Genomic DNA, 72,089 nt, shown 5'->3' on the forward strand with positions numbered 1-72,089 from the left:
CGATCTCTAATATCCTACAAAAGTATTATTTTAGAGCAACATTACTCAAATTATAAAGGTCTAATGCTTTTCCAGCCCCCTTAACTTGTCCAAATTGGTTATTTTACCCCTCCAACTCATGAAATGTCCTATTTACCCCCCTTAACTCCATAAAATGGTATTTCCCACTCCCTTAACTTGTCCAAATTAGTCATTTTACCCCTAATCAACTCATCGAATATCCTATTTACCCCATTCACCTCATAAAGTGGATTCCAAACCCCTTATGATCATATTTACCCACTAACTCAATAAAAGTGGTATTTCTTACCCCTTTATAATGCAAAATTAACAGGACTTAAGGGGGCTGGCAGAGCATTAGACCAACTATAAAACTCTTTAGCTCAATTAACAACATACATTCACGCCAACATCAAATCTCGGCCAAATAAAAACTGAATTTCTTAACTACAACTAAATGAATACGATTTTGGGTAATTAACATAAACATTAAGGATCAGATTGCAGTCAGCCGAAATACATAAAGTCAAAAAATATTCAACCTCATTTATGCATTCAATTCAATAAGCACCTAAAATATATTTTGATGGCACTAGTTTTTTTTCTCCATTTCCGACCAAGCAATATACAAACTTACGAAACAAGGTATAACGTTACTTACCTATTGGGATTCATCCTCAACGGAATGAGATTAAAGTTTTATGTAATTGATCGGTGAATGGCGGAATAAAAAAATGCTGGTACAAAGAACAATGACATATACAAACTTACGAAACAAAGTATACCGTTACTTGCCTATTGGGATTCATCTTCAGCGGATTGAGACGAAAGTTTTATATAATTTATCGGTGAATGAAGGAATAATGAAAACATCGGTATAAAGAACACATGATTGTTTCACGCGCCCAATTTTAGAGATTGTTGCAAAATTACCATATTAGGAATTAGTGAAAGTCAAAGGATTAAATTTAGGATTACCATAAGTGATTTGTAAAAAAGATGAGAATTAGTGTTTGTAATTTTATTTTTCTAATCCTTTAGATAAAACAACATCGTTTTACTTAATGAGAAAAACGACGTCGTTCCGTTAATTGGAAATCCCTAATTTTTCCCTCCACGTATTATTCCCTCCAAATAAAATCCCTAATTTTTTCAATCGACTCTTATATCGATTGTGATCAATGAACAGATTAGCACTGAGATCAATGTATATGAGGGATGTAATAAGATAGCCAAGATAATGGAAGATGGCATGTGAATTGGGTTTTTCTTACCATGATATAATTATTAATCTAAAAGTTCAGACATGGTACTGGAGTCACTAGTTGTTGTGCTTCGTTCCAACTGTGCTCGTGTTGAGAGCTGAAATACATAAAGTCAAAAATATTCGACCTCATTTATGCTTTCAATTCAATCATGAGATAAGCACCTAAAATATATTTTGATGGCACTAGTTTTTTGCCTCTGTTTCCGACCAAGCAATATACAAACTTACGAAACAAGGTATACCGTTACTTACCTATTGGGATTCATCCTCAACAGAGTGAGATGAAAGTTTTATGTAATTGATCGGTGAACGGCGGAATAAAAAAAATGCTAGTACAAAGAACAATGGCATATACAAACTTACGAAACAAGGCATAACGTTACTTGCCTATTGGGATTCATCCTCAATGGACTTAGATGAAAGTTTTATATAATTGATCGGTGAACGACGAAATAACAAAAACGTCGGTACAAAGAACAATAGATTGTTTCACGCGCCCAATTTTAGAGACTGTTTCAAAATTACCATATTAGGAATTAGTGAAAGTCAACGGATTAAATTTAGGATTACCATAAGTGATTTGTAAAAAAGATGAGAATTAGTGTTTGTAATTTTTTTTTCTAATCCTTTAGATAAAAACGACGTCATTTTACTTAATGAGCAAAACGACATCGTTCCGTTAATTGGAAATCCCTAATTTTTTCCCCCATGTATTATTCCCTCCAAACAAAATCCCTAATTTTTTCAATCGATTTTTATATCGATTGGGATCAATGAACCTTCAAACAGATTGACATAGAGATCAATGTATATGAGGGATGTAAGAGAAGATAGCCAAGATAATGGAAGATGGCATGTGAATTGGGTTTTTCTTACCGTGATATAATTATTAATCTAAAAGTTCAGACATGATACCGGAGTCACTAGCTGTTGTGCTTCGTTCCAACTATGCTCATGTTCAGAGCTGAAATACATAAAGTCAAAAACATTCAACCTCATTTATGCATTTAATTCAATCATGAGATAAGCACCTAAAATATATTTTGATGGCACTAGTTTTTTTCCTCCGTTTCCGACCAAGCAATATACAAAGTTACGAAACAAGGTATAACGTTACTTACTTATTGGGATTCATCCTCAATGGACTTAGATGAAAGTTTTATATAATTGATCGGTGAACGACGGAATAATAAAAATATCGGTACAAAGAACAATGGATTGTTTCACGCGCTCAATTTTAGAGAGAGTTGCAAAATTACCATATTAGGAATTAATGAAAGTCAAAGGATTAAATTTAGGATTACCATAAGTGATTTGTAAAAAAGATGGGAATTAGTGTTTGTAATTTTATTTTTGGATAAATTCAAAAAAAAAACCCCCTGTGGTTTGGCCGATTTCCAAAAAAAACCCTGTGGTTTGTTTTTATCAAAAAAAAGGAGCGTGGTTTACGCCGTTACCAGAAAAACGGAAAATGCCTTAACACCGTTAAAAAGCTGACGTGGCACAGGGGTAAAATTGGAAAAATGAATTTTTTTTATTTTGTATCTTTTTTTTTTCTCTCTCCTCCTCCTTCTTCTTCTTCTTCTTCCTCCTCCTCCTCCTCCTCCTTCCTTCTTCTTCTTCTTCTTCTTCTTCTTCTTCTTCCTCCTCCTCCTCCTCCTTCTTCTTCTTCTTCTTCTTCTTCTTTTTTTTCTTCTATTTTTTTTTTAAATTTCCGATACCCCTGAAAATTTCCGAAATCTGGAAATTTTCCAGAAATCTGGAAAATTTCCAGATTTCTGGAAAATTTCCAGAAATCTAGAAATTTTCAGATTTCTTCGGAAATTCCCTGATATGAAGCATGGTATATTTAAGTTTTTATTAGTTATATTAGGACCTACAAAATGGAAGTTAATTAGTTTGGTTAGCTAGAATCACTTGTACACAAATCAATTAATTAACTCAGTTAACTTGCTGCTAAAATCTCCAGTAGCAATTATGACTTCATAACAAAGCTTGGTGATTGATTTTGGTTAGTACAGAGATTTTAATTAACTTAGTTTGGTTAGCTAGAATCACTTGCACACCTATTTCCCTCTCTTCACTTCTCGTTCTTACGAAATCAGAGAACTTAAACGGCGAAACACTAGCCACCGGCCACCACCCCGACACACCTCTACCCTCAGTCCACACCATGCCATACCTCTATTTCGATTTTGGAAGCCCAAGCAGGGAAGCTCCACCATCACTGATGCACCACGAATCTGGAAATTCCCAGATTTTCGATTTTGGAAATCTGGAATTTCCAGATTTTTGGAATTCCAGAAATCTGGAAATTTCAGATTTCCAAAATCGGAAATCTGGGAATTTCCGATTAAAAAGAAGAAGAAAAAGAGGAAGGAGAAGAGAGAGAGAGGAAGAAGAAGGAGAAAAGAAGAAGAAGAAGAAGAAGAAGAAGAAGAAGGAAAGAAAAAAAGAAAAAAGAGAAAATTAAAAAAATTCAGAATTTCCAATTTTACCCCTCATTTTTAACACTGTTAAACCATTTTCCGTTTTTCTGGTAACGGCGTAAACCACGCTCCTTTTTTTTGGTAAAAACAAACCACAGAGGTTTTTTTAGAAATCGGCCAAACCACGGGGGTTTTTTTTGGAATTTACCCTTTATTTTTCTAATCCTTTAGATAAAAACGATGTCATTTTACTTAATGAGCAAAACGACGTCGTTGCGTTAATTGGAAATCCCTAATTTTTTTCCTTGACGTATTATTCCCTCCAAACAAAATCCCTAATTTTTTCAATCGATATATATATAAGGGATGTAAGAGAAGATAGCTTAGATAATGGAATATGACATGTGAATTGGGTTTTTCTTACCATGATATAATTATTAATCTAAAAGTTCAGACATGATACCGGAGTCACTAGATGTTCTGCTTCGTTCCAACTGTGCTCATGTTGAGAGCTGAAATACATAAAGTCAAAAACATTCAACCTCATTTATGCATTCAATTCAATTATGAGATACGCACCTAAAATCTATTTTGATGGCACTAGTTTTTTGCCTTCATTTCCGACCAAGCAATATACAAACTTATGAAACAAGGTATAACATTACTTACCTATTGGGATTCATCCTCAACGGAGTGAGATGAAAGCTTTATGTAATTGATCGGTGAACGACGGAATAAAAAATGATGGTCAAAGAACAATGGCATATACAAATGTATGAAACAAGGTATAATGTTACTTGCCTATTGGGATTCATCCTCAACGGACTTAGATGAAAGTTTTATATAATTGATCGGTGAACGACGGAATAAAAAAAACGTCAATACAAAGAACAATGGATTGTTTCACGCGCCCAATTTTAGAGAATGTTGCAAAATTACCATATTAGGAATTAGTGAAAGTCAAACGATTAAATTTAGGATTACCATATGTGATTTGTAAAAACGATGAGAATTAGTGTTTGTAATTTTATTTTTCTATTCCTTTAGATAAAAATGACGTCATTTTACTTAATGAGCAAAACAACACCAGTCCATTAATTGGAAATCCCTAATTTTTTCCCTCCACGTATTATTCTCTCCAAACAAAATCCCTAATTTTTTCAATCGATTCTTATATCGATTGCGAGAGAGAGAAATTGCAAGAGAGAGATGATAACATCCAATTATTATTCATGTGGCAGAAGTGTAATAATACAAGAAAATAAGGAACTGTTGGCATAATAACCAGCCATGTGTAACATCCAGTTATTATTCATGGGGCAGAAATGTAATAATAGAAGGATATGAGTAGCCGCCAACATCATAACCAGCCACGTGTAGTGGGGCAAGGATACACCATAGAAGGAGATACACCAAGAAAGACAAAAGCCAAAGGATCCGCCGTCTCAACTCATATGAGTTAGGATCCGCCATCGTATCCCCATACTCTTATGTGAACATCAAAGGATTACATTGAACAAACGTCCTTAATGATGAAAATGGTTACATAATAATCAATAGTCATTAAATGAGCATGAAAGGCATGACTATTCACCTATTCCTCCATTAATGCCAAATGGTTACAAGGACCTGTATAAATACTCCAACTCCATGGAATCTAAGGTACACAAACTGGTTCCTATATACTTTTGTAATTAGTCTTATTATTTACGAATCAACTTAGTAATTTTGGCATTTTTACAATAATCAACTAGTGCGGTGAGCGTGGAACTCTCAATTTTTAAAGTTTCACCACGAATAAAGATGACAACTGATGGAATACCAATACCTCTCACAACTGGGATTACTGGCACAATCACTACAGGAATCTCTACCCTTCTCACTTTGGGGATCTCAACCCTTCCCACTACTGGGAGTACCATTACTTCAACCACCCAAAATAGGACGCTTTCTCCATTTCGCACTACTGATCCCATAATGATAGAAGACATACATGACTCATCCTCATGAACATGTCAAATCTTACTTTGCTACAAGGAATAGAATAAGTTTTGCAACCATTTTATCTATCATTTACTATTTTCGCTATTTCATGTTCTGCATGTGAGTCAGGCTATTCAAAATTTATAGGTTATGGCAAAGCAAAGTTCCAATTTTCAACTTTATATGACCAGCATCATATTTGCAGACAAACTTGTGGAACTATTGCTAAGGAAATTTATGCTAAAGTTTAGGTTTAAGAAAGGTTCACTACAAAAGTATAAAGTATTAATTAATTAAAAAACCTTTTTAAGTACTTTTCTTTTGTTTGATTAAGAGCTTTCTTTACCAAGAGGATTGCCATCATTGACAATGGTGGATAAAATGATGTAGACATCCTGTCTGGAGACATCAGCCAAACCCAACCTGGTGGATCCTCTCTGCTGATTAACAACACAAACAACCAATGCACCACAAGGCGTGTCCATCGGGGCGAATCCTAGAGGTATATATAAAAGGGTGAATCTCCTATGGTGTATCAACACTGAATACCAGGGCGAATCCATAAGCTTACTTCCTTGCGAAGGAAACAAACCAACAAACGTGACAGTCCGTGATTGTACCTTCTATACTATTTGTCTATGCGTATTACCTATTTTACCCTTTTAATTCCTTCCTTATTGTAACCCTGGTAGTGGTATACCTTGTCCTTTATATGTTTAGGGGAAGTATTTAAACCCCCATCTTTGTAAGGATATGTGATAGGGACGTTTTATCCCTATCTTTTGGGTTAATTTACGGTTTATTTTTAAGCTAAGTTGTTAAGTTTATTACTGGTTTATTGCATATTTCACTAAATTAGCAACAAGTAATAAATTATGTACCTTTAGTTGATTTTTGTCATTTTTAATAAAATAAATAAATAAATAAATCAAGTAATCTCGGTGTTCATAATTGTGCTTTACAGGACAAACGTATAAGACGGAAAAGGCGATGAATAAACGTCCACGCGGAGCCTAAATCAGTGAGAATTGTTCGATAAGCGTCGGTAAATCATTTACGCGGAGCGTGGACCTTTTAGAGGACAAAAATATGACTTCAGAAGCTCATCTATGCGGGGCGTAGGTATTCCACGCGGAGCGTAGGTGTCAGGTCACCTTGTTCACATTGAGGACAGATTTGACATATTTTCGTATTTTCATCGTATCTCCCTCATACGAACTCGGATTGAGGCGATTCAAAATGCATTGGAAAGCTAAGAGAAAGATGTGCAAGTGAATAATATAATGGCATCTCCAAATTCGCAGTGAAACAGGTTGAAATAATTAATCTAAGTTGCTAGAGGTGTTGAAGCTTAGGAAATCTTCCATGGGTGTGAAATATGCAAGGGAGAAAATAAGAAAATAATGAAGCATCACATGCTTCATTATTCTACATCAAATTCAAAGTCTTCCTACCACTTTTACACACATTCAAGATCTCCATTCACATTCAAGTCTCCATTCACATTGAAAGTCTTCATTCAAAGTCTTTTCTTCACACTATGTAATTACAATTATGACCCAAGCTTGATTTGTGTATAAATAGGAGTGCTTGGCACTCATTTAGGGAGTAGTATGTAGTATGTAGAAGTAGTTTTAGATTTTAAATTCAGATTTTGTGTAACCAAACTCTACCCCTTGAGAGCTTGTACATTCATACCGTCACTCCGTCAAAGTTGCGTTCAATCCATATTCACCAAGCTCGAAAGTTCCACCTCCAAGTCCTACGAGACGGCTTTTGAGTCTGGTTAGCTAGTCCTAAGGGCCGATTCTTCTTCCCTTTTTACTTGTTAACTCGCTTGCACTCTTCCTATGTACTAGGCTCGGTTGTATTTCACTTCTATACATTCCACATTTATAATATATGATTTACGATTTCATTTCCTCTATACGTGTTAATATTTATTGCTTGCTTTGATATTGATAATTGATTATTGTGTAGGTCGCTTACGAGCTCCGAAATCTATAGGATGCACATAGGTGTTGCCTTACCGGAGTTGACAATCCGAAAACCGTAGGAATTGATAAGCCACGGAACTTACGGGCCCTAGTTTCTGATCCTAAGAATTAAAGTCGCCTTAAGAGGAAATTACGACCTTAGAGCCTCACGGAGTTGTTCGGTCTATAAGTAGTCGTCTTTGCAAGAGTAAAGCATTAATCGTAATACTTTTTGAGTTATTTATCATACGCTATAACTTATCATCACCCGTAACACTTCATTAAGAGTTTGAGTTACACGAGTCTGTCTCACCGTAGTTTAGGAGTAGTTTATAGTTGTCACCCAACCCAAGCTAAAGTATTCACCGCTTAGATAACGTGTAGAACCGAGTAGTTTAATACTTGTAGATATAAATCCCGTGGATTCGATACCCGGTCTTAACCGGATTATTACGTAATACAACGGGGTACACTTGCCCCTAAGTAGTAGCGTCTAGTAGAGTTAGAGCACTTAGAAAGATCATAACCATAATCATAGCACTCATCATAACACACTTAATATATTTTACCGCTCTACTAGATTCCGCTCATCAATATACAACTTTTTAATCAATCAAAACTTTCCCTTTGAGAACTCAAGGTTTCATACCTTTTATCTTGGGATTCACTCCTTCTAGTTGACCTAGAGAAGAACATCTTTGTTGGTTTACAATTAAAACCTCCTCTATCTCCTTTCAATCTATATCAGTTGGTATCAGAGCCAATCGTTTCCTGACCCAAAACTTCTTTTGGCAATGGTTCAACCTCGACAATCACAAGATTCCATAGAAGCCGGTGACCAGAGATATGAAGAGCTGAAGGAATGCCTCGTAGAGCAGATCCAAGCTAGCATTGAGTGGCAGCAGCAGACAACCCAATGGTTCCAAGAGTTAACCACCTTTTTGGAAAACATCAAACAGGAGGTTCTAACCTTGATCAGACCAGCCTCTGGAGATCCAAATTAGAGAAGGAAAGGAGTCCCTAAATAATAGTCCCTAAGGCAACCCACACCACCACAATCACCCCTACCCAGACTACCCGTGGAAAGTCTACCACCTCCAGAGATGGGTCCTAGGGATCCTGAGGTAAAAAGACCTAACTATGTCCTTGTGCATAATGTTGATAGTGATAACGATGAGTTTGATGGTATTGGGGATGTTGGTACCTTTAGAAATATGGGGGATGTTGGTTACATCGGCAACCAACGGGTGGGTGTTGTTAAGGAAGACCCATGTCTAGGGAACTTTGATAAAGATGATGCATTTAAGCTAAAAATAGTTTTACCATCCTTTGGAGGTGAGTTAGATATAGAGGGGTTCCTAGACTGGTTATCTGAAGTTGAGTTTCTTTGAGTATTCTGGAATTCCTGATGAGAGGAAAGTGAGGCCGGTAGCGTATCATTTGAAGGGTGGTGCATCAGTTTGGTAGGATCAGTTGAGGGAAGAAAGAAGGAAAAGGGCGAGAGATCTGATTAGATCTTGGCTACGGATGAAGGCGATGCTTAGGGAGCAGTTCCTACCGTCGGATTATGAGCAATATATTTACAGTTCCTACAGAGGATATTCTCATGGGAACCAAAGTGTCCATGAGTATACCTCAGAGTTTTTGAGACTTTCGGTAAGGACTAACTTGTCAGAAACCGAAAGTCAAATGACCTCTTGGTATCTAGAAGGGTTGAGATACAACATCCAAGATCACATTGGCACCCAAATGGTGATTCGAGTACAAGATGCCTGAAATTTAGCTCTTAAGGTTGAATCCCAGTTGACTGTTAGAACCAGGAGATCCGCAACTAATCATACGCCTAGAGGAAGGGATGGTGTGAAGTACTGTGACAAAGGCAAACAGGTCGCGGGTGCCATTGGGGAAAATTTCAGCAGCATTAGAAAAGGATCTGGGGGAGATACCAGACCTTATAAAAAGGGACTTATACCTCCTAAGAGTAATAATCCATACAGCAAACTAGCACCTTTTAAGTGCTTTAGATGCAATGAACCAGGTCATAGGTTGAACGAGTGCCCTAGGCGGAAGAGCACCAATGTGGTGGAAAGGTATAAGGATGACCATGAAGAATGGGATGAAGTGTTTTGTGAGCCCCTATAGGATGAGGATGATGAGGTGGATGAAGATGATGAGGTGGATGAAGAAAGACACGTTGTTCACGTGGTAAGGTGTTTGTTGGTCTCCAACCGGCTAGAGGGAGATCAGAGACACCAACTATTCAGGACCCTCTATCTAGTGAAAGGGGGGGTGATGTAATGTCATTATAGACAATGGCAATCAGGAGAATATTGTGAGTAGTAGCGCCATTTGGAAATTCGGGTTGTTGGTGGAGGCACATCTTGAACCCTATAGGGTTGGATGGATTAAGAACGTGGGTGAACTCGGAGTGGATCGGAGGTGTAAAGTGCCCATTGAAATTAGCGGATACAAGGATGAAGTTTATTATGATGTGCTTGACATGGACGCATGCCATCTCTCATTGGGCCATCTATGGCAGTTTTACAGAGACGCCATCCATACGGGAAGACAGAACACATAAAGGTTCATAAAGGATAGGGTCAAGTTTGTACTAACGCCATTGAACAGAGAGCCGAATGCCACCAAGAAGTCCACTTTGGTAGTATGCCCTACACACAAGTCATTCATTGGTGAATGTGAAGAGAGTCAGCTGGTGTACGTTATGATGGTTAAGGCGAATCACAAAGCATCCTATGAGGGTGTCGGAGAGATGCCGAATGAAGTAACCCGCCTACTTGGCGAGTATCGAGACCTGTTCCCTGAAGAGTTGCCAAGTGGCTTACCACCTTTGAGGGACATCCAGCATCATATTGATCTTGTGCCTAGAGCTAGTTTACTAAGACTCCCACATTATCGATTGAGTCCTAAAGAGAATGACGTCATGAGGCAAAAGGTGGATGAGCTCATTGAGATGGGATACGTCAGGGAAAGCATGAGTCTATGTGTCGTTCTAACTTTACTTACGCCTAAGAAGGATGGATCTTGGTGGATGTGTATTGACAGCAGAGCTATTAACAATATCACCATCAATTACAAATTTCCTATCCTAAGGCTGGATGATATGTTGGATCAACTCGACGGATCCAAAGTCTTCTCTAAGATTGATCTAAGCAGTGGGTATCATCAGATACAGTTTCAAGCTGGGGACTAGTGGAAAACTGCTTTCAAGACCTGAGATGGACTATATGAGTGGCTAGTGATTCCATTTGGGATGACTAACGCCCCCAGTAAATTTATGAGGCTGATGAATCAGGTGCTTCTTCCAGCAATTAGAAAATGTGTAGTTGTGTATTTTGATGATATTCTGATTCATAGCCAGACCTTAGCAGCACATGTGGAGCACTTGCAGGTAATGTTTGACTTGTTGAGGAAGCACCAGCTATACGCCAATAATAAGTGTGATTTTGTTATGTAAATCCCGGTTTTCCTTAGGTTCGTGGTTCGTGGCGATGGAATCCAAGTTGATGGGGAGAAAGTGAGAGCAATCAGGGAGTGGCCTATGTTGGTCCCTTAGTTATGTGAGAATTAGTTCCAGAGGGGGGTTAATGGAACTATTGAGGATTTAAAACTGTTATACGTTCTTAAACATTTCTCACAGCATACGGCAGAGATTAGAATACAAATGTTGAGGTCTAGAGATAATTTTTAGTTAACTCATAACTAAGATGGCTTCTGTCTTTGATTCGAAAAGCAACACTTAGAGGGCTTCCGAACCATACACGTTGGAGATAACACTCTGATTAGTTTAGTAGTTTCAAAGTAATGAGCAAGCAAATATACGGAGTAAGAGTTAGAAAATGATACTCAGCAGATTTATCCTGGTTCGGCATCCTGCCTACATCCAGTCCCCGAAATTCATCTTCCGAGCTTTAATCCACTACTGAGCTCTCTGTGGTAGAGCACAAATGTTGAAACACCTTTCCAACATGATTTTGATTTGACAAAATTATTTAAGTTAATCCATGATTAAGACAATTAAATTTATGTGCTTTGATTTAATTGTACTAATGTGTTTGTTCAATGTTGAGTATAATTATAAATGAGTATAGAAATAAAAAGTAAGACAGGACGAAGTCAGCATGAGACACAGCACAAGCTGAGTAGAACACAACTCAGCATCATAAAAGAAAAGTCTTCTTCAGAACAAACGCTTGAAGACGAAGCTGACCGAAGAAGCTGAGTAGAACGTGACTTATCCTCGCCAGAGACAAAGATCTAAGGCAACGTCAATTAAGTCAAGCTGAGTGTTCATCAGGACAGCGCGAATGATCCATTTGCTAAAAGATAAGATTCGACAACTGTCTGCACCAATACAGAAGCTTTGGAATTACGCACGGAGACAGTTTCGAGACGCATGGGTCAACTGGCCATTGGCTAAAAGACGAAACTGGCGCTAGAAGACGAACCTGGCGGAAGAAGACAAGCCTGACGCCTGCTAAATTCAGACAACATGTTTGACCTACAATATCTGTATGCTGACCAGTGAATGACGCAAGGAGCCGTTTGAATTCAACGGATACATCTGAATTCAAATGATTGAGGCATCAGAAATTCACTATAAAAGGACAAGTTCAACTCTTGGATCCTTTGCCGAAGTACAAAAGAAAAGAGCATACATACAAAGCACATTCAAATAAGAAAATAAAATCTTACACCAAATTCCTATCTCTGTGTAAAAGTCTAGATTGAATTTGTATTCATCTAAAGTGTTCTTCATCTAGAAAGAACAAATTTTTATCAATTGTAAAAGTTGAGAGAGTGGTGCTGAGTACTCGGTTTTAAGTACTCAGCGGTAGAGAAAATCTAAGTGTTCGGTTATAGCACTTAGTGGAGTTGAGTAGACGAATAGAGGAAGGTACTCTTGCATATTCAACTGCCTTGTAAACGGTTTGTGCTCTACCTTTCAAGAGCTCAGTATTGGATTGAAAAAGCCCAGAAGGATTCTGGGGACTGGACGTAGGCGGTGAGGCCGAACCAGGATAAATCTGCTGAGTAATCTCTAACCCTTTCTCTCAATATATATATATGTATGTGTTGCTTGTTTAAATTACTCAGGATATAAATTATATAAGCTGACACTGAGTAATCAGAGTGCTGAGTTGGAAGCTGACCTAAGTGTTAATTCTCAACTCGCAAGTAAAACGGTTCTAGTCAGCCTCTGACTAAAGCTGTCTTACATCTCTCTCAGCCGTGCTGACCAAAACTGAGTTAAGTAATTTAAAGAATTGATTAAGTCAGCATTATTAAGCGAAAAAGTTACATTATTTCCTAACCCCCCCCCTTGGAACTAATTACACGGGACCAACAACAAACCCTTACAATAGTTGTTGAGCCAATTACAGAGTACCTTCCTCTATAATTCTACACTCCGAATAACTATCTACCTCTGTTTGCTAAATACCGAACAAACAGAGCTTCCGAACTATTCTAGAGAATTGATGATTTTTGTTCTAATCTAAGAACACATTGAATAATCCGAAAGAAAAGATTACACAAGAAATATGAAGATGTTAGTTCTTGCTTTTTTTTGTTCTTTGAAACTTCAAGAGATAATCACTTATAGCTTTTTGCTTGAAGATCGTTCTTTCTCTCGTATGTCTGTGTGTCTTCAAGGTTGCAAATGAGAGGCTATTTATAGTTGACATTCGAAGAAGAGGTTATTTATAATTTCAAAATAACCGTTGAGAGGGAAAGTGTGCAGCTGTCGTTTTCACTTTCCAGGCACCAGAGCCTACAGCCAATCATCTTCTATCTTGTGTCTGTTGGTGTATGTTGCGCTGTTGTTCAGAGTTGGTTGGAGTCAGTCTTCTTGGTCTAACCAAATCAGGCAAAGTTCTCAGGTTGACTAGGGGACAGGCCGTCTGTGGTTCTGAAATTTTCCTTATCAAGTATGGGCAATTGACAGTTGTGTGCAGGTCAACTCTGTCTTTGTTGATCATCTCTTGATCTCGTCAAGTGTGGCTTGATTCTTGTCTGCAGGAATTCTCTTGATTTGGAGCTGGCAAGAGAACTTCTGGATCCTTCTATGATCAGGGCTTAAGTTTTTGAATTGCAGGCCTTCTTGGTGATGGGCTTAGTTTTAAGCCTTAAGGCCCAAATTAAAACACTTCAACAAACACATTAGTATTGAAGGAAAATAGGCAAACGTTTGGCAGCGGAAATATAAAATTTTAACCTATTTCCTTAAACCAAGATCCGTTAATCGTTATTTCATATAAAGAGGGATAGAAGGAAATACCTTTTGATGAACTATCTACCGTTGCAAGCGAAGTGCCCTCAACTCTAGATCCGAGTTCACGAGCACAAAACAAAACACAAATCAAACGATATTAGAACTCAACCAAGTAATAGCAATCAAGATAGATTGCCTCTAATTAATCAACACAAGATCAAGGAATAAAAGAAAGAGATGAAAATTAATTGATTCGGAAGCAAGCGGTGACAATCGATCCACAACTGTTGGGGGTCAAAATTTGCACTCTCCAGGATAGTAAGGCATGGCCGAAATTCTCAGTAGAAGGGGGTTTATATAGCCTCTCGTATCTAAACCCTAGTTAGATAGAATTAGGTTATTGAATAAGAGTTATATTCGGAATAATACTCTTATTATTATTATTATTATTATCTATAACTATATCTAAATATAAAGATAATAATAACTTATTAATAGGATAATAATTAGAAGTAATTTAATCTCAATAAACCTCCTAACTTATTTATCCTATAATTAATTTAATCCATAATCATAATCTAATTATAATTGTCCGAAATTAAATTAATTCCTTATGTGTCCCTACACATAAAATCGCCCCCCTCCATAATTGGGCCTTAGTGGACTCAGTTGGGCTTCCGTCAATTAATTAACATCTGTTTCTCTTTTGGGTTCCAATTCTTATGTGTGACCCATTACGTTCTTATTGCTTCTAGCCGTATACAACCATTAAATTAATTTCTCAAAATTACATTCAATCTTTGTATAACGGAATGAGTACGCGAACTATGATTGCCAGATCCGAAACATTCCCACAGAGCTATAAGAAGACAGGTTGATTCCGTCGTTGACCTTTCCGTATTAGTTACAGTATAATTCGATCCTTTATCAACTACATCCTTGAACAGAATCTTATGACTATGGATTATGTCAAGTCACATATAGCGAGACGTTCGTTTTACTTGTACAGACCGAGTTAACTCCGAATAGATAGGTTAAGTGAAATCTCCATTTCAAGTCTTAAGCTATCACCTTGCAAGGATTTAGAGTAAAGTCTTCCACAAGCGATCCTTGGATGTATCTCCCATTTATCAGGAGTGAAAAATGCTCAATTGCAATTACTTCCTGTGATACCCAACGTCTGCTGAACACACCCAAAGTCATCCCTGTTATGGATCGTGTTAGAACTGGATCAAAGCATCACATTCCATAATCCAGAATCACTAATTAACATTCCTTTGAGTCTGAGGATTACTTATACCTATTAATACCAATGAGATGAATAGGTGACAAGGATAAATCTACCCATCCTGTTATCTCAAGTCGGGTCCCCAATCCTAATGAACCCTTTTCATTGGATCTATGTAACTGTCCAGATATCTGCATATCTGAAGCTTGTGAGATCAGCTCTCTGTCTCGACAGAAGACATTGTTACATGCAAGTCTCAACAGTGATATTTCAATCCCTATTCAAAACATATTACTTGACTTGGGGTGGTTTTAAGTTTATTAGTTTATTATAATGTTTTGTCTCACTTCATGCTTGTATGAACACTTTATAATCACTTTAAATAAACTTAGGGATTTCCTTTTATTTAGACTTATTTAGTTCTTTAAAAGTGGTTGCCTTTATACAGTTATGAAACCATATCTTATTAAAATAAATGACATAAAAAACAATTCATTTACAGTAGGTTTATATCCTGGAACAATTGTCTATAGGATACTAAACCCCAACAAGTATAAATAAATCATTTTTATATTTTAATGTGTTATTGATTATGGAGATATAATTTTAATTTAATATTTTTGTCATAATCAAAATCTATATGGAAATTGTGTTTCAACAGCCTACTCCTAGGAATGTGGGAGACATCAGGAATTTTCATGGGCTAGCAATTTTTTACCGACAATTCATCAAGAATTTTAGCAACCTAGCGGCCCCGCTGACAGAATGCCTGAAGAAAGGAAGGGAATTTGAATGGGCAAATGAGCAAGAGAAACGCTTCACTTTGATCAAAAAGAAGTTGAGCACAGCGCCAGTACTGGCCTTTCCCGATTTTGACAAACTATTTGAAGTTGAATGTGATCCTAATAGAGTTGGGATTGGTGGCGTTTTGATGCAGGAGAAGAGGCCTATCGTGTATTTGAGTGAGAAATTATGTGGAGCAATGCAGAAGTGGGCTACGTATAATCAAGAATTCTACGTTGTGGTTATGGCATTGAAAACTTGGGAGTATTACCTGGTGGGAAAGGAATTCATCCTCTACATTGATCACCAAACTCTTAAGTATCTGGGTAGTCAGAAACAACTCTGAAGCCCCATGTATGCCAGATGGTCCGCCTTCATAGATAAGTTCCTTTACAAACTTATCCATAAGGCTGGAAAGCAGAACAAAGTGGCGGATGCCCTAAGCCGAAGGGTGGCACTCTTAAAGAAAGTAAATCTAGAGGTTGATTATTTTGAACACGTCCGAGGAGAATACATAGTGGATCCTGATTTTGGCAGTATCTGGGAAAAATGTCAGCACCAGTATGGAGATGGGGTGTATCACTGGATGGATGAGTACCTTATGAAGGGCAATCAACTTTGTTTACCATGCACTTCCATCCGTGAGAAAGTTATGCGCGACTTACATTGCGGGTGTTTGGGAGGACATTTTGGGCGGGACAAAACTTATAAAGCAGTGAATTCGCGTCACTTCTAGCCTAAGATGGGGAGAGACGTTGCCTACCTGGTAGAACGATGTTATATCTGTCAGACCGCTAAGGGGCATGCGACAAACATTGGCCTTCATATACCATTGCCGGTACCAGAAACTATATGGGAGGATCTATCCATGGACTTTGTCCTCGTATTGCCCAGAACTCAGAGAGGCATGGATTCTATTTTTGTTGTGGTTGACAGGTTTACAAAGATGGCATATTTTATACCCTGACGAAAAACGAACAATGCCTCAGCGACCGCCAAGTTATTCTTTAAAAAGATTGTCAAACTACATGTTGTACCAAAGAGAGTGGTCTCGGACCGAGATACCAAGTTTCTAAGTCACTTTTGGTGGATATTATGGGCTCTCTTTGATATGACCTTGAAATTCAGTACCACCGCCCACCAATAAACAGACGATCAATAACTACTTGCCAACTAGACCTTGGGAAATTTGCTGAGGAGCAAGTGTAAAGATAAGCCCAAGATGTGGGACGTGGTTCTGGCCCAAGCTGAGTTTGCCTACAACGGATATATACATTCAGGAACTAGGAAGTCACCATTTGAGGTAGTATATATGAAGGTTCTGAATCATACTCTTGACATAGCCCACCTTCCTAAAAGGAACTTGACCGCCAACCAGCTAGCCAAAGATTATGTACAGATGCACCAGGAGATGAAGGAAACTCTTGACGAGAGTAACCAGAAATTGAAGGCTAAGATGGATGAACACCGCAGGGACTTATAGTTTGAAGTTGGGAACGAGGTTATGGTTCATTTGAGGAAAAAAAGACTCACTAGTGCCCCTAAGCAGGAAGCTTTGACCAAGACAGTATGGGCCCTACAAAGTAACCAAAAGGATCAACATTAATGCCTATCACGTGGCCCTACCAAATTGGCTCGGCAAGATGTCACCAGCCCTCAATATCCGTGATCTCAGCCCGTAGAAGCCAAATGGTCCTTTGGAAATTGATAACACCAGGTTGGAGTCCAAATCCTTCAAAGAAAGAGAGAATGGTGTAGACATCACGTCTGGAGACATCAACCAAACCCAACCTGTCGGATCCCCTTCGTTGATTAACAACACAAACAACCAATGCACCACAAGGCATGTCCATCAGGGCGAATCCTAGAGGTATATATAAAAGTGTGTATCTCCTATGGCGTATCAACACTGAATACCACAGCGAATCCGCAAGCTTATTTCCTTGCGAAGGAAACAAACCAACAAACTTGACAGTTTGTGACTGTACCTTCTATACTATTTTTTTATACGTATTACCTATTTTACCCTTTTAAATTCTTCCTTATTGTAACCCTAGTAGGGGTATTCCTTGTCCGTTTTTTGTTTAGGGGAAGTATTTAAACCCCTATCTTTGTAAGGATATGCCACTTTTTAATCAATCAAAACTTTCTCTTTGAGAACTCAAGGTTTCATACCTTTTATCCTGGGATTCACTCCTTCTAGTTGAGCTAGAGAAGAACAGCTTTGTTGGTTTACGATTAAAACCTCCTCTATCACCTTTCAATTTGTATCATAAAGGAGATTCAACTTCAGCATTTGCATAGCCCTACAAAGTGCATACTTTATTAGGAATGTTGCTACAACTTTCAGACACATACAGCTTTGGAAAGTTCAGATTTGAAAGGTATAAATTAGCAAATATATTGTTCGAACTATAAAGTATATACAAAAGTATATAATTAAACTGTCAATAAAATCTATTGTAAATTGGATTCTAACCAAAAGTTTGGACCATACGGACACCACTAACGGTTGAGGCTCATTCCAATTTTGCTGTTGTTGTTGTATTGACTGCACCGGCATCATGAATTCATGGGAGATAGGAAGAAGTTCAAAAATTCAGTACAATATCATCCTCATTATTGATATCAAACTCCGGTACAATATCATCCTGAAAATCAACAAAAAAAACATGGAATTAAACGTGAACAGTTGTAAATTGGAATTATAACTGGAAGTTCAGAAATTCCACCATATTTGACTATTATGGTATTGGTTGCAATGGGAAAGAATGAAGTTCAAACATCTCCTCATAGTTGATATCAAACTCCGGAAAAATATCATCCTGAAAATCAACACAAAAAAATAGAATTAAATGTCATTAAAATTGCTTGTAAATTAGAATTCCAAGTAAAAGTTCAGAAATTGGACATACTAGCATTACTATCTGTTGTGTCTCATGCCAATTTTGCTGTTGTGCCATTTGCACCCGCTCATGATACGATGCACTTCTTTTCCGTTCGTTCACACTCGACCCTTAAGAGTTTGGATCAATTCAGACCAATTAGTTTGTGTAACGTCTTATATAAGATTATCACTAATTGTTAAATTTATGCTTTAGTAACTGCTACATTATTATTGTATTATGTTTAGAATATCTTCTCCTGGATTTTTCATCTGTATGATTTAGTCAGTTGCCTGAAGTGGTTATTAAATCACTGATTTATAGGAAGTAGTTATTGAACAGTTATTCTGTAACTGTGTTTCTGCTGTATTTAAACTGAGTATCAAATCAATAATAAGTACATTTTTCCACAGCAAATTGAGTTGTTATCAAATCATCTCATTCATTTTCCAACAAATGGTATCAGAGCTCTCTTCTTGAGGGACTTGTGAATTTGTTATGATTTCTTTTTCTCTTCTTCTTTTATGGATTTGTCAGAAACTCCATTTACTGCATTAGCACCACCTGTTTTTAATGGTGAAGGCTATCATATTTGGGCAGCAAGGATGGAAGCACATCTAGAGGCTAATGCTCTCTGGGAAGCTGTTGAAGAGGACTACGAAGTTCCTCCATTGTCCGAGAATCCAACTATAGCACAGACAAAAAATCACAAGGAGAAGAAATCAAGAAAGTCGAAGGCCAGAGCTACGTTATTTGTTGTCGTCTCATCTGATATCTTTATCAGAATCATGACAATGAAATCAGCTTTTGAAGTCTGAAATTTCTTGAAGAAGGAATTTGAAGGAGATGAGAAGATCAAGGGAATGAAGGCTCTTAACTTGATCAGAGAATTTGAATTTCAAAAGATGAAGGATTCAGAAACTGTCAAAGCGTATTCAGACAAATTGCTTAGCATTGCTAGCAAAGTAAGATTACTCGGTACTAAATTTCCTGATTCTAGATTAGTTCAAAAGCTTCTTGTGACTGTTCCTGAAAGGTTTGAGGCAACCATTTCTTCTCTAGAAAACACTAAGGATTTGTCAAAAATTAGTTTGGCAGAGTTGTTGAACGATTTGCAGGCACAAAAGCAGAGGAGACTTTTGAGGTCTGAGAATTTTGTTGAAGGTGCATTATTTGCAAAAGGTCAATCCAGTCAGGGAGAAAAAAGGATGAAGTACAAGAAGAATAAATTTGACTTTCCTCCTTGTCATCATTGTGGGAAGAAAGGCCATCCGCCTTTTAAATGTTGGAGAAGACCAGATCAACAATGTGAGAAGTGCCAAAAGATGGGACATCATCAAAAGATTTGCAAAAGCAACAGTCAACAAAATTCAAAAACCCATGAGAAAAATGTTGCTCAAGTTGCTAATCAAGAAGAAGAGGAGTATCTTTTTGTGGCTTCATGTTTTGCTCCTGGAAATTCAAGTGATAATTGGCTTGTAGATAGATATATGACTTATGATCATGCTTTGTTCAAAGAGCTAGATACATCAGCAGTTTCCAAAGTCAAAATTGGAAATGGAGAATACATTCCAGTTAAGGGAAAAGGTGTAGTGGCTATTAATACCACTTCAGGTACAAAAATAATCAAAAAAGTATTATTTGTGCCTAACATAAGTCAGAATTTGTTAAGTATTGGCCAACTTCTTGAGAAGGGTTTCAAAGTTTTATTTGAAACAAATCACTGCATCATAAAGGATTCAGCAGACAAAGATGTCTTCAAAGTGAAGCTGAAAGGCAAGATCTTTGCATTGAATCCATTGAAGGAGGAGCAAAAAGCGTTTACTGAAACACAAATTAATTCAGAAGTCTGTGAAAAGATGATCTCATCAGGTTTGAGTTCAAAAAATTTGAAAGAGGCGTTGATTCAGCAGAAGGAAATTCAAGAGGAGGCTGAGGAGAAAAATCCTACTGGTACTACTGCATTTACTTTAGCTGAAGAAGAAAATGTCAGGGATCGAAAAGAAGATGAAGAAGGGGACCTTGATGATTTTAATGGTTTCTCTGAAACTCAAACTCAATTTGGTGATTATGATGAGATTAATGAGCATGAGGAGAAATTACTTGAGTCATTTTTGTCCAAAGACGCATGTCCACAACGCACACTTGCAGACCTCATTATTAAAAAAAAACAGGACACAAATATTTCTTTAGAGTTCCTTAGAGGAAAGCTTGGAGTTTGCAGTAACCAAAGCAAGGAGGAGTGTTAAATTTATGCTTTAGTAACTGCTACATTATTATTGTATTGTGGTTAGAATATCTTCTCCTGTATTTTTCATCTGTATGATTTAGTCAGTTGCCTGAAGTGGTTATTAAATCACTGATTTGTAGGAAGTAGTTATTGAATAGTTATTCTGTAACTGTGTTTCTGTTGTATTTAAACTGAGTATCAGATCAATAATAAGTACATTTTTCCATAGCAAATTGAGTTGTTATCAAATCATCTCATTCATTTTCCAACACTAATGCCTTGTGAAGAGGTTAAGGCCTTATCTGAGGAACTTCGTCTCTCCGAACCAAAGCAGTTTCGTGCCTAATCATCAAACCTCTAATAATGTGGTTCTCCTTCAAGAAAATATACACTCCAAGCGCTTCAAATCAGGCCGACAGAGTTTCATGGTTTTAAAGCTTGACTTGAAGAAAGCTTATGATAGAATAAGTTGGGCTTTCTTACGAGATATACTTGAAATAGCTGGTATTGTTATTGTTCACTTCCTAATGCTTCATGGCCCTCTTTATTTGTAACAATTTTATGGTGGGCTTGAAGGTAGAAATGATCTCGTTTTTAAAGGAATTAATTCGAGCTTCGACCGCCATAACTTCATTCTCTGTCAAGTTATTGAGTTTGGCAGTGGCTTCACGTTGCTTCAGCCATCTCTAGCTCATTCTCGCACTCTTTCTTGGATTCGTTGGCTGCCTCCAGACTCGGGTTGGATTAAACTTAATGCTGATGGAGCTTCTAAAGGGAATCATAGCCCTTCTTCCGTCACTAGGCTTATTCGTGAATGCAAAGGCGCCTCGTCGGGAAGTTTTGGAGTTCATATTAGTATTTGTTCAGTATTTTTAGTCGAGCTTTTGGACCTCTTCTTTGTGATGCAACTTGCTTGGGGCAAAGGGTTTCGACGTGTGATTATGGAATTGTATTCTAAAGTTGTGCTTAGTTTCATGTCAGGGCAGTTTCAGTTTCTCATCCATTCCTTTTGTTAATTTCTCAGTGTCATCAGTTGCGTGATAAGTTGTGGGAGATTCGGTTTGGTAACAAATTTCACTTTAGATCATCACGAATGTGTAGACGTCCGAAACATTTTACTTGTTGAATGATCCAAATAAAATGCATCAAGAGTAGTTTTTTAACCTCCGTAGGCTGAATTCAATATAATTAAAGAAGGTAAAAAATGGAAAAATCTCACCATAGATTGTGGTACAGTAAAAGATGATTTTAACTTTTACCAATTGAGCATTGTCCTTTTGTTAATCTAACAACGTTAATTACTCTAGCTTCCAATAATTATTTAATTTTGACTGCTGTTTTGGGACTTGGGACGCGCCACCGCACAACACGTACAACTTCTATGGGCATTTTGGTCATTTACGCAATAAATGAAAGGTAGTGTTATTGATGTAAAAAAGAGTATAAATAAACTAGAATAGTTCCATTTCTTGAAATAGAAAGCCGCAACGCAACCCTACTTACTTTTCCCCAATTCAAAAACTTAAAATTACAAAATTGCCCCTATACAGTAATTCTCATTTTTAGAGATTAAGCCCATGTCTTTTATTTTAATAATTTGATCCATGATTATTTTATTATTTAAATTAAAAAAGCATTGTGGTTTGGTTTAATCTTTGTTTGATATAATTAGGATCAATTTTATTAAGGATATTTCAAGCCTAATTAATTTAAATAGATTAAATGATACAGATTAATTCGGGACGAGTTAGTTTTAATCGTAAACTAACAAAGATGTTTCTTCTCAAGCTAAACTTGAAGGAGTTAATCACAGTTTTATGGACTAAATCCATAGGAAGAAGTTAATCACGGTTTTATGGACTAAATCAATAGGAAATAAGAATTCCTCATTGTTGAAGATAGAACCTTAACAAGCTTCTTGAAGAAGATAATAAATTTGATTGATAAAAAGTTGACTATTACAAAGAGAATGAGATGAATTTAAATGACAAATTACAATAAAGGACAATTACATAGTTAATTGAAAATGTAAAGATAAGGGTAAAACGAGTTGAAAGTAAAGGGGTGGCATAGATGGTAAATATGGAGTGGTATGGGTTGTAAGCGGAGCGTGCCTAATTCCAAGCGGAGCGTGGATTGACTGCTGGACTTTTCTCCGGATCATTCCTTCATTCACGCGGAGCGTGTTTTCACTCAAGCGAAGCGTGCCCAATCCAAGCGGAGCGTGGATTGGCTGCTGGACTTTTCTCCGGATCAAACCTTCCTTCACGTGCAGCGTGCCTTAGCTGCTAACCTGCTAGGTGACACTGTTTTGGCCTATTTACTCGCTTGTTCGTTTGTGCTTGGTTCTTTCTCCGACTTCCCTCGCCCGGACCCGATCTTCCAAGGAGATGCCCTGCATCATTAAATTAATTAAATTAATTGATCATAAATTAGTTAGTTAATTAAGTTGAAGAGCACATTTAGAAATTGGAAGGAGATGGTTGTTTAATACATGCAATAAATAAAGCAATTGAAAAAATGTGGATCATGGAAAATTCTCGGATAAAGTGGGGAATAGTTACTTAGAATCAACGGTATAAAAAGATAAAGATTATGTGTATGAAAGTTCAACCAAGTTAAAGATTCTGCATATATGAAAGCTCAACCAAGCTACTTGGAATCAACAATATAAAAAGATAAGGACTCTCCGTATGAAAATTCAACCAAGTTACTGGGAATAAACAGTGTAAAAAGACAAAGATTCTACGAATGAAAACTCAAAGAATCAACATTATAAAAGATAAAAATTAGATTCTACGTATGATAACTCAGTTAAGTTACTTGGAATCAACGTTATGAAAAGATAAGATTCTGCGTATGAAAGCTCTATTAAAAAAACTCTAAAAATCAAAGTCAAACCCTGCAAATTTCCTTTATTCTAAGTTCAATTTATATAACTCTTGTTGCAATTTTCATTTCAATTTCAAAACCTTAAATTGTAATTTCTAAATTTGTAAGTTTCTACATATCAAAAAAATAAATTTGTAAGTTTCTAATAGTCTTCAAGCATTTATTTTCAATTCAACATTCAATTCTCTTTTCAATTATTTAGGAACTAAATTTTGTCATTTTCTTAATCTTTCACAATTATCATATAGAAGTCAATTCCTTACGTTTTTTAAAAATTTCATAAAATTTCTTCAACACACTCGCATTTCGAAAAAGAAAGTAAACTTTACTTTGTTTTTTCCACCATGGATGTGTTTACTTTGTCAAAGTTCATCACCATCCAATGGTGGAAAAAACAAAGTAAGGTTTACTTTATCAAAAACAAAGTAAGCATAGCCCTAACCCCTGAACTATATTTATATATTAAAATGAGGTTTTAACTGGTTTATTTATAGTCAAATCACATATAAAAATTGTTTTAAAAGTATTAAATGTTTAAATTGGAAACACAAATTTATTGAGTTTTATTCGCCATTTGTTTTGATGCATTTGATGTTGCTGCTATGAGTTACTTTTAAAAAAATTAAAAAAAAAAAAAATTGTTTTTTCAAAAAGCAGAAATTCTTTATTTTTGTAGAGACTATCTTTCAGATATAAAAGACAAACAATATATAACAGAATCCAAAAACAATATACAACAGAATCCAAAAGTAAATTTTTTTTGTTATTAAAAAAAACTTAATGCGTTAAGAAAAAAGTATTGAAATGAAGATTCAAAACAGTTGATGAATAGTGCTTTTTTTTCTAAGAAATATTCCATTGTATTATTTTATCTTATATTTATCCGAGACTCGTCAATTTTAGATGAATCTTTCCTCAATTAAAACTTTATACGTACAATAGACCCAAACACGAAATCTAATTTAAGCAACTCAAGACCCTTAATCACCAAAACAAACCTTAATAATATCCCATTATTCTTATACTAAAATTTAGTTTTTCAATTTATCCAAATAAAGAAATAAGAAACTTGAAGAGGGAAGAGCACTATGAAAAAAAAGTATGATAATTTTCACACGCTTTCCATTTGCCTTCTTTCCATGAAATTATTTTTTTGACTTTCTTTTTCCCCTTTTCATGTAAATAAATGAAATATATATATTTCAAAAAAAAAATGAAATATATATTCCCTAAAATCTAGTATCACTAAAACTCCAAATCTCCCCGACTCTCATCCCACTAGCGCGTGACAAAACAAGCATAACTCTCGTTTTCCTTCCTTTCGGTCTGCTAAATTAGTAGACTACATCAACGGCAGAGATGAAGCGTTAAGCAATCAGATCAACGGTGGATAAAACATTCATAGATGAATGATGATCAACAAAGAAAATGCAAGAAAACATATATATATATACAGACATACATATGTCTTGTTACCTTAATGATGTCTTTAGGAATACGTAAAGTCAACAAAAACAAAAGTACAGCCGGAAAATGTCCTAACATCAAGGAATAAGAACAAGATAAGCAGTTTATGATATGATCAGTAGTTATAAACTTTCTAATTACTCCGTTAATAAAAATCACAGCCACAAAGGCGGAGGCTCATTCAAATCAATAGGCAACCCACGTCGCACAATCCCCAAAAACGACGCCGTTCCCCCATTTTCAACCAACGGAATCCCACCCCCACCACCGCCGCCGTTAGATAAAGGAGGCGACTCAGTTTTAACAGACCCGGAGGAGGACTCACCGTTAAAGCTGAAGTCTTTAAGAACACCAGTTTGCAAGAACTCACCGAGAGCGAAGCGGTGGCCGGCGGCGGATGAGGTCCAACGGTGGTGAGGATGATCGGAAGGTGCGTTGAGGTCGAGGGAAAGCGCGGTGGCTGGAGCGGGGAAATTAGTCTTGGCTTTAGCTCCACGGAGTGAGCGAGCAGCGCCGTCGTAAGCGAGTGCAGCTTCTTCCGGTGTGTCGAATGTACCTAACCAAACCCGAGTTTTCTTCCACGGGTCACGTATTTCGGCGGCGTAACGCCCCCATGGCCTCTTCCGAACTCCTCTGTAATGACCTTCTCTTGAAGAAGACATTGAAAATAAAAAATCGAAACTTTTTTTTTTTACAGAGAAAATGAAGCTAAAAAAGAAAAGAGTGTGTGAAAAAGTAAACGGTCCCACTCAGTCACCCGTAATCGTCGGCTGGACGGCACGACTTCACCAGCTTATGTTTATGTTTATGTTTATGTTTATATTTATATATATAGAGAGAGTCGGCCATGCGGATTCGAAACGATGACGTGTCGATTAAGCACAAAATAGACAACGCTCTTTTTCACCAACGTTAGATCTGCGCCGTCGGATTAGGATAAACGGTGGTGATTGAAAGGTGATAAACACATGAAAATCTGGAGAAAATTAAAAAGGTGGGTCCAAATAAATAAAAATAAAATAAAACAAAGTAGCAGATAGCCGCCGCCTGATTAGACATGAGAGGGAGGTTTTATTTTATTTTGTTAATTTTATAATAAAATAAAATAAAAAGTGGCGTGAGTGGGTCTCGGAGCCGGTGGTGATGATGTAAGCCCTAACCCCAGAAAGTACGGCGCTGGTGAGCGGCGCCTGTCTATTTTGTTTGGATGTGTAGTGTCCAAATTTAAAAAAGCGAAAAATAAAAGGGTGGGATTATGATTACAGAGTGGATCAGACAGTGGAAGAGTGGGGTTGCGTGTCAGTTTATGATTGGATGGTAGCTTTTGTTTTTATGGGAGAGAGAAATGGAAGTGTACAGAGCACCCCATGTGGAGGGTACACAGGGATGTGGTGTCTGAGTTGCAGGAGACAGGAACGAGTCGAGTTGAATATACATGGATTAGATGGCGTGTTTGACTCGGTTTTGGGGGTTTGGGTTTTTATTTATTTATTTTGGGGGCTTGTGGTCCTCTAACTAAAATGGTAATAAAAGTTTTTAAATGGCTAAACACAATTTTAGGGGTAATTTGATTCCCTTCAACTTGTTGTACACTTTATTCCTTTCTCATTAATCACTATTTTCATATCTATCCATTCCATTATTGTTAGTCAAAAATTCATCTTTTTCTTTTTTTTTAGTATCCTAAAAAATAGGTACAACCCATTTTTTTTTTATGAGCAACCCATTTTTTTTAATTATAAATAACTACTAATTTTTATATTTCTATGTATTGCAACTTGAAATTACTAAATTAGCAATAAATTAAATACTTTATCCATAAATCACTTAATTAATTAAAAACAATACTGAGTATTAATACCGAGCATCGTGGTGAGTAACCCTAGCACGTAGCTTCCCTGTAGCCTCCATCCATGGAAGAGCTCGATAGCTAGAGCATTTCTTCCTCGTTCTTATACTAATTTTATCATTAGTTTTTTTTTTATCAACCGTGAAAGCTAGAATTCTCATAGATCTCACTAGCAAAAAAATTAACTTTTATTTCATATATTGACGAACCTTTGCAACTAAGTTTCACTTTTGCACTCCAATTGATTAATGATTGGGCTAAGGCTTGGCAAACTACCTTGATCGTAAAGGTTTTGGGTAGAAATATTCGCCATAACGCTTTATACAAGCGAGCCCTTGGACTTTAAAAACTAGTCGGGAAATTTGACATAATGGATCTAGGGTTTGGCAAACTACCTTCATCGTAAAAGTTTTGGGTAGAAATATTGGCTATAACGCTTTACACAGGTGAGCCCTTGGACTTTAGAAACTAGTCGGGAAATTTGACATAATGGATCTAGGGTTTGGTTTCATATGGCCAAATTCGATATGAAGGATAAACAACGCGTGATCTGAGATGGTCATTGGTCTGTACATGATCATTATTTGACCATTAGAACTTGGTCTCTAATTTTGCTCCTTCGAATGTGACTGTGGATTCGACGATAGTTTGGCCTCGATCCCCCCGAATTACCAATTCGGTTTTTTTATGAAGATTGCTTGATGGTTATTGTTAATACTATTCACAAAGGAGCTTGTGTTAGAAAAGAATACAGCTGAAGCTTTGCATGGTAGACCCATTAGGGTTTGTGTAGAGGTATACTTGGTAAATGAGTGTGACACAGATAAAAATTGTTATGAAAAAATGCTTTAGAGTCCCACTGAACATGCCAAAAATTGTTAGCGATATTTTACAAATATTGCTAATATCGATATTGACTTTTGCGAGTGATTGTGCGAGCGTGCCATGGAAGCTAATTCTCAATTGATTTTATTAATTACAGGTTGTAAAATGCGTGTTAAACTTGGCGTTTAGAAGACGAAACGATTGGACGAATGATACAATGATTGATAAAAAAAAATCATTCTTGGGTTCCTATCTCCACTGGAGAAAGCTTAACTAGCTAAAGCAATGATGACTAAAATGAAATCAACACAAAAGATTTGAGAATTTTCATTTTTTTTATTGATTTTATGAATATTTTTTATTACAAATGATGAAAATTGGAAATGAATGGGATAATTACAACTGAAAAATACTTTAATGTTGTAGAGAAATTACGTTTAACAAAAGCACTTAATTATGAGAATGAAAATATTGATAAAACCTGAAATTAAAAATAAAAAACTTAAAATTAGAAGTGAATTGATGATTTATTGGCGTCTCGAGCTTAAAATTTGTCTCGTATTGCTAGTGGCAAACGTCTGTGATTGATCAAATGGAGAATTAAATGAAGATATGAATCGAAAGCTTAAATTTGTATTGCAATTGTAGGATGTTTCTGAGCTTTTAGAGAAAATAACAATGGTGACTTAATAGGAAATTGGTTTCAAGAAATTTGAAATCATCGGAAATGAAGTTAAATGCTTAAGGATGAAGATTAAAGCTATAGAATGAAGCTTGGTCGCTTGAGAAACAGATTTTGGAAGAATGACTTTAAAGGAAAAAACTTAGTTTCTAGTGTAAAGATTGATTGGATTTTTGTTTAGATTGTGATGGAAACTTGATTTCAAACGAATTAGAAGCTTAAGAAATGAAAGTAAAAGCTTAAATTCGAAGAGATTTAGGACCCGTTTGTTTTACCCACTGTTTGTTGTTTGCTGTTACAGTTTGTTGTTTGTTGTTCCTTATTGCTGTTGCTAGTTGCTGTTTGCTGTTCTTTCTTGTTGTTGCTAGTTGTTGTTTGCTGTTACGGTTTGCTGTTTGCTGTAGGAAAAAGCTGTTTTTCCAAAAAGCAGAGATTCTCTGCTTTTGTAAAATGCTACTATTCAGGTGTAAAAAACAAATAGGAGGTCACTAACCAAACACATAATGCTGCTTTTCAAGTGTAAAAGGGAAACAGGAATGTCACTAACCAAACACCTAAAACGCTCCATTTCGAACTGAAAAGGCAAATAAAAACACGAAAAGGAGCACCCAAACGCCCCTTAGTAGGTGGATATTATTTTCATAAAGATAATAAAGAAGGAAGCACATTAGTTTAGAAAAATGTTTCACTTAAAAGACATAATATCCATTTGGCTCCTTAAACTAAGACTTCAAAGTCAATTAGGATCTCAAACTATCAAAATCATCAATTATGTCTCTGAACTAAGGAAAAATCACTAATTGAGTCTTATTCTAAACAAAAATCATCGATTGAGGTCTCATCGAAAATCATTCAGTTGAACAGTTTCAGACCCATTTCCTCAAACTCATTTTCAACAACACGGAAATGATTACAGTCTTTATCAGATAGTCACAGTTCCTGATTTTAGGATAGGATATAGATTCAATTGATAATTTTTACTTAGTTCAGGAACCTAATAGATGATTTTGATAGTTTAGTGTCCTAATTGCATTTGAAGCTTTAGTTTAGATACACGAATGGATGTAATGCCTACTTAAAAATACATTTTCATCAAATTTTTTAATATATTTTTCTACTTGATAAAAGTGAGAAAGAGTAAATTTAGTGTAGAGTGTTTAAAGAGTTGAATGGAGTAAAGGTAAGTAAAGATGAATAGGTGTCTAGTTACTGCCTTGAAATATTAACTGAATGGTAGTAATATTTAGGAAGAGGTGACTGAAGATTGAACAGGTTAACTGACACATGTTCACGTGATGCTGATTTTTTAACCGTTGGTTTCATTATTACATCACGGACACGTGTGCCTACTAATCCAATTATTCTTTCTTTTTCATTAATTAAACCCTTCACCCTAGTACAATTCAATATTCCAATAAAAATACTCAGAATTTCATTTAATTATTTTATTTTTTCTTTTCAATATTATCGCTAATTTACATTAAATATATTTAGAATAGATAAGTTATTTTTTTTTTTGAAACTACATTATTACTACATTATTTTATGAGTTTATACATATTACAGACAGTGAGTCATTTTGTTTTTTAAAAAAGACTACAAACTCCTCATAAAACTAACTATTTAATCATCACATTCATAAATAAAATATAAAAATGAAAAATAATATTATTAATTTTTCCCAAAAAAAAAAAAAAAAGTAAAATAAGATTATATTATTATTTAGTCTGTTTTTAATTAAAATAACATAACCAAACTTATAATAACTTAGTATTTTAATTTGAAATTTATAAGTATCTTTTTATATTATTGGAACTAATTGAAAGGGATCAACGTAGAGAAAGTACCAGATAGAGGAAGAGCCAGAGAATACTTCTCAATCAGTACCACCCGCAAGAAACAAAACAGTCTGACCAAAAACGATAGGAGAAACAGAGTTTTAATGAACAACAGCTTGCTCCACGAACCAAAACTAGAAGAACATGGAGTAAGAACACGAAGTGAGAACGTGGGCAATCCGCAATGAAGTAGAGCTCTTCGCGCAAAAGGAGCTAACTAGAGAAACGTGGGTTAGTGGAACAGGAGCGTGGACACGACAGTTATTAGGAACACAAGGCCATCGTATTTAAAGAAGAGAAAAAACAAGGAAAAGGGATCCAACTCAAACCAATTCAACAAAATGAAATCAAATCAAATCAAACCAAATCCTAATGGAATTCAAACAATTCTCACATTACGGACTTTAGCTATTCCGCAGCCTTAATTTATTCATTCGAACTTAACTTTCAACTTGTAAGCTCTAGCTCTAGTCTTTCAGTTTTTTTTATCAACAAAGTCTTTCCAATACAATCCAAACAATGTTTCTCTCTTTGAATTCTCTCTTTTGCAACATTTTAGTGTAGTCATAATCAGTCTTCTAGATTTCACTACGAACTTTAAGCATTTTATGTCATTTAAGCTTTTTTACACTTTCGTTTGATTAGAAGTTAGATGTTAGCTATTAGCTCTTTTTGTAGTTTTTTGACAAAACTACTGGTATGCTCGCAATCCGATCCGATCCAATCCACACAAAAAGGCACGAAACAATTATATTTATTTTATATTGTGTTTATTGCTAAATTTTAATTTATTAGTTAATAATCGACTAAATGAACCATAATTTAAATAGTCATAATTTTTTTATAACCGAATCAATAAAATTAAATTTATGAAACTAATTAATAATTAATTTAATACCTAGTGATTTAATAAAAATAGTTTTTTTTAATAATTTTTCAGATTGTGATGATTTTGAAAAATAAAATACATACTCCAAAAATGATGATTTTAAAAAATTCAAAATATGGTTTCATAGTAAATGTGATACTAAACAACTTTAATTCTTAAGAATGTTCATTTTGAGATCGTTATCGACCAAATTTGGTAAAGTAAATAAACATGCAAAATTTTGCAACCACAAGGTTGTGTTTACAAAAAAAAATATCACAGGTACCCATCTGCAAATCAGTGATACCACATGATATGTATATATAATTAACCCTAAATATAATTAATGAGTTATTTGTGAGCGAAGTTCATGAACTGAATTAACGAGCTGGTCATGAGCAAAGATCGTGAACGAACAACTCATGACCATAATGTTAAGTTCGAGCTTGTCAATTTTCTAACGAGCCGAGACGCCAAAGCTCGATTACATCCCTATCAATGACGTTAACATATTAGATCTAAATTATAGAATGCTTTAAATCTATATTTTAGGATTTTAAATAAAAAGATTCATAATTGGGTTCAAATGTTAATTTTTTTTGTTTTGCTTAATACATCATTTGTCCCTGAACTTGTCTAAAAAGTTTGATTTACCCTCTAAACTTTTAAAGTATCCCGATAGCCCCGTAAACTTGTATAAAATGTTCAATTAGCCCCCTGAACTTGCGCAAAATGTAAACAATTGATCACTCGGTTGTAAAAAAGTAAATTAAATACGGAAGATATGTATTGCACGAGTCTTAAAAAAGTAAAACGACCAAAATTAGTGTATGTGGTTTTAATATTAGAGAATACATGTTTTACAGTTCAGCATGTTATAACTTACTTTTTAATTTATTTTTGAATTATGTAATAAAATTCTAAGATGCGTGGAATACATATTCCACATTTAACTTACGTTTTTGTGATCGAGTGATCAATTGATTACATTCAAAGAGTTAACTGAACATTTTATGCAAGTTAAGGAGGTTATCGAGACACTTTAAAAGTTCAGACGACCAATAAAACTTTTTAGACAAATTCATAGAACAAAATGATGCATTAAGTTTTTTTTTTAGGATTGAACCGAATTAATGAGTCACACTATGAAACTTTGGGAGCGAGTGATCGAACAAAGGCTAAGGAGGACGGTGAAGATCTCGGAAAACTAGTTTGGCTTTATGCCGGGAAGATCAACTATGGAAGCCATCCATCTAATGAGACAATTAATGGAGCACTATCGAAATAAGAAGAAAGACTTGCATATGGTTTTTATTGACTTAGAGAAAGCATATGATAAGGTACCAAGGGAAGTACTTTGGTGGGCCTTGATAAGGAAAGGCATTTCGCGGAAATATATTGACATCATAAAGGACATGTATGAGGGAGCATGCACGAGTGTACGTACTAGTGTTGGGAAGACTGAAGAGTTTCCTATTAAAATTGGAGTGCATCAAGGTTCCGCACTAAGCTCATTTCTTTTTGCCATCGTTATGGATGAACTAACAAGTTCACTTCAAGATGGTATACCATGGTGCATGCTGTTTGCAGATGATATTGTGTTGGTTGATGAGACGAAAGAAGGAGTGGAGAGGAAGCTGGAACTATGGAGACAAACTCTAGAATCTAGAGGCTTTAAGTTGAGCCGAAGTAAGACATAATATTTGGAGTGTAAGTTTAGCGGCCATAGGAGTAGGGAGGCAGGGACAATCACCCTAGATGAGAGAGTTGTTCAGGCCTCGGATTGCTTCCGGTATTTAGGATCTATTATCCAAACGGATGGAGAAGTAGATGGAGATGTTGCTCATAGGATTAAAGTTGGTTGGTCGAAGTGGAAGAATGCTACGGGTTTCCTTTGTGACCCCGGTATGCCTAATAGATTGAAGGGGAAATTCTACCGGACGGCAATTAGACCAGCATTGTTATATGGTACGGAGTGTTGGGCAGTGAAACACTGCCACATCCATAAGATGTCGGTGGCGGAGATGCGTATGTTGAGATGGATGTGTGGTCATACGAGGAAGGATCGGGTGAGTAATGAAATAATTAGGACAAAAGTAGGGGTCACATCTATTGAGAATAAATTGAGAGAAACCCGACTAAGGTGTTTTGGCCATGTGAGACGTAGAGCGCTTGATGCGCCGGTTAGGAGAACCGAAGAGTGGCAAAGGGATGTAGTGGTGAGGGGTAGGGGAAGACCTAAGCAAACTTGGAGGAGGGTGATCGAGAGTGATATGGGTTTACTGGAAATTGAGGAAAATATGGTAGTGGATAGGACGGAGTGTAGGGAGCGAATTTATGTCGCTGACATGACTTGATTTCACGGTTTCATATGATGGTTCATATTAACAGATAAATGGGATATGAAAGGTTAGGTTAGGTTAGGACCACTCCACTCCTTTCCCTTTTTTGGCCCATTTTCTTTCCCCACAAATATTGGGTTTTATTTCTATTCTTTTTTATGCCTTTAACCATTTTCCACTATTTATATTTTCACCCCCCAAAATAGGCTTCTTTTTTTTATAAAGAAAGGAAGAATTTTAGCATTTTTATCATTACACCAATTTCCACTATTTTCACCCCCAAAACAGGCTTTAAAAATAATAAAATTAAGTTCTTAAGTATATCATTTTTACAATGTTGGCTAGTTTCAAATGACAAAAAACATCGAGAGGTTATTGACATTTTGGTTTTCAAGAATCTTTTACTTTAACATATTAAATTTCTAATTCTTTATTTATATATATTAAATTTCTAATATTTTATTTTTGGTCAAGTTAAAAACTTGATAATAATAAAATATTTAATTTTTGACATAAAAATCAATTAATAAAGTTTTATTCATCTTATATCCGTCCAAAGTTTATAATTTAAAAAGTTTAAATCAATTTTTTATAAACACTGTTGATTATACCAATGTTTAAAAAAGTCGTCTGGATATTCGAAATCGAAAATACGTTTCGAGTTTCTTCGATTAATTTCTCTAAGTGTTTTTGTTTGCTTGGATGATGCATAGGCCGTGTGCAAAGCGGCTAGCCGACGCCTAGTGCGTTTAGGCAACACCTAGGCAGTAAACCACAATACTTTTATTTTTATTATTTTACTTTATTATAATTAACTTTTGAACTTTGTCACTAGGATCAACCCCGAGCATAAGCTAAAAGTGCGACAGCCTAGGACACACGGTTGAAAATGGTCTAACTTTTTTAGGAATATACATGTATTGATACAATTCAAACCTTGGCTCAAATAACATGAAATTTCAGGCCAAAAATTTGTTTACCATTAATACATTTTTTGTTTTTAGTATAATTTTTATTAAAAGGATCTTTATCTCTTATTTTATCTAGGCCCATAAATTCTCAAGATTGGCCCGGATTGTAGTACGTTATTGGTGAATTGTGTTTATTATATTCAAATATTTTTATTTAATTGCATTATCTACTTGTTTCTATCCCCTTATAACATCAAGCATGCCATCAATTCGTCTTTAATCCGTCCCAAAGGAGATCCCCGTGGTTAAACCTCGCTTCTTAAAGAACCCGCATTAGGAGCCAACTCGTGGGCCCAAAGTGTCCGTATGGGTTCCACCCTATGGAGACATCCGCCTCCCTTCCCAAAGGTTTGACGCCCGACTCTCCTAGTCCCAAGTGGACTAGGGTGCATCGTTTAAACCAGTCCCGCTAACTGTAGAGATCCGACACCAGGTGACCCCGTCCCCCTATAATGTTTCTTACGCGGACTTCAAATCTATAGCCAATGGACATTCACCACTCGTCTACGAATTGCTTCAATTTTCTTATTTGAGTAGTTTCAATGACTTTATTGTTGGTCTAGTCGAATTATAGAATCTTAATGCTTTTGCCTATTTAAACTTTTAGAAATTGAAATTGATGAGTCAAAAGAAGTAGTTAACATTGATATATAAAATAGCTAGATAGATAGTAGATAGTAGTTGTTAATAAGAATATACATTTCCCATAAAAAATGTTGACACTGATTTGTAGGACAATATAAAAGAAACCCCATTTTCAGCACCTCTTTTTCTTTTTCTTTTTCATTTCTGTGTAAATGAACCAAACAGTAAGCACCATTTGCCATCCTCCCTCAGTATCTAAAATAAGAATAGGTCTGCCTGCCTGCCACTGTAAATTTGATCAGTTTCAGGTTAATTTTAATTGTGGTCTACCTTTTTCTCTGTTTCTTCTTCGAGCCCCACCCGGCTATATTAATAATTTTAGTGTTCTGACAAAATCAAGCTTATTAGGCTTAATAATCTCTACAAAATCAACCCATAAATAAATATGCTTCTTTTTGTTTTGGTACAGCTTAGCTTAGATTAGACTACTCATGTCTTAGTCACTTATTTCACTTAATGCTCTAACTAAGTAAATCTAATAAGACAACTAATTCCTGGTTCGAACAAAATCAGAAACATGTTTCGTCACATGCTTCCATTAATCAGACAACTAACAATAATCTAATGTTTCTCCTCACTCAAAATAATAATAATAATAATAATAATAATAATAATAATAATAAAAGTATCAAATACATTTAAAATATCATCAATGTATGATTAAACAGTACTAATTTAGACATCAATAACAGAACGTGACACATCATTCATATTACACTATTAAATTATGTCAATTATATGTGAAGAGAGAAATCAGAAGAACAATATCAACGACATGTCATATTTCGTTATCGACATCTAAATTGATACTATTTTTTATATCTTAAACCTACAGTAATACTATTTTAATTATAAATTTTTTAGTTAATTATTTATATAAAGTTGCAGCTCCTCTATACCCTAAAATATAAACTTTAAACCCTAATTTTAAACTCTAGACTCTCAAAGATAAAATCTAGACTCTAATTTATAAACTCTAGACCTGAAAAGATAAAATCTAAACTCTAATTTAAAAATTTTAAACCTTAAAATATATGACATGAAATTAAAATATTAGCTCGACACACGGACGACATAGTAAGCCTGAGTGTATAGTATAATTTCTCAATTAGGGATAGAAAACATAAAACCAAAGGAAAAAAGAAGAAGCAGATGATAAAATAATTACAAGGTGGAAACGAAATAGGAACAATTATTATCTAATATTAGAGCATTTTTAAGAGACTCTTAGTGAGCTCTCTAAAAATGATATAAATAATTGACTCTTAGTGATTTAAGAGTGGCTAAAATATATCATCTCCAACAATGTTCATTATATTCACTCCTTATTTATTATTTTATTATTAAGATTATTTTTTATTGTTACATTACCAATAGTGTGAGGAGAGTGACACATCAATAATAAATTATTAATAAAAAAATGAAGTTAGAAGGCACTAAGAGGTGGAGAGAGGCTCTCTATTAATAGAGAGGATGGAGAGGCTCTTAGTGATTTGAGGAGCCACTAAGAGACTGTTGGAGATGAATTTTCATTCTCCCTCCTCAAATTTTAACTTAAGAGCCAACTTAAGAGGTTGTTGGAGATGCTCTTATATTTTACAAATAATTAGAAGTTTAATAGCAAATTAAATAAAGCAAACAAAAAAATGGTCAGTGTTGTTGACAGATGCAATATAGTAGGTGCAAGAAGTTACTTTATCAAAAGAAATACAATTTTTTATGATTAGCATAAAAGAGCTAGCATAAATTGTAATATTAATCTAATACTTGCTTTATTTTAATTTGCTATTAAACTTCTAATTATTTGTAAAATATAATATTAATTTAAAGCCATAAGAATATTTATATAACAACCCGGTCACAAAGGAATGATATCGGATTAAAAGTCATGATTAAGAAGCGATTCAAAAAAATAACGATAAGAACAAAAGTGAACAAAATTTCAAATTAAAAATGAAAATAGTGTCTAAAATATATTAGTAAGGTGTGATCCAACACATGTAGACAACTTTTAAAATCATGCAACACTAGAAATAAGACTTAAATCAAAACGGATAAAAATATCTATATAATATTGAACCCGGCCATTACAAACTTAAAATATTAAAAGGAAATAAAGAAACCATGCCATGCTATGCCAAAGATTAGAATGAAACCAAGAAAAATAATTAGAAAAATGAACATAAAAAAAAAATAGTTACCAGGAAAAAATTTCAATCTGTATTATATGCATTTGTTCTTTAACATGTTACAAAATCCCTTTGCTAGAATTGAGCCAAAGGATTGAAAAAAAAATGTACATGATTTATCGCTCCATAAGGCATTTAGTTGGCGCCAGGCAAATGAAGGTTAGGGCATTGGTTGTACCTGATGTCTTCAACTTGGCCAAATATTTTCAAAGTATTGGCATAACAAGGGCAAGAAGTGAGCCAAATCAATCAACTGGTGAAAGATTCATTCTATATAGAAGCAGATCACAGTGCATAATGTAGGAATCATGAGAGTAAGCTAGGACCATTTTCTGCAGCTGTTCGAGCATGCCCGTGATTATAATGCCTCCCCATCTGGATATCGTTTCCTACATGTGTCCTTGCTTTCGCATATGGAGCACCTCTTGCTGTCAAACAACAATAGAAGTAGGATGTTAACTTGTATATATCATTTTCTTCATGCGGAAAATGCACGGACGGACACAGTATTTGTGCGCCGGTGTTAGAGTTCAATTCCGGTGTCACTGAAGTAACTATGGCCAAATTTGAGGAAATAACCAACCAGAAAGCTAACTTAGGGAATTAACTCAAAGTCCTAGTTGCTAGCTTATGGCCATGTAAGATTCTTCATCAACATATCTACCACGTGACGAAAATGTTGATGGAGAATCATGAGTGGCGATGAACTGACAAGTGAACCTTTGAGTTGACTCGCCAAGTCAGTTTTCCGGTTGGCTTTTTTCTAAATCTAGCCATAGTGACTTTATTTTGACCATTTTCCTGAGATGGACCCTATAGAGAACTGTTCAAAATTTTCTTGCTAGGATTTCATAATCTGATAGAAAAGAAATAATTAAATTTTGCCCTCAGTATTTTATTTATTGTCCTTACCCGCAATATGCTGTGCACGTAGAATATTCTGTCGTCTTTTCCACCAACACATTGAACAGGTAACCATGAGAAGCAATGCCACAAGTGCACCAAATGCAATCCCGATTTTTGCACTAGCAGAGAGGTGATGCCCACAAGCACGCAATCCAGGTATACCACAAAGGCCAGCATTATCAGTAAAACTGCAGAAACCACCATAAAAATAGTACTCTTTAAGGATTAGAGACAAACAATATAATTACAGAGTTCACATCAATCATAAGGCCATACTTGAAGCTAGCTCCGTGCAAAAGCCTTCCTCCTAATGCAGCTGGGACTCTTCCAGACAATGAGTTGCCATTGAGATTCCTGCACCATATATATTTGAGTTAGAGCCATCTAGTATCTCGAGTATTAATCATCATTGAGATATCCAAGCGAAAGAACTTACAATTTCCGTAAGGCCAATGGTCCAAGGCTCTCAGGAATTGATCCATTGAAGAAATTGTAGGAGAGGTCCCTGCCATACAACTAGATGCAATAAGATTATGGATATTGCATCCTCCTAATCATAGAAGAGAACCTACATGCTTTTTACTACTTAAACTAGGGACTTCCCTATCTCAAAGGATATTCTTTTTTCGTTAAGAAATCCCCTGTTTCTCACTGAAAACATATTTACTTGAACAGTTAACAAATGCAGATTAAATAAGGAGTTCTTTTGAAAATGTATATTGAAGCAAGCAAGAAATGACAAAATAGGTTATGTCTTTGTGAGAAGAAGTCTATATATTCAAGTAGCAACTCACGGCGCTGAGATTCCCATCTAAAAAATAACATTTCTGACTCAAAATGCCTTCTGCATCACAGTAGGAAGTTCAAAAAATAGGATAATGTGCCACTGAGAGTACTGACGGCATTAAATGCTTTAAAAATAATCTCTCAACAAATGATGCAATTTGCAAATTACTTGATAGAGCTACAGGACTGCATGCAACTTGGCACCAAGAGAGTAAATTTCTTACAAGTTAATTTAAACTGTTTTTATCATTTTTTAGTTGAATGTTAGATCAATTCATTCATAAGTTATATTCTTTATGCTAACAAACCAGCAAGCTAGGCAGCTAGTATAAAAGAAAGCAACAATTTGACCAGTGAATAAGCTGTACATACAATACTTCTAACCCGGTTATTGATCCAATATTTGACGGAATAATCCCATGAATGCTGTTTCCACTTAAATTTCTGCAAGTGAACAAGTTCAAATAAATATGAGGGTGTTGAAGCTAGAGCTGTCAAAATGAGTCATAACCCATTTATTGACCCATTTAACCCATCATTTAAATAGGTTAGGGTTGACCTTTTTATGGATTGGGTCATAAAGAGGTTGAGCCATTTAACCTATATAATAAAAGGGTTGAATAGGTTTTTGGAAGGGTCAACCCAATAACCCATTAGTTTCTTATTCATCTTAAAACAACCACAAATACTTATTCTTTAATATTAGTAAATTTGAATTATTGAATGAAATTTGAATTATTCATCCACTAAATGAGAAATATTCTCTTCATATTATTCTTTTCATACTTATTCTTTAATATTAGTAGATTTTTCAATTCATTATATATAGTTTCCTTTGAAATAATATATTTATTTATTTATAAAATGTGAGGATGTGAGGCTGTGACGACAACCCAATAAATAATTTCGTCAAAACATTCATTTATTTAATAATTAATAAATATATTTTTTTTATTTCTCATACAAAACGTCTAAAACAAAAAATAATATTCTCTAATTCCATGCAATATTAAATTATATATTCTCAAAAGAAAACTTATAAAATTAAGGGTTTTTTTTTGGAAGATATAAAATTAAGGGTTAATTTAAAAAAACACATGGTTTCATGTTTTCATAGATCATTTTTAAAATTCTGGAATTTCAAAAATTCTGGAATTCCAGAATCTGAAGAATTCTAGAATTTCAGAATCTGAAAAATTCTAGAATTTCAGAATCTGAAGAATTCTAGAATTCCAGAATCTGAAGAATTCTGAAATTCCAGAATCTGAAGAATTCCAAAATTTGGAAAATCTAGAATTTCAAAAATTCTAAAATTCCAGAATATGAAAATTCTGAAATTCCAGAATATGAAAATTCTGAAATTCTAGAATTCAAAAATTCTAGAATTTTAAAAATTCTGGAATTTCAGAAATTCTAAAATTCTAGAATTTCCAAAATTCAGAAATTCCAAAAATTCAGAAATTTCAGAAATTTTGGAATTTTGAAAAATAATAGAATTCCAGAATCTGGAAATTCTAGAATTTCGAAAATTCTGAAATTCCAGAATATGAAAATTCTGGAATTTCAGAAATTCTAAAATTCTAGAATTTCCAAAATTCTAAAATTCTAAAATCTGGAAATTCTGGAATTTCAAAAATTCAGAAATTCCAGATATTCTGAAATTTCAGAAATTTTAGAATTTTGAAAAATTCTAGAATTCCAGAATCTGAAGAATTCTAGAATTTCAAAAATTCAAAAATTTTGAAAATTCTGAAATTTCAAAATCTGAAATTTCAGAATCTGGAATATCAAAAATTCTGAAATTTCAAAAATTCAGAAATTCCGTAAATTCTGGAATTTTGAAAATTCTGGAATTTTAAAAATTCTGAAATTTTAAAAATTCTGGAATTTCAAAAATTCTGAAATTTTGAAAATTCTGGAATTTCAAAAATTCTTGATGATTTGGATGATTACTACATTGTTGTTTGATTTTATAGAACATTACATTATTTGGACTAATAGTTTTTTACGTGTATGTTAATTGAAATTCAAATGAACAAATTTTTAATTAGATTTAGTTAAATGGGTTAAATGGGTCAACCCATGTAACCCATTTAATAAATGGGTTGGGTCATTTTGACCTCTATACAAATAGGTTATTACAACCCATTTATTAAATGGGTTGGGTTGGGTCAACCCATTTATTAAATAGGTTGGGTCAATCTTTTTAGCCATTTTGACACCTCTAGTTGAAGCCACAAAGAGGTTATATAAGCATCAGTACCTCAAATACTTTCCAATTAAAACTAGAAGATAAAAAAAAAAAAAAAACTAGAAGAAATATGGTAGGAAGTTACATGTTCTGCAAGTGGCGAAGCCTAGATATGTCATTAGGCAAGAAACCCCTCAAACCCTGGTTGTCAAGACCACTGTGCAAGAAGAAACTATCTTAGAATAACAAGCATCAATTACTTACATTCAATGACAAACTAATTAGAGGAAATACACTTAATAGTTCAATCATTATCAAGACTGATTGGCATAGGCAATATTTAATGGGTTAATTATAAATAACTATCCTGTGGTTTGGCCGATTTGCAGACCGGTACCTGTAGTAACTTTTTTTTTGCAAAAACAACCACGTGGTTTGCAAAATTTTGCATTTGAGTTCACTTTGTCAGAATTTGGTCAATAACGACCTCGAAATGAAAATTTTCAAGAGTTAAATGATATTTTAAGCAACTTTAATTCTTCAACTTTTTAGGTTTGAGGTCATTTAGGTGTTGTTTTTTATGAGTGAGAAAGATAACGTTTAGAGAGATAAAACTCCAAAAATGATGATTTTGAAAAATTAAAAATATGGTTACACAATAAATATGATACTAAACAACTTTAATTCTTGAAAATTTTCATTTTGAGGTCGTTATCGGCCAAATTTGGCAAAGTAAAAAAAACATGTAAAATTTTGCAACCACAGGGTTGTGTTTGCAAAAAACAATATCACAGGTACCCGTCTGCAAATCGGCCGAACCACAGGATAGTTATTTGAAATTAACCCATATTTAATCCCACAAACTAAATAAAATGGAATAAAAAAATTGTGGGGAAAGGATCAAGAGAGTACAGTCCATCGATGGCCCATTTGCTGCTAGTTCTATCAAATAGACAATCAGCTCCAGTCCATGGATGTTGTTGGGGAACACATGGATCACCATTCCACCCAAATCGAAGAGGAAGGGCCAAGGCACTCTTTAATGTTTGTAAAGCCCTCACTAGCACACAGAAGAATGACCAATTTAGTAAATGTTTCATTAACTTCCAACTTCATGAGAACTACACCTCATATTCAAAAGCTATGTGAAAGCAAAAATTACTGAAAGATAATCTATAATTTTTTGTTTAAAAAGTAAGGAAAGAACTAATTAATTACAGAATAATTATAAATGATCTATATACTCAGCATCCACATGCAAGACTCATAATATGAATAACCATAATCTACATTAGGATTTCAAATCAACAACTTTCACATTAATGTGCTTGGTAGTTTAAAGTTCCAGTTAGGACTAAGTGAGAAGAAGCAAAAATTATTTTCTGAACCTAGAGGATGAAAAGCACTATCTTTCTGATCTCTAAGACAGCAAAAGATGCTACACAGACTGGTAGTAGAGTAACAAAACTGACTTGCTTCTGGCTGAATGAATTCACCAAGAATTAGAATGTGCCAGAGGTAGCCACACTAGCAACTGCTTTTCTAATTGTAATATATTGGTTGCAGTCAAACATTTGAGCCAGATAAGATTATTTTTTTTTCATTGCATACTAACTACACAACCACAAGATGTATTTCATTTGCAAACTAAGTGAATATCATACTCAAATGCAAGCAGAAAAATAGATACTGAATGTCCTAGCAGCAGTAAGTCCGTAACCATAACAGAGATGTATAAATACACGTTAGTATATTGATACATAGAGATGAATGTGCTTATATAGCAAACATCATTCTAGTGCAATGTATCACAAAAAGTACAATTAATCTTCAACAAATAAGAGATCAAATATGTTATTTACCTTCTTCCAATATAGTTTTAGACTCGGACGCAATAACCTCAAAGACTTCAATGGCATTGATTATGGCATGGTTTCCTTCTTTAGGATGCAAAGAAATTGTTAAAGTTCTCCCATCAACAAAAAGTGTTGTGTTAAGTACTAGAGCAGTATAACGATCCCCAGTCATTTTGGCAATGTCTACTTCTTTAAACTTAGTGTCACCATTAATTAGGATGTCGAATACCCTCTTACCTACACCTGTTACTTTAACATCAATCTCCGCGAAGTGTAGCCAGATTGAGTAGTTTCTATTTGGATCCAGATCCATTGTGTATGTTAAATCTGGCTGAGCATCAGTGCTAACAAGAGCAGTTTGATAAAGAGCTTCTGGATAGAAGTTAGGTGCCTTTGAGGCCTGCTTAATGCTATTTTCAGTAGATATAGCTTTATCAGAATTCTGGCCAAATGTTATCATGTGACTCCAAAATCTATCCCCGCCCCATTTGTCGCCACTATAATCTACACCAAATTTTGATTTCCCATTGCCACAACTATATCTGCCTACAGTTCTGAGAATTATTCCTTGACCCCACTCTGGACCAAAATAATATGCTCTATCATCAACTTGAAGAATTTCAATGGAGAGGATTGTTGGATCTCCATGCCCTGTGCTATGGAAACAAATTGATGCTGTCCCATCAGTAAGAAACACTTGAGCTTCGGTAAATACTTGGTCATCATGGCTACTCCAACCTGATTGCAAGGAATAAATCTGGGTGCCTTCCACAGAAATGTCAAATAGAGGTTCATTATCAAAATTTGGATTAGTATCTCGATGCCCAACCAATGCAAAGAACACCCTTACAGAATAATGTCCCTTTGGCACTCTTTTGATGTTGTAGCAATTATTGAGACCTTCAGATAGGGGAAAATAGCGAAGTGTCTTAAGCGGAGGAGAAACATAGCTTGGAAGCGTTGCATTAGTAGGAATGCCTCCCGTATATGCAAAATCCTTGTACCAAAGAGTATTAGTTGGAGCAGTATGAACATTAACTCGAGCTCCACAACTTATCCGCATAACCCAGGGTGCTGTTGGAGGAAACAAATCTCTTTGAGTCCAACAAACAAATAAATGATAAGTAAAAGGTACTACCACATAAGGCATGATACTTAAACAATACCAAAGCTCTAGATACTGTAAGTACTTTGCTTCATTATTTAACGAACTTAATCTCACTTATTGATGTAAACTTCAATCTTCTCATATAAAAGATGCAAAGTAATTAGATGCCTAATGGAATTAATTCAAACAGTAACCAAGCATATATTCCACAAAAAGAAACAAAAAAGTATTCGAGCTTCATTATTGTCAAAGTCAATATATAGAGTTGACAGACAGTAAACCCATAGGTATTTCCAACTTGCTATCTGCATTATGATCCTTAATTATTTCCTGATTAAGTGAACTAATAAAAGATAAAATGGGTAGAAAAATAATTACATGCGTTTTCAGGTTCTCCCTGAGATTAAATCAGCATCAAGTGAACTATTAGCTTGCAAGTTCAATATGATGAAGTTTCTTTATCAGGTTCTTATAAATTTATATACAAAAATGTAGTTCTAGAAGAACAAGAAATTATTATTTTTCCTGTACGTTTTTTCAGCAAGCAAACAGATCCAAACTGCTCATCACCACATCAATTTATAATGCAAATGGTACCATCTCAAAACTCACAACTTTATCCCTTACCTAACACCAATAAGCAACAAATAGCAAAGACACCAAAATCAGCCAAACAAAAACAGCATATAGAGCATTTATAAATTATAGGTTCAGAACATACATAATCCATCAATTGAAGTAGAGAAATATATAAAATCACCACAAGAATCCCGAACTGCAATCCTCCCAAGCATCCAGCGACCATATTCGAATCGAAAAAGTAGGAAAGTAAAAGCGAAAAAGCTCACCAGGTTTAGCTAAACAAGTGAAGAGAGATAAGCAAAACATGAGAAGCCATGATTGGAGAAGGAGAAGAAATCTGAACATTGTTAACTTCACCAGGAATAGCTCTCTTTCTCTCGCTCGCTCGCTCTATGTCCTCATTCTTCCTCTCTGTAGCTTTTTCTTCCTAAGGAGAGAGAGAGAGAAAGTAAGTGCAGGGACGTGAGTGCAGGTGAAGATTTTTATTTTATTTTATTTCTCTATTTTGTTTTGTTGGCTCGTGAGGGATGACCGATTGTTCATATGCATGTGGGGCTCATTAGCCACGGTGGACCTTTTTCCAATCGGACGACGCAGGAAACTCGTGAGTCTTTGTCGAATAAACGAAAATAAAAAATACCCTTAGACCCTTCATTATTTTTTATTTTGGTGGTTGTCCTAATAAAATAAATAAATAATTAAAAGATATAGTAATATATTAAAATGCATTTAAATTTCACTTAGATCCCTCATTTATATTTTAAAAGACAATTAGACACTTAACCTTAATTAAATTTTTAACTATATTTTAAAAATTAATTAGATCTCTAATCTCTTAAAATCGTTAATTAAATTCTCAACGTATATTAAAACTCTTAAAATGGATCTCTCCTCAATTAAAATAAATTTTTATTTGATTTTAATCATTGTTTTATTATATTTTTCAGTTTTTATTATCAATTCAATTTTAATTACTATTTTATAATATTTTCAATTTTAGTTACAAGCTCAGTTTTAGTAAAAAATAATTAAAATTAATCGAAATAAATATTATATACACATGTAAAATATGTTGATATAATATATTAATTTTAGTTTTATTTAACTATTTTTTATAAAAATCGAAATTTAAAATATCAGAAAATATAAAACAATTGAACCAAAATTTTAAATTTTATTTCAATTATGAAAATAGTCCATTTAACCGTTTCGGTATATTAGGAATTTGAATGATGAGTTTAAAAATTAAAAACTAATTAATTTTTAAAATATAAGTTGAAAATCTGATTTTATTTTATTAGGGTTTTTTTTTTGATTGAATATTTTATTAGGGATTTAATATAGGGATAATTACTAATCTAACCCAATGAAGGACCCCACTTTACATATCTAACGCACCTTCCTTTCATTTTACCAAATTAGACAAATAAACCCATTTTGGACAAAACTACTCTTGTTTTAGTTTGAAGGTTCATCTCCTACCTCCCGCTGCTTCCACTTCAACTTCCTCACCTGACCTTTCCCATTCAACTTCATTGTGGTTCATCTTCTTCAGTTTCAGTTCGTTTCAACTGCATTTTACGTTTTGAACTCATCACTATATATAATCCGGGTTGTTCTTCTCTACATTTTCATTTTTATTTTCATCTCCTACCTCGACACCAGTTTCAGTCCGTTTCTTTCTTCTGCGCGCGGAAGTTATGGCAAGAAAACGGAAGGCGACGGCGGCGACGGCAAGCGAAGAGGAAGGACGGACGAAGCATAAGGTAAGCATGCATCATCTTCTTCCCTGTTGTTACGGCCATTAATGAAGATTAAATGCGCTCGAATGCGCTCGTATGTTAACTGTATGTAGATATGGTCGCATTTGTTACCTAAATGCGTTCAAATGCGACAAGGTATTATACGTGAACATAGTGTCGCATTTGTTACCTAAATGCGACAAATGCGACAATCTACACCATGAAACATTGTCGCATTTGAGCGCATTCACAGACGAATGCGACATGATTGTAAGCCTTATACATAGAATATGTCAGTTTTGTTAGAGAATTTAATGTGTGTATGTTTAAAATTGTTACAGCATGATCCCAGTGAATCTAAAAAGAGAAAACATAGACATTGTCGCATTTGAGCGCATTCACAGACGAATGCGACATGATTGTAAGCCTTATACATAGAATATGTCAGTTTTGTTAGAGAATTTAATGTGTGTATGTTTAAAATTGTTACAGCATGATCCCAGTGAATCTAAAAAGAGAAAACATAGTTCCATTTTCAAATATCCCAAGGCGGTTAATTCGGATGCTCAAGTAACAGTGAGGTTTAACGTGGATTCTGGGGTCATGATAAAGAAGTATTTGAGTGAAAAGCAGTTAGAAATGTATAGGAAAACATGTTTTGGTCAATATTTGGATATGAAGGTTGCTAGTTTCTCTTCTGGCATAGTGCATCATGTCCTATCACGGGAGATTAAACATAAAGAAAGGAAACACAGGGAGATGTGGTTCAGGGTGAGGGGAGTTGATATGCGGTTTGGAGATTGGGAGTTTGGCTTGATAAGTGGTTTAAGGTTTGGGGTAAACATTGGGGAATTCATGGAAAGAATGTATGAATTAGAGATGCCGCATAGGTTGCGAAATAAGTACTTCAAGCAATACCAGACAATAACGACAATTAACTTCTTGGAAGTTTTGCAAAGTGTACAATGGAAGAAGAAGGATGCGACTGACAGATTTAACCAAGATGTTGTGATGATTGCCATGTTGTACTTTGTGCATGGCAATGTATTGGATAATGCTAACGAGAGGCATGCAAAGGATTGGGTTTTGGATCTTGCAGATTATCCAAGACTGTTTAATGAGTTTCCATAGGGGACGTTGGCTTGGGAGGAGACATATAGATTCTTGGACTGGGCTATTAGCAAAATACTGAAGCAATTAGAGGCAAGTGCAGCGGGAAATAGGAATCGTGTTCCATATCAACTTATCGGATTTGCACACGTATTCCATGTATGATTTGTGTATATATGTTTGGTGTATGAATGCGCCCGAATTCGATTACCAAATTTGCATCTGTGTCGCATTTAGTGTTGAATGCGCTCAAATGCGACAAGGTTGGGTTGCTAACCTTGTCGCATTCGAGCGCATTCAACACTAAATGCGACAATATTGGGTTCTAACCTTGTCGCATTCGAGCGCATTCAAATGGAATGCGACAATGTTATAATTCTTATCAAGGGATCCCTCTTATTTGCAGACTTGGATTCTTGAGTTGTGGAATGTGACTCATGCATATTACACAATGAGAAGTGGCAACCCACTTCCACGCTTGCTGAGATGGACCCAGAGAATAGTCCCCTCAAACAAAGCAGTCAGAGAAACGTTTTCTGTAAGTGGAATGAGATTTGTATGTTTCTCTTTATTTTGTATTTGTTTACCAATACATTGCTTTTTTTTTTTTGCAATGTAAGGTTGCTGATCCTCCAGACGCGCGTCTTGTGGTTAAGGATGAAGAGAAAGAGTTCGATTGGTACACGTATTTAGTGGACCATGTTGAAGGACGAGAAGCTGATATAAATGCAATATTTGCCCCAATAATGAAAGGTAAGGAGAAGGTTGAAGCTGAGGAGGAGGAAGGTGATGAGGAGGAGGAAGGTGATGAGGAGGAGGGGGATGATGAGGAGGGTGATGATGAAGAGGGAGGTGATGGAGGTGATGGAAGTGATGATGAAGAGGGTGGTGAGGAAGGGGATGATGAAGTTGATAGATATATCATTGCATCACGGTCACAAACGACCGAGATAAAACAACTTCAAAAAGTTCTAACGGATGTGCTTGATAGGCATCATAGGTGGTGCAAGGGACAATTTAGCAAGGTCGACAATAGGTTGGGCAACCTAGATGAACGGGTATCATTGATTGAGGGGGAAATAAAAGAATTAAAGGCGATGGGTCGACCCAATGCTAATGTGGAGAATGAGGAGGCTGAGACCAGTAAAGTTCGGGAGGAGCCGATGGTCCGAGAGGAGCCGATGGTCCGAGAGGAGCCGATGAAAGATGGAAAGGAACAAGAGGCAGCTATGGTTCAAGAGGAGCCGATGAAAGATGGAAAGGAACAAGAGGCAGCTATGGTTCAAGATGATTTGACCAGGGGCGATGAGGAGGTTGAGAATGTTATTGTCGTACTAGACGATTCTGTGCCCGAGGAAGTTGCACAAGTAGATGAGGTTGTCCATCTTGATGATTCTGTGCCTGAGAAAGTGGCACCAAAGTTGCAGCAAGAGGTACAAGTTGGTTGAATTTATACATATCGTATCTCTGGGTCGCATTCTGTTGTGGAATGCGCTCTAATGCGATAAGATGTTACATTATAGCTTGTCGCATTGGAGCGCATTCATCTCCAATGCGACAAGATGTTGCACTATAGCTTGTCTCATTGGAGCGCATTTTTCTTCAATGCGACAAGAGGTTGAATTACAGCTTCAAGGATGAATTATTCATTACCATATTTTTCCTTTGTAGGTGGTTGCTCCAAAAGAAGATAAAGGTAGAGGGACCGGGAAAGATGAAGTTAAGGAAAATACTCGAGGAGGTATAGTTCTAACCTGAGGTGGAGGCGCAGTTAGAGGTAAAGGAGCAGCACGTGGAAAAGGAGTAGCACGTGGAAAAGGTAAACGGGTTGCTAAGGTTAGCAAGTATTTGAATTCACCGTGGACCGATCCATTAAAGTACACCGATCCAGTAGCATTATATGGTGGCCAAATCAAGTCCGGATTTGAGGAAAGACCAGCTATTTGTAATGTTGATGATCAGCGCCACCGAATAGATGCATGTTTGATAGAGGAGCTAGAAGCGTGGATCAACGGGCCTGAATCAACTGAGGGAATACGTTTGAAAGGTTTAGAAATGTACAGTTTAGATGCAAAATATTTCAATACACTTCGGGATGTGGGGACGTATATCTGGAATGAGGTAACATTAATCAATCCAATATATCCTATTCATTTTTAATGATGTGACTTTTACTGTATTAAATTTTTACATAATCTTGTTGTAGCATATCAATGGTTGGCTGTATTTACTGAGACGACAGTCAGTACAAACCGATGTGGCTGCAGAATGGACTACTGTTGATACTGACTTTGTTGGATGTATGTGCCAAGCCATGTTTGTGAGGGGGTTCAATGAACCGGGGTGGGATAGTGAAGACTATTTCGTACGAAGAGTAAAAGGTGATGCAGATAATTTTGTACGCCCTTGGCACACAGTGAAGAGAGTGTTTATTCCGATAAATTACAAGCAAGAGCACTGGATCCTAGGAGTGTTAGAGTTACGGTCTATGCACTTATATATATATGACAGTCTTGTATCAAACATGTCGGAGCAACCTTTGGATGCGGTCCTCCAAACACCCTTGCAAGTCATTGTTAGAGTAATGGAATTGAGTGGCTATTTCGTAGATGGACGGGAAAATGTGCGACGGATGATCACTTGGAGTAGAGTTCCAGGGGTGCCACAAAAAATGTCCGGCTCAAATGACTGTGGCGTTTGGACTTGCATAAACGCACAATTCTTAAGTGGATTACATGATCTCCCGCATGACGACTCTTATGTATATCCATACAATTCTACGGATGGCACTTTCTTTCGTTTACGACTTACGGTTGAGTTGTTTCATGGACGTTTGTTAGACTTCAAATGATATTGTAATCTGATGCATGATCTTGTTATATATGTAATATTTGTTATAAACCTTGTCGCATTTGAATGGAATGCGCTCAAATGCGACACGAAGTATTCACACAAGGAATTTGCTGAACCGCATTTGAGCGCATTCAACACACAAATGCGACTAGGATTGTTGTAAACCTTGTCGCATTTTAATGGAATGCGCTCAAATGCGACACGAAGTATTCACACAAGGAATTTGCTGAACCGCATTTGAGCGCATTCAACACACAAATGCGACTAGGATTGTTGTAAACCTTGTCGCATTTGAATGGAATGCGCTCAAATGCGACACGAAGTATTCAAACAAGCTAAAGTATTGTCGCGTAAAATACAAGATAAATTTGTTTGTCCCCAATAGAATCATACAGTATTAAAACAAGCACATGCTAAAGACAAATGATATTAATCAACTCGATCATAAATGCTTCGAGGTAGTAGTGTTAGAACAACTTGCTGAACTTGAGATTACACTAGGAAGCCGAGTAGTGTTTGGAAGCATGGATGGACAATTCAAACGATTATGACCGATGCTTCCGCATCTGCTACACCTTGTGCGAATTACATCTTCACCCACGGATGGCCTTCTTTTTTGACCTTTTGGTCGACCAGCAGACCGCCCCTCCTTCTTAGGAGGAAGCACTTTCATAGGATTCTCGTTCACTTTCCATTCTGATTGATGACCAAGTGGATATATCGACTCACCCCATGCCAACTTAAGTGACTCGTTGGTGTAGTAGCGACGCACCCACCTATAGGCGTTATCCATCCTATGTTTGGAAGCAACTTTGCATACGTGTTCACATGGAAATTGGGCTAGTTGCCATTTCCTGCACGTACATGTTCCTGCATTTAAATCAACAAGTCCACCCTTAACCCGATCACCGATTTGAAAGGTGTGATTATCCACAGGGAAATATGAACAACGTATCGTTGCCCCTACACGCTTTATCATCTTTTCTTCCGGCTTCCTTGCCAAATAGCCCACACGTTCTTCTGCAGAAACATATTAATCTCGTAAATAATTACGTATGTATAAATAAAATAAAATAAAATAGAATACACGTTTATAACCTGCTTCTGTACGTCTCTCGTAAAACCATTTTTGTAGTGTCATGCGTATGAACTCTACCAACATTGTGATTGGTAGACGTCTAGCCTCCACCATTAATGCGTTGAATGATTCTGCGACATTCGTCGTGATAATGTTATACCGACGACCACAGAAGAATGCACGGGACCATTTCTCTTTTCCAGCTTGCAGTAAATATTCGGCAGCACCGGAATGTAGTGAACGAAGTGTTGCAAAGGATTCCTCAAAATCAGATACCCGATAGGATTTTGCACATTTCCAAAACGCCTCATCTATCTTACGAATTCCACGAAATTTGGCCTTAACATTTTGTTGCAGATGACGAGCACACGCCCCGTGAACAGCATTAGGAAAAACCAAACTAACTGCATGTATAATGCTTTGGTTCCGATCTGATATAATGGTTAGATCTTCAACATCATTCAGACACTCTTTCAATTTATTGAAAAACCAGAGCCATGATTCATTACTTTCTTTCGGTCCAACTCCAAATGCAACAGGAAAGATCATTTTGTTCGCATCAATACCAACTGCAATGTATAATATGCCGGGATATTTACCTTTTAGAAAAGTTCCATCAACGGCAATGACAGGTCGAATATGTAGTTTAAAACCTCTCAATGATGCACCCATAGCCATAAAGAAAAATCTAAATTGATCATCATCATCTGTCTCGATATGTGTCACGGTACCCGGATTTGTATTTTTCAACATCTCACAGTAGTCCGGCAACAACATGAACGATTCCTCCGGCGAACCACTTTGTGCTTCCAATGCCCAGTGTCTTGCTCTCCAAGCTTGCATATAAGAAAGATTAACGGAAAAATCTCGTTCAAAATCGAAAACAATATCCTTTGGTCGATGCACCCGATTTTCCAAATCAAACCTGCTTCGGAGTAGTATCCCTGCAACACGTTTCCTCGCTTGCCTATGGTGCGGACATATCTGATCTCTCCCACAAGCGTGCATGTCCATACCATCTATTCTTGAAAGCCTGAACAAATTGGAACCTGGAATGATCATGATTATCATTATTCATATAATCATCGATACCATTTCCACAATCGTTGTCATCCTTACCATGTATAGGAGCATCCAGTTCGATGGTGGGATCATTACTTACTACTTCCGTTGGTTTGCTTTGACCAACATGTCCATCCTTGTTAGGTCGCAATGCTGAAGCTTGTATTGTTCGCATGTTTAGAGTAACATACAATGGAATCAAATCGGTCGGATTCATTCGACAATACTCTATGAATCCCGTGACATCTTCATCGTCATCAATATCTGCTATCCCACCACGCAGTTTATTTGGACCATATGTCGCCTGCATGGACATTTGGAGATCATACGAGGTTGAGTCAACGCGAAGTGCACCATAAACTTTCTCTTTCAACTTTTGCAAGTCAATATATGTTGGCAAAACCAACAACTTCGCTTTACCACCCACGTATGTCATCACAGTTCCTTCTGTGGTCCACAGTCCGTTCCAAGATAAAAAAACACGTACACCTCTCTTTGGTTGACATACTTCTACATTTAGTAAAATGGACACGTGATCAAAACATAATAAAGCCAATCCATATGTAAATGATGCTCAAATGCGACATGATACACCAAAATGCGACTCAAATGCGACAAGCTATGCCAAAATGCGACGGCCAAATGCGACATGCTACATCAAATGCGACCGCCAAATGCGACCGCAAATGCGACATGGATATGAATGCGACAAGCTATATGTTAGTCCTTGTCGTATTTGATTAATGTGAATGAAAAATGAAGGAATGATGCTTACATGAATTTGAATGGGGTATGGATGTCTTTAGATCTTGGGTTGAGTTGATGAATTTTGCTGTAAGAATGTGAAAGTAAATGAAAGGGAAAGAGGAGATGGTTGTTATATGAGAACAAGGGTAGTTTTGTCCAAAATGGGTTTATTTGTCTAATTTGGTAAAATGAAAGGAAGGTGGGTTAGATATGTAAAGTGGGGTCCTTCATTGGGTTAGATTAGTAATTATCCCTTTAATATATTAATTAAGGAAGTAATTTGGGTTTAAACCGTTAAATAAAAGTCCAAGAGGGTAAATTAACCAAAATTGGAACTTTCTCTTTTTCCATGGAATAAGTTACGGGGCCCTTCATTTGACAGATTGATACGTAGGCATCAAAGTAGTGAGTGGATGCAGTGCAGTAAACTGTTGGTATTTCCAGCCAATATTTTTCTACTTCCAGTCAAGGACAGAAGCCGCATGACTAGGATAAAAACTTATTTTGGCGTCAACGTCCGTTGATATCTGGAGGGTTGCAATTTAATCTGACGGTTTAGGATGTGCGTCTATATGTTGCTATTGACTTTTAAATCTTTGACTTTTGCCTTTTTCCCCAAAAGTCATGGTCGTTAATTGGTGCGTGATTATCGGGTTTGGGCATTGTTGAGGAATTAAGCAACAGCTTTTTACTAGTAATAAAAATGTATACACTACGGACCTACAGACCAAACTTTTTTTTTTTTTTTTTTTTTTTATAAAATGTCATACATCATTCCATTAACTTAATAATACAAATATAACACGAAATAAAGAGGAATAAAACCTCCATCCCATATAGGTAAAAACCCACAAAGGGAAAAAATAGACTACATAGAGCAATACATAGACTACAAAGAGCAATAAAAGACTACAAAGAGCAATAAAAACTGGAAAAGAAACAAATACAACAGACATAGAAATCATATCCTTCTCGTAAATCGAATCCCGTTGAAAAACCGTTGTAATCCATACTTCATCCTTTAGGCTCTTCCGGACGTTCGGATCTAAGTCCTTTCTGTTTGTGCATCCACGCAGATCTATAGATCTACGGACAAGATAAACCTTTTCCGCTCGTGCTAATACCGAAAAAGGAATAAAAGAAAAAGGTATAGTTCACATGTCACACCCGACCCTAAACGGCATCGGGTATGAAGGAAAACGTATTTTCTAATAGATAAAAAAAATTCATTCGGACTACCTAAAGTTTTATTTATTATTTGGCTTGGACTTGATAATTCTATCAAGCTTCCATTTTGAGTAAATTCTGGTTTTAGTACTCGTCAAATTTTAATAGATTTATTTAGCGTCTACGAATTACTAATAAAATATAGATTTTAGATAATTGTCCTTTAGATTTTTCCGAAGTAAAATTTAATTCGGTATTAATGAGCTTTTAGTAGCGTCACGAGTTTAAAGATATAATCAGTCAGAATTAACTACGTCTTATTATCTCAGTGACCGAAAATAATTCAATAAGAATAATTTTATATTTTAAAGTCTATAAATAAAATATTGTGAGCAACTTTAATTAGTCAAGTTAAAATTAGAATCAATAAAATTAGTACAAAAGTTCGGAATATAAAATTTGTACGGATAGGCTCCTAACAGTGTCACGAGTCTAACTGAACTTCGGTCAGAATTAACGATATCAGTGTAGTGTGACAGTTTACAATTTCGGTGACGAACATAAATAGTCTAATAGAAATGTTCGGTTTTAAAATTTAATTCTATGTAATAATTAAGTGACGTTAATTTATCGAATTAAAATAAGTTATAAAATTAGAAGGAGTAATACCGATAATTGTCAATTAGGTCGGTATAAAGTTAAATACAAAATTGGTACATGAATACATGAATTTGAATATAAAATTAGTTCAAATAGACTTATGATAATAAACGAGTCTAACGGTACATATATTCGGTTTAAAATAGCTATTCGGGTGACGGATAAAAATAAGTTTCAGTTTTAAATGATTTACGTGGTTTTGAATATATTTTATTAAATCGTTTAGGATATATTGTTTAAAATGTTTATATACTTTTGATTTTGATTATTTGAAAAATAATTATTTATTATCGTGGTATTTTAGAATTTTGGTCGAAAAAATGAATTCGATGATCTTATACGAATTGTTTTTGGATTGAGATAGTTATTGCGGTTGTTATTATTTTGGATGATTTTCATGAGTTGTATAGTTTGAAAGATAAATAAAATGTTTTGTCCATCTAGGATTGCCCGGGGTAGGGTTAGTAGTTGTAAGACCATACATAAGGACGGTATGGCCAGAGTGCACGGCTGGTAGTCCTAATGTTAGACAATGCGAGATATGAATGAGATATCTCGATTATTGATGTGATTGATGTGATGATAAGCTACACGGGTGGAATTCGAGGATGGACACATAAATTTTATATTATGTTTTGGAAATGCTTGATGATTTGAATTATAATGTTTTACGTTTGATTGATTACGAGTTGGTTTGTTAAAGCAATTTATTTGATTACGAGTTTGTTTGATAAAATGTTTATTTGAGTACGAGTTGATTTGAGTACGATTCGTTTTGATAAAACGTTGTTCGATTTGATTCGTTTTGATAAAACGTTGTTCGATTTGATTCGTTTTGATAAAACGTTATTCGATTTGATTCGTTTTGATAAAATGATTTATAAAGATTATAACAACGTGAAATATACAATTAACGTATTAGCGTGTCATTCAACGTGTCAATAAGTTAAAATTAGTTCATAAGTTAAGAGAACTACCTAAGTTAAGAGAACTACCTAAAATAGGTAGAACGGCGTGACTTTGATTCCCGATTTAAAGATTCAAAGACATTCGGGATACGTAGGAAGCTTGATAGAATTATCAAGTCCAAGCCAAATAATAAATAAAACTTTAGGTAGTCCGAATGAATTTTTTTATCTATTAGAAAATACGTTTTCCTTCATACCCGATGCCGTTTAGGGTCGGGTGTGACATCACAAGTGTAGATCTGACGAAAAAAGAAGTTCAAGAAGGAATATGGACTTCAAACTAACAAAAAAACTGTAAATCTAAAACTAAAAACAAAACGAAAATATAAATAGGAGGAGGAAGAAGGAAGAAGCTTCCTTCTTCCTCCTCGAGTAAACCTGCAAAGTGGCGGTGGTAGTAGCGGAAAAAATTTGATACAAGGGGAAGAAGAAGCTTGAGGTGAGGAGATGAAGAGATTGAGAGGCGGTAAAGAGAAAGGCTAGGTAAGAAGTGGTGGTGGGTGTTGGATGAAAGAAGGAAGGAGATTTTTAGAGAGAAGTGAGAGCTTCTCTCACTACTTCTTGCTTTCAGTCAGAGTTCCACCTACAGACCAAACTATAAATTAATACACACTGATTATCTCCGAATGGATATCTAATTTCTTACAATTTTTTATGGCCCGTAATAGAATGTTCGTTACAATAGAAATTAATTATTATATTGAGTTGGTCATATTATTTTGTCGTAATGAAATTATAAATACATTACTCCATTTCTCTTTGCAAATTATGTAATAGGCATTACGATAAAAAAAAATATGTATAATTTCTATTATGATTATTCTTTCTATTTTTATTATTAACGACACAAAACGGAAAAATATATAAAAAACATGAAAACACAAAAAATTGAAAAACGTGAAAAATTGAAAACGAGAAAAAATTAATTCCGAATTTAACTAAAATAATAATAAGAAATATATTATTATTTTCAATAAAAGAAATATAGAGTCCACATCACACTAATCCGGTTTGGACAAATGGACGACGACAGCTTTTGTGGACCAACTCGACTCGGATGGATGGCGGTGACGCATGTGGTGATCAAACATCAAACAAGTCCTCACCTTTTTTCAAAAGTGGAATGTTTCTTGAAGTACATCTAAGTGTATAAGGATTTTTTTTTATAAATATCACTACTAAATGATTTTTAAACAACGTAGAAAGCGACAGTCATTATCTACTGTTTTATCTTAGAATAATGGGTTCCACGGGTTGGGTTCTAGGTAGTATATCACCAGGGAGGGCACTCGTCCAATCTAGGGGTTGGCATACCATAGGAAGGTTCAACTTGATCGGTAGTAATGAGATTTCAAAGTCGCTGTAAAGAGATTGCTTGGAAGATGCCATAACTTTTTTTTAAAGCTCTTTGAAGGGAAAAACATTTGAGTCCTTTTTTTTCATAGATTCAAATTGGGCTTCTAGAGTCCTGGCCCAACAAAGACAAGCATAACAACAAATTTATATGCCATTTAATTTCATATAGAGAAAAACCCATTCACTTTGTTCCATTGTAAATTTTTCATTAGATGCTTTGCAGCACAACCATTCACATAATATCAAGTAGCTTTCTTGTCCCAAAACTAAGGAAACATAATCTCTCGAAAAAAAATTGATAGCTTATAAGTTAAATCCAGATGCCTCTATAGGGATGACAACGAGTACTCTACCCGCGGGTACCCGGCACTACCCGATCTTAATGGGACTACCCGTACCCTGTATAAAAGGGTATGAGATGGGTATGGGATCAAAACCATTACCCGTTAGGGTAATGGGACGGGTATGGAAAGACCTCCCAGGTACCCGGTACCCGTTACCCGTCATAAATTTGTTATATATTAAAAAATCTTATTGTGTTTTAGATGTAAGATGTGAGATTTGAATACTAAACTTTTGTTCTTTAACTATTAACTGATACCACTAAACTATTTTATTTTTATTAATTAATGATCAATTTGTTCAATTTTTAAATCGATGATTTGTTAAATTTATACTTTGTTAAATTTATAATATTTTTTATTTTATTTATTGATTCTTAACGGGTAAGAGTACCGCGGGTACCCGTGAATTAAATGGGAAGGGTATGAGATGCAAAATATATACCCGTTAGGGTAATGGGAAGGGTACGGGTAATTAAAAAATAAAAGGGTAAGGGTTTGGGATTGACACTACCCGCGGGTACCCTACCGTTGCCATCCCTATGCCTCTACTAGAATTGTTTAAAAGCTAAAACCATCTTATAAATATTTCTATCTAGAGTCTTAACTTTCACAACCTCTGCCAGCAAGGGAGTTATATCTAAAACACCCATAGTTCCCTTTATAAATAAAAATTTAACTCCATCAATCTCGACACACTTAATTCTGTTGGTCCCGCTGTAAAGCCCAAAATATACTTAAAATATCATATATAAATACGTTAAATTTACATTGAAATCATGCTAATTATATTCATTTGGAATACTTTTACGTCTTTATTTACTTCTTTGATGCAAGGTACTTAATTATTTGGTTAAATCCAAATAGGAGCTAAAACGGAGCTAAAATGGAGGGAAAACCTAAAAAACGTACCAAGAATACGTATCAGTCAAAAGAACGCTCAAGGAGGACGAGAAGCAGTCGAGAGACAGGGAGATAACTCTCTGTCGCGACTGAGATTTTCATAATCTCAGTCGCGACTTACGAAAGCCAAATTCCGGAAAAATGCAACTTTCAACTCGCCCTTGCACCCCCCTGTCGCGACTGAGATTTTCAGAATCTCATATGAGATTTTCGGAATCTTATATGAGACAGCGAAGAATTCTGCACAATTTTCACATGTTTAAATCCAAAAAACGCGTCTGTTCGTTTGGATAAAGACGACCCTTCACCAACGGATACGACCCATCAATTACAACCCTTCACCAACTATAAATAAGTGGTCCATTTCAAGAAATGAATGTTGGAAAATAGTTAGAGAAATTAGAGAGTTGTTATGTTGAAGAAACTCTGACTCAGAAATGAGTCAGAAAGTTAGATTTCATTTCTGTGTAAACAAACTTGTTGTACACAAGTTGTTATTAAGATTAGTTATAAACACAGTATTAGTTCAGTTTCTAAGGTAGATCAGAGACAAGTTATCATTCTGGTAGTGGACTGACCAGTCTCTATTCCGAAGATCCAGCGAGAAGAATTGACGGCTGAAGCGTATAGGGTCTGACAAACCTGCGGAGTTTGAGGGAAAGATTGACAACCCGGATCTCAAAGGTTTCGGTAAAATGCTCTCCAAGTTTCTACTTCTCTGTTAACTTGTGAAGATTCACATTTCATTAATGATATACTTATTTATTCAATACATTCTTTCTGTTGTTATTTTGATATTGTTCTGACAAAATGATTTTCAAAATGATAAATTGGTGTTTTTATTAAAACGTTCTATTTCCATCTTATTCATATAAGAACTTTGTTGAACACTTGACAGATTTAGTTTTTATGGATGATATGATCGCTGATCGCGGCTTATCAGATATAAAATACTAGTTTGATTAAGGTAGAAATCTGCTCCGATCCAGAGAGATTTCTACGGTTCAAAGCCATTTAATTGAATAAATTCCTATATTATTACATGTCCATAGTCTTTCCAAAGTTAAAGTTGTTTTCTTTGCTTTATGAAAATAAGTTTTATACCTTCTATTTATTCCAATTACGGAAGTATCTGTCTTGTAATCAAAATCTCAAGACGGAACTGTTCTCTAAACTCGATATAATATTCTTATCTAATCCTAATTTACCCGAACCAATTCAATCAATTAAACGATATTCTTTTGTTAAACCTAAAGACGTGAATAAAACTGAATTAAATAAGTTTTTAGTTAAAAAGTGTTCCCTGTGGGTTCGATATCTTTTATTACTACAAGCGTATACCGTGCACTTGCGGAAATCGCTCAACAAGTTTTTGGCGCCGTTGCCGGGGAACGCCAAATTTTTAACAAAATTTTATGTTTTTCGTGTTTTATTTCGAACATTGGTTTATAGTATATGTATTTATTTATTTTATAGTTTTTATTTATTGAGGATGGTCACTAGGACTAAATCCTCGTTGTTATTTAACGTTTGCAATTAGATGTTTGCAGATAAAAAATTCAAGTTTTTTCAAAGATAAACTGGAGATTTGATCATCAATATAAATTCAGAGAAGGAGTCTACATAAAAGAAATCCAGTACAGATACATTAGAAGGAAAAGAAAATTTTATGAAACAGGATGTCAGACGTGACAGATGATTTTTTCAGAAAATTTACCTCTTCCCAAACACATTTACCTCTTTTCTATACACTAACCCTTCACCAAAACATCATTTCTCTTTGTACAAAAATTATTCATTTCCTACATTACACCCACATAATTTCTTCTTTTATAATATTATTTCCTTAAACACCTACATTTATCTCTCCAAGAAATAGCCGATCAACTTTTCTCAGACAGATATATTAGGAAGTAGGAATGGGGAATACAGTCCTTGAAATTATCTTATCCCCTAGGAAGGAATTGTTGATTTTTACACTAGTTTTGAAAGTTTCAGTTAATGTGCGTAGTTTTTGTTCGAGGCCAGAACCAGAAGTTCGGACATTCAACCAAAATCATTAGATCCTTAAATTGAGAAAACGCTAAAAAAGAAACGCTTAAAAAATGAAAAAAAAAGAGAAAAAATATATAATAATAATTTCAAGTTGGGGGTACATTTTTACTTTCTTTTATTCCCACTTGAAATTATTCTCAGGTAAGTAAACAGAACCATTATTTAGAACCGGTCTAGATAATTGACTCTGTCCATAATTTTGATTCTCCTTGAGAATTCTTAAGGATTATCTCATTTTTAGTTTTAATATTTCATATTCTAATTTTTACATTTTATTTTAGTTTAATTTTTATATTCATCTTTAGTTTAGCAATAATGTTTAGATTAGAAATAAAAAATTTTGTGATCATTGAAAGATATTGAAAATATGCTATGTATCTTAAATATTTGTACTTAATGAGGAAAGAGTCTTTAGATTTAAAGAAATCTCAATTGAATTAAAATCACACATAATTTAAGTTTCTGATTGTATAACGATTTTTAAACAAATCTCTACAGTGATTTTTATTTGAAGTTTTATAAATTTCTGAACTTACTGAGAATTTTTATTCTCAACCGAGATTCTAGAACTAGGGAGGACCTATGCAAAGCATTCCTTGCCAATGGGCAAGATGTGTCGCGATCGATATTCCAATTTCTCGACCATGACACGCATAATTTTCAATAAGATGTTTTTTGTTCTATGAAAATTAATTTATTTAGTTTTCATATTTTTAATTTTTAGTTTTTCTTATCTTATGTTCATAATTTTTATTTTTCTTTTTAATTTATATATTTTTATTTTTGTTTTTATTTTCATTTTTATTTTGTGTACAAATAAGTTTGTCAACATTAAAATTTTAATCTAGTCATGTTTTGAAAATGATTTCATTAAGTGTTAAGTGATCTTGAGGAATTACAAAATGCAAAAATCTCAGTTGAGATTTTCCATGTTTCAGGATTTGGAAATCTCAGTTGAGATTCCGAAAATCTCGATTGAGATTTTCTGTCTTTTCCAATTTGAAATAACTATAAGGGATTACAGCCATCTGATTTTTAAAATTTCTGTCAGTTGATTCGAAGAGGTATCACTTTTTGCATCTTTTCTTTTTAACAGACACAACCTTTCACTTAAATGTCTTATATATTCCTGTAGGATCAGACTTATTCCATTTCATTTCATCTTCCTGAATTTCTTTCTCAAATTCTCAATCCTACAGACATCATTTTCTTCTCTCTCACAGATATGACTAAGTCTTTGAAAAATGTTCGAAAACACACTTCTGCTCATAGCAAGCGTGTTGACATTTCTTCACGCTATGGAGCATGGTTTCCAATCTACAATCATGATGAGGGGAAACGTTATTTATAGTTTAGATATGAACAGTTTTGTGGAATGCTGTATATGAGTTCCTGAACGAAGAACTCGGGATAAGCGATGACATGAATCGCTATCTGACAAACTTAGGATGGGCCAAGTTTGCATCGATGAAGTTTCCTATTATTGGAAACTGGGTATTAGAGTTTTTGTCTACTATTCGGTTCGTCAATAAGAGGCGTGTTCGTCTCAGTTTTCATTGTGAAGGGAAGATATTCACTTTTGGATATCCTAAACTTCATACTTGGTTTGGTTTTCCACCATGGGACACCACTCCACATCATCCTGGCAGAGATATGACTTATACTGATATCTGGAGAATGTTGACAGGATTTTGGAGACTCAATCCAAGTCTTGCCTACAACAAATCAATAAATTCTAAACTCCATGCTGTATCTACATAAAATCCTCTGTCATAGTCTTTTTGGTCGAGTCGAGTCAGTAGCAATGTTGTGAAAGATACCGATCTTTATGTGTTGGGCAACATTTTCCAAGGCAACTCAGTGAACTCCTCGAAGATTCTAATGGAGGGGTTAGTTGCTGCTTCCCGTTCGAAGAACATGAAGATTGGGTTCGCCAACATCATTTGTGGAATAATTTTAGGCGCCAAGGGAACCATTTCTGTCCCTTGGACTGATACAGAACCATTTCCTATTCTAGACTACGAGTTCTTAGAGAACGAGGGGCTTGTCAAACGAGTTTTTCGTTATGGTCCAACATTCCTTTCTGCACTAGAGAGGCAAATCTTCATTCAAACGAAGATTAACAGGGCCAATGCACGTCGTTTTTCTAATTCTTAGGGATATAATTTGAGTTTCTGTTGTTTTATTATATATATGAGTGTTTGTTTATAATTTGAGTTTGTATGAGTAAGATGATTTTATGTAGATATGTATTAAGGTATTGTTTATATTTTGATTATAATTAATGAAAGTGCATTAATTCTTTATTTCATTTCTTTCATTTAAGGAACAACCCTTGGTTTTCCTTCAATTTAATGTTTCAGTTTTGTTTATCTCAGTTTCAGGGATTAATATTCACATTAATGTCACTTAATTATAAGAGGAATTGGTTTAGAAGTGTTAAAATCATCAAAAACAGTCCCAATTTTACCCAGAATTTCCAAAATCTCAGTTGAGATTCTGAATTCTCAGTTGAGACAGCAAGAGGACCACTTTCAGCAAAAATTTCGACCCCCTACATCCTTGCTGTCGCAACTGAGATTTTGAAAATCTCAGTCGCGACACGCGACTTCCAGGGACGGGATTTGGGCGAATTTTACATCTTTTCCTATTCCTACACTAATTACTTACTTATTCATCTATCCTAATCAATACCTATTACTTACACCTATTTATATCACCTATTTTTACACCAATCAATCATCTTTTCTCTTCCCAATACCAAGATTCACTCATCTTCCCCATAAATCTTTACCCTATTCATCTTCTTCTTCCCTAAATCACCACCATTATCTTTTACAAGCTTTCCTCCTTTCATATTTTCTTCTCTTTCACACAAATTTCACAAACAAAATGCCTAGACAAAAGACCGTTGCTAACAAAACTAAGGCCACTGAAGTCAATCGATTACGGATTCAATATGGAGCACCGTTCGATATTGCGACGGAAGCTGAAGGACGCAAAAATCGCCGATTTTCTAATAGCCAAATAGAGTTCGTCGACATGCTTTTTCTTGACACCGATACGGTAAACACACTTTCTTTTACCGAACGTATTGACGAATATCTTTCCGTTCTTGGTTGGAAACGATTTTCTAGTATGCGTTTTCCTAGTCTTAAATCGCATATTATTGAGTTTTTGGTTACTTTAACTTATGACAAGAAGAAAGGAGTTATCTCTTTTCAGAATAATGGAGTTCGTTTTGACGTTGGGTATGCGGCCATGAACCGTTGGTTTGGACTTCCTACTCGGAATTTTTATTCCAAACCAAAGCCTTTTAATTCACACACGGTTTGGCAATATTTAACCGGTTTAGATGTTTTTAATCCAAAGAATACATCTAGTAAGCTACTTAAGGACGATTGTATCTTTTTCTTTCACAAGTTTTTATCATTTTCCTTATTTGGTCGGGTTGAAAATTCAAAGGTGCAAGTTCGTGATTTGTTTGTGTTGGATAGTATTTTTAAGGGTTTGAGCATTGATAGTATTGAGATGATGTTTACTAATTTAGTTCGAGCTTCCAAGTCCCGCAATAAGCAAGTGCCAATGGGTAATTTAATTACCGGCATTGTTTTGGGTGCTCGGGGCGAATTAACGGATTATCAAACTATCCCTCATGTTGGTTTACCTTCATTGGATATCACGGCACTTCAACGAGCCAATTTATTGAAGAAAATGGGACCGCCCGCCTTTATATCATATGAGGATCGCACAAGACGTGTTTTTGCTACCTTGGGTAGTGAAGCTTCGAGTTCTCAAGGTTTAGGTGCCCAAGATGATGATGAGGAAGATGCAGAGGATTTTGATGAAGAAGCGGCGGAGGAGGAACATGTTGATGCCAATGCACAAGTGCAAGCAAATGAAGAACCAAATGTTGATGAACAAGTTGGATGGCAACGTGTTTTGCAACAAATGAACGAGCATAACCGTCACATGAATTTGCGGTTAGATGAAGTCGTTGCCAACAATACCGAAATGAGTTCGAGGATAAACACGGTGGATGCCAATATCACTACCTTGAGACGTGAGCACAAATCTACTCGTCGCCGGTTTCTATCTTTCTTCCGACGCCAAGGAGTTGAGACTACGCCTTCTCCCCTGAGTTCACATTGATAGGTTTTATCCTTTCTATCTTTTACCTCATTTTCGTTATTATGTTTTATTCGGTTTGGTACAATATTTATGATTATGTTTGGTACACTTATCTTTATTATTATGTTTGAATGTTATCGTACCATATTTTTAAATTCCCATTCGTATGATTTTATTTCGTACTATTTTTCGTGTTTTATCGCTTTTTGCACCAATGAGGACATGGTCCAAATTAAGTGTGGGAGGAGATATTTCATATTCATTTTTAAATTTTAAGTACGAATGAATGCAATGAATGAGATTGAATGTTGTTATTCAAGTTTAAGTAAAGTATATAATGCAACATTTTCAAAACAAGAAATGCAACATTTTTATATAATGTGCAATATTTTTCAAAAATAATGGCAATTTTTCATAAACGTGAATTTTTGTTAAGTATATATTTCATATGTTTCAAATAAATTCTATTTTCAAAATAATGTTTAGTATATTTTAAGGTTATCATTATTGTTAGAAATAATATTTCTATACGGGCAATATTTTTACAAATATTTTTACAAATCTCCGATACGATTTTAACAAAAACGTTTCGAGTAAATGTATATAAGTAAAATTTCTTTAGTTTCAAATCTCTATTTTATATCATGAATTCATGATAAATATAAATCTTATTTTCAATTTTCAATTAGGTTTATAGGCATAAATCAAACTAACAACTTTAGCTTTTTAGCTCGATATGATTTTTCGTCTTACATTAAAAACCAATTGAAGTTTTTAAGGAAACTTTAGCCATAATACATGTTGAATTTCAAGTCAATATAGGATGAATGTGCTATTTTTTTCCCCAATTATAATTTTCATTTTTATAACTCGTGTTAATTTAATCAAGTAGTCATATTCTTAAGTTTTGGCCACGATTGAGACCAACCCTATCACAATCGAGGTATGAAAGGGAAGAACATTAAGTACCGTTTATTTTTGGCCACGATTGCGACCACCCTTATCACGGTTGAGGTATGAAAGGAACGTTAGAAATTAAAACAAATTAAACGTGTTTAAAGTTTTAAGTAACGATTACGTCCACCCATGGCATGGTCGGTACCTCTTAAACGAACACAAAAGCAAATTAATTTATATTAAGTCACGGACGAGACCACACTCATAGACGGGCGTGACTAAGCAAATATATTAAACCTAAGTCCTTAATAAATCTATATTTGTAATAGTTTAGGTTTGGAAAAGGAAATTTTGTGCTTTTAATTGCCTTGAGACGAAAGATTCGAAAACATGCGTGCTTACACCGTCCCGAATACTTCAATATAAAAATTGAGATACAAGACGAATGATATATCTCTTTTTCATTAGCTAGTTTGATACTTTGCGTATAAATTTACCATGAAAAGTTTATCTTTCAGTTTAACTAATTTAAAGAGGAATATATGGATATATGTTCTATTTATAAAGAGATTGATTAAAGAATAAATTCAGTGAAATTTTGCTCGGGACTAGCAAAAGCTTAAGTGTGGGAGTTTGTTAAGCCCAAAATATACCTAAAATATCATATATAAATACGTTAAATTTACATTGAAATCATGCTAATTATATTCATTTGGAATACTTTTACGTCTTTATTTACTTCTTTGATGCAAGGTACTTAATTATTTGGTTAAATCCAAATAGGAGCTAAAACGGAGCTAAAATGGAGGAAAAACCTAAAAAACGTACCAAGAATACGTATCAGTCAGAAGAACGCTCAAGGAGGACGAGAAGCAGTCAAGAGACAGGGAGATAACTCTCTGTCGCGACTGAGATTTTCATAATCTCAGTCGCGACTTACGAAAGCCAAATTCCGGAAAAATACAACTTTCAACTCGCCCCTGCACCCCCTGTCGCGACTGAGATTTTTAGAATCTCATATGAGATTTTCGGAATCTCATATGAGACAGCGAAGAATTCTGCACAATTTTCACATGTTTAAATCCAAAAAACGCGTCTGTTCGTTTGGATAAAGATGACCCTTCACCAACGGACACGACCCATCAATTACAACCATTCACCAACTATAAATAAGTGATCCATTTCAAGAAATGAATGTTGGAAAATAGTTAGAGAAATTAGAGAGTTGTTATGTTGAAGAAACTCTGACTCAGAAATGAGTCAGAAAGTTAGATTTCATTTCTGTGTAAACAAACTTGCTGTACACAAGTTGTTATTAGATTAGTTATAAACACAGTATTAGTTTAGTTTCTAAGGTAGATCAGAGACAAGTTTTCATTCTGGTAGTGGACTGACCAGTCTCTATTCTGAAGATCCAGCGAGAAGAATTGACGGCTGAAGCGTATAGGGTCTGACAAACCTGCGGAGTTTGAGGGAAAGATTGACAACCCAGATCTCAAAGGTTTCGCTAAAATGCTCTCCAAGTTTCTACTTCTCTGTTAACTTGTGAAGATTCACATTTCATTAATGATATACTTATTTATTCAATACATTCTTTCTGTTGTTATTTTGATATTGTTCTGACAAAATGATTTTCAAAATGATAAATTGGTGTTTTTATTAAAACGTTCTATTTCCATCTTATTCATATAAGAACTTTGTTGAACACTTGACAGATTTAGTTTTTATGGATGATATGATTGCTGATCGCGACTTATCAGATATAAAATACTAGTTTGATTAAGGTAGAAATCTGCTCCGATCCAGAGAGATTTCTACGGTTCAAAGCCATTTAATTGAATAAATTCCTATATTATTACATGTCCATAGTCTTTCCAAAGTTAAAGTTGTTTTCTTTGCTTTATGAAAATAAGTTTTATACCTTCTATTTATTCTAATTACGGAAGTATCTGTCTTGTAATCAAAATCTCAAGACGGAACTGTTCTCTAAACTCGATATAATATTCTTATCTAATCCTAATTTACCCGAACCAATTCAATCAATTAAACGATATTCTTTTGTTAAACCTAAAGACGCGAATAAAACTGAATTAAATAAGTTTTTAGTTAAAAAGCGTTCCCTGTGGGTTCGATATCTTTTATTACTACAAGCGTATACCGTGCACTTGCGGAAATCGCTCAACACCCACGTAACTTAATATGATTAGTTCCAGGGGGGTCAGGAACTAATATAACTTTTTCGCTTAATAATGCTGACTTAATTAAATGTTTGATAATTTAACTCAACTTTTAGGTCAACAAGGCTGAGTGAAGTGTGAGACAGTTTTAATCAGACACTGACTAGAGCTGTTTCAATTGCGAGTTGGGAAATAACACTTAAGGTCAGCTTCCAACTCAGCACTCTAATTACTCAGCGTCGGCTTGTACGGATTATATACTGAGTAATTTAAGCAAGCAACACATACATATATATCAAGAGAAAGGGTTAGAGATTACTCAGCAGTCTTATCCCGGTTCGGCCTCACCGCTTACGTCCAGTCCCCAGAATCCCTCCGGGCATTTTCAATCCACTACCGAGCTCTTTAAAGGTAGAGCACAAACCGTTTACAATAGCAACTGAGTATGCAAGAGTACCGTCCTCTATTCGTCTACTCAATCCTATCTCACGCTGAATACTGTAACCGAGTATCCAGAATTTCTTTACCACTGAGTACTATAACTGAGTACTCAGCACCACTCTTCTAACCTTTACAATTGAAACAGGATTGTTCTCACTAAATGAAGAACACTTTAGATGAATACAAATTCACACTAGACTTTTACACAATGATTGGAAATTGGGTGTAAGAGCTTGCTTTCTTTTCGGACAACTTCTATTTTAGACTTTCACTCTTGTGAAGATTTGCTTTTCTGTCTGTATTTGCTTGTATGTGTCGTAAGGATCCAAATGATGAACTTATTGTCCTTTTATAGTGGATTCTGAAGCTTCAAATCATTTGAATTCCGACATATCCATTGGGAGTAACGGTCTTCTTTTGTCATTGAATGGTCAGCATTCAGAATCGCAGGCCAATCCTGTCTTCTGATTTGCGCAGGAGGCAGGCTTGCCAGTTTCATCTTCTTGCATCAGGTTCGTCTTTTAGCGCCAGTTTTGTCTTCTTGCCAAATGCCAGATGATCCATGCGTCACGAAAAGGTCTCTAGGCGGATTTCCGAGGCTTCTGAATTTTTGCAGACCTGTGTCGGACTTTATCTTTTAGTCAACGGATCATTGGCGCTGTCCTGATGAATACGCAGCTTGATTGTTCGACTTTGCTTTTAAGATTTCCTTTGTCATGGCTGAGTTATATTTTACTAAGCTTCTTTGGTCGGTTTCGCCTTCAAGCGTTATTCTGAAGAAGACTTTTCTTTTAACGAGGTTGAGTTACACTCAACTCAGCTTCTGATGTGTGTCTTTGCTTATGATGACTTCGTTCTGTCTTTCTTTTTATGAACACTTAGTTCATGTTCTCATTAGTTAATATACTCAACATTGAACAAACACATTAGTACAATTAAATCAAAGCACTTAAATTTAATTGTCTTAATCATGGGATTAACTTAAATAATTTTGTCAAATCGAAATCATGTGGAAAGGTGTTTCAACAAATTCATGCACTCTTGTAAGCTCTAAAGTAGTACATCATATTATAAGTTCTAGGCGGTAGTTTATGTGTATATTATGCGACTTATCTCAAGTACTGTGATCTAGTGAGTCACCAATAGGAAAATATGAAAATTGGGAGAAGCAGAAAAAATGGGGGGAAGATAAAGGGATGAATGTAAAAAGATGAATTATTGAGAATATGAATGCGCTTGGGGAAATTATTGATATTAAAAGATATTATGCCGTTGGTTTAATAATAATGACCGGATTTTTTTATTTACGGTTGTTAATAATGTATTTTTTAGTAGGACTAGTTTTTAATCCTCGTAGAAAAACATTTTTAATGAAGGTATTATAACTACGGTCATTAAATTTAGTCGTTATAAAACTAATTTCTTGTAGTGATAACATTCATATATAAACATGTAGATAACATACATATATCTTTAGCAAAAGTTGAGTTTCGGGCTAAAAAAAACTTATCTGATTACTCTAGTAACGGATGAATGAAATTACGAATCATAATACATTAAATAGAATTTACGTATAAGTTTTTACTTAATTTGACCAACTTTAATTAGAAGAAGGACAACTCTATATATCAAATGTATAAAAACAAATAGAAAAACTTAAAATTTTGTGGAAGAAGGCATGCTATAAGAATTATATCAAATTAAACAAAATAAATAAATAAATAAATTCAAGCTATACTTGAGCTTCGTATGTGTTTGTACATGTATGTAAGATTATAGAAAAAGGTTTTGTTCATAGAAAGCCAAACATGGTAAGGATTGGTGGAGAGAGACTTGCAAAGATACGGAAAGAGTGCTGAATAGCAAAGATTTTGATTTATGTTTATCGTTTCAGTTGTTCCTGTTTGCTGTTTTGTTACTGATAGACATTAGATATTAGTTGTTTTTTCTCAAAAAAAACATTTGTTTCAAAATTTTATCAAACATTTTCTATCTCTTGTTTAGTATTAAAAGACAAAAAGTAGTTCCGAAAAAATGGAAACAAACTGACACTTAGTAAATTTGTGTTTGCAATTATTGTGATAAGCTTTATTAAATTACATATGTGGTATCCAACTTTTGTCATCTTTCATATTTTGGTGTACAACCTTCAATTTTGTATTTAAAATTGTACAACATTTGGTCAACTCTCACTAAAGTGTACAACCGGTAATTATGACAGTCAACGCACAAGTTGACATTCCTAAAAGTCAAAATTACTGGCGTGTAATGTTGACCGGTCAACTTTTAACTTTTATGAAGGTCAAATCATTGACATGGCTCGTTGACTTCGCGTTGACCAGTCACAATTACCGGATATACGCTTTAGTAAAAAGTCACCAAAAGATTGTACACTTTTATATGTAAAATTAAAGGTTATACACTAAATTGTAAAATACGATAAAAATCGTACACTACATATGTAATTTACCCGCTTTATTTATAAAGAGTTTGAGGTAAGGACCCTAACATGAAATGCAACCTATTTAGAATTTTACTTTTATTAGCATACTGATAAAGTAAGCATAGCCTAAACCTATCTTATAATTTTTTTTTTTTTTTTGTGAAACTTATGCAATTAAGGGTCCACGATTTTGTGTGTTTTCTATGTATTGTGAATACAAATTTGCAATCTCAAATGATTCTGAAAATCTTTAAAGAGCGAATCTAAAAATAGACTAGAGACTAAAATAAATAAAAGTTTTTTTTTTTTTTTTTGTAATTTTAGGGGCATTTTCATAATTTTGATATGCCAATTAATTTGGTATATTAGGAGCATTCTCATAATTTTGGTATGAGGAGGCATTTTTGTAATTTTTAAAGGGTTTTGCTATTTACCACCCCAAATTACTTATCACCGCCTTCTCCTTTGGACATTTTCGCCTTTTTCTTTTTTCCATTAAAAAACTTAATATCCTCTCTCTCCCGAGTCAAAAATTGAATTTATGAAAAATGGACCCGAAAACGTCAAGAAAATCGAATAACTATTGTTCCTATTTACACTAATTGAAATTTGTCTTCAAAAACTAACCGATTTAATCAATATATATAAAAAAATTCATCCAAAATGTGCTAAACGAGTGATTCACACCATTCCGCCTAGGTAGAAACGGATGAACTATCCGTTTCTGCCTTCCGTTTAGTACATTTTGGATGAATTTTTTCTCCGAATCCGGAGATGAAACTCGTGTTTTCGAATGTTGTTCGGGTTTTTGAATTTCGAAAAAATTTGAGAGAATTTCAGTTTTTGAGTTTAAAAAATAAAAAGGGTAAAAGTGTCCAAAAGGAAGCGGTGATAAGTACATTAAGGGCGGTAAATAGCAATCCATTTTTTAAAAGAAGTTAGTGAGCC

General features: G+C 35.0%; 2 protein-coding genes across 3 annotated transcripts; both read right to left on the minus strand.

Annotated features, from left to right (window-relative positions):
• Nucleotides 1–25,280: 25,280 nt before the first annotated feature.
• LOC136233037 (ethylene-responsive transcription factor 12) lies at nt 25,281–26,179 on the minus strand. Its single transcript, XM_066022569.1, has one exon. The coding sequence runs from the start codon at nt 26,032–26,034 to the stop codon at nt 25,528–25,530; it is 507 nt and encodes a 168-aa protein (XP_065878641.1). The 5' UTR covers nt 26,035–26,179; the 3' UTR covers nt 25,281–25,527.
• An 11,392-nt stretch (nt 26,180–37,571) lies between these two features.
• LOC136233298 (receptor-like protein 4) lies at nt 37,572–45,485 on the minus strand. Of its 2 annotated transcripts, none has more exons than XM_066022920.1 (9): nt 45,277–45,485; nt 43,327–44,394; nt 42,377–42,524; nt 41,610–41,681; nt 39,646–39,717; nt 38,924–38,992; nt 38,764–38,841; nt 38,494–38,675; nt 37,572–38,009 (listed from the first exon to the last, which is right to left on the minus strand). In XM_066022920.1, exons 1-9 carry the CDS (start codon nt 45,353–45,355, stop codon nt 37,888–37,890), a joined length of 1,890 nt encoding a protein of 629 aa, XP_065878992.1. In that variant the 5' UTR covers nt 45,356–45,485; the 3' UTR covers nt 37,572–37,887. The 2 variants fall into 2 exon arrangements, with proteins under 2 accessions (XP_065878992.1, XP_065878993.1); XM_066022921.1 differs by having other exon boundaries at nt 45,150–45,285.
• Nucleotides 45,486–72,089: the final 26,604 nt, after the last annotated feature.

This window comes from Euphorbia lathyris, chromosome 6 (genome assembly GCF_963576675.1).
Source record: "Euphorbia lathyris chromosome 6, ddEupLath1.1, whole genome shotgun sequence".
In the NCBI taxonomy this organism is placed as follows: domain Eukaryota; kingdom Viridiplantae; phylum Streptophyta; class Magnoliopsida; order Malpighiales; family Euphorbiaceae; genus Euphorbia; species Euphorbia lathyris.

What these genes read in the sequence shown, in the direction of transcription:
- LOC136233037 (XM_066022569.1), bottom strand. Translation starts at nt 26,034, where the DNA reads ATGTCTTCTTCAAGAGAAGGTCATTACAGAGGAGTTCGGAAGAGGCCA.
- LOC136233298 (XM_066022920.1), bottom strand. Translation starts at nt 45,355, where the DNA reads ATGTTCAGATTTCTTCTCCTTCTCCAATCATGGCTTCTCATGTTTTGC. An exon ending in CTTCGCCACTTGCAGAACAT is followed by an intron (nt 39,718 to 41,609) that starts GTAACTTCCTAC and finishes GTTCACTTGCAG; the next exon opens with AAATTTAAGTGGAAACAGCA. An exon ending in ACGTGCACAGCATATTGCGG is followed by an intron (nt 38,010 to 38,493) that starts GTAAGGACAATA and finishes GTTGTTTGACAG; the next exon opens with CAAGAGGTGCTCCATATGCG.